Here is a 72,089-nt window from a genome sequence, read left to right as displayed (position 1 = left end):
CATTGTAAAGCTCATAGAATCTGCGACTAAGGAGAGACCTAAAAGCCTTGAGATGGATCCATTGCAAAGTGAGCTTCGAGCAAAAATTGATGGGAAGCGATATTTACTTGTTTTAGACGATGTGTGGAATGAGAATCGTGGTACATGGTCCAACTTAGAAAAGTTGTTAGTGGGTGGCCTAAGAGGAAGCAAAGTTTTGATTACTACACGTAGCGAAAAGGTTGCAGAGATTACAGGTACAGTTTCACCATATTCTTTGAGAGGTTTATCTGAAAACAGTTCTTGGAATTTATTTAAGAAAATGGCATTCAAAGACGGGGAAGAGCCAAATAATCCAAAGCTAGTAGAAATTGGAAGGGAGATTATTCAAAAGTGTGCACAAGTTCCTCTTGCTATAAGGAGCATTGGGAGTCTATTATATTTCAAAAATTTAGAAGATGATTGGTTGTACTTTAAAAACCATGAACTTTACAAAATAACTCAACAAGAAAATGATATTTTTCCAATACTTAAGTTGAGTTATGATCATCTCCCATCACACTTGAAGCGATGTTTTGCCTTTTGTTCGTTGTTTCCAAAAGATTATGAAATTGAAATGGAGGTGTTGATTCAGTTATGGATAGCTCAAGGCTTTCTTCATTCATCATATGGAAATAGACATCTTGAAGATATTGGTCGCGAATATTTTATGGATTTGCTTTGGAGGTCGTTTTTCCAAGACGTACAAAGAGATATAGTTGGTGAAATAGGAAAGTGCAAAATGCATGACCTTATTCATGATCTTGCACAGTTAGTAGCAAGTGAGGAGTGCACAATTTTATATCCAGATAGAGAAAAAGTAGTTGGAAGAACTCGTCATGTGGCATTTCATTCTTCAGATTCATTACCGGATATTCCTGCTCTTTTGCCCAAGCCTAACAAAATAAGAACACTTCTTCTACGCATTCCAATACTTCCAAGATTTGATGATTTGCTTAACTTGAACAATTCGGTACTTGAGTTGAATAAACCAATCTCTAATACACTTATTTCAAGTTTTAAATGCTTACGTGCTTTGAATTTGAGTCGGTCGAGTATTCATAAAGTGCCGAATTCCATTGGCAAGTTACAACATTTAAGATTTCTAGATCTGTCTAGGAATGAAGATATCAAACTACTCCCTGCTTCTATAACTAAATTGCAGAATTTGCAAACACTAAGACTTGAGTTTTGTCGTGGGCTTAAAGAATTGCCAGAAGAGACTAGAAACTTAATCTGCCTTAGGCATCTTGGGCTAGAAGGGTGTGATAGCTTGACTCATATGCCTTATGGACTGGGAAAATTGATTGCTCTCCAAAAATTGTCGCTATACATTTTAGGGAAGAAAAAAAGTTTTCTTTCCAAGCCAAAGGGTGGGCTAGGAGAGCTGGATGGTTTAGATGAGTTGAGAGGAGACTTATGGATCAGGGGTTTAGAGCACTCGAGATATTCTCCATTAAAAGCAAAGGCTGGAAACTTGGAGAGGAAGCGACATCTTCAGTGGTTGATGTTAGAGTGGGACCCAGAACCTAGTGATGAAAGTGATAAGGCAATCGCAAATGATGAACAATTGTTGCAAAGCCTTCGGCCACACCTAAATTTGAAATTTTTATCTATAGTTGGGTATGCAGGTGTGAGGTTATCAAGTTGGGTGTCCTCACTCTCAAATTTGACTTGTATTAAAATATCGGATTGTAAATGGCTTCAACATATCCCACCATTGGACCGATTCCCTTTTCTCAAGCGTCTTTTTCTTAATTACTTAAGTGAGCTGGAGTACATAAGCAATGATGGTAGTGACATGTCCTCTTCTCCCCTCGAAATTCTCAGACTTGGTGATTTGCCAAAGTTGAGGGGATGGCGAAAGACGAGGGAAACAGATCATCTTCCATTATTCCCTTCATTTCCTTCCCTTTCTTTTTTATGTATAAAGAATTGCCCTATGATGTCTCTAACAACACCCTCCTCTCCCTCTCCCCTTTCTGATCTCTCCAAATTGAAGTATCTTTATCTTCTGGAATTAGAGCAACTTGAATATTTGCCACTAGAGTGGCTGCAGAACCTCACTTCTCTTGAGACCCTAGGGATTTTCGATTGTCGTAAAATGAGAATATCAATTTCTCCACTCTTTCAATATCTCACCTCACTTGAAAATCTGACTATTGTTCGCTGCAAAGAACTTACCAGCAATGAGAATGAAGATGGCGCACATGGCCTTGGACCTACAAGATTTGGTCATCTATCTATCATTGGCGTTCCAAATTTGGTTTCTCTCCCAAGAGAGCTTAGAAATGTTACCACTCTGCAAGGGCTTCAAATTATGGTTTGCCCTAGTTTGGTGTCTTTACCGGAGTGGATAAGCGATCTCACTTCACTTCAGGAGCTTGAAGTCGTAAATTGTCCGAAGTTAATATCACTGCCTGAAGGTATGTGCCGCCTCACCTCTTTACGTCATTTGACAATTGCGGAGTGTCCTTGCTTGGAGGAAAGATGTGAACAAGGGACGGGAGAGGATTGGCCAAAGATTGCTCACGTCCCAAACTTTCGTAAAGGCGGCGATGGCAATCTCGAAGAATGGATAGCAAGCCGAATTCGCCAATATCTTGAGGTTTTTAAGTCACCAATTAGACAATAATTTTTCTTCTTCTTGTTGTTCCTCTTTATTTTACTCTGTCAGGCTTTTGATATATATCTTATTTGATTTCATATGCAGGAAGCATTTAGTTTCACGTATGGACGCTTCTTGAGACAATCAGATTTGAGCAAAGCTCGAACATTTACAGTATTTTTTCCTATCTTTCACTTCAATGGCATTTCCAGTATTGTTTTCTTCTTTCAGTTTTTCAACATTTCTTTCATTTCCATTTGAAATTTAAATTCTACAAACGGTAGCATCACGTATTAGGTAAAAGACTTATAATCAATAGATGAGGGAAGTCAATCCCATCCCAAATTTTCACAAAAATTTAATACAAATTTGCATTATTGTGTTAGGATTTTCTCAGTGTCAAATGTAGATTCTATTGAACGAATGGATAAACTTTACATTTTTATTATTTTCATTGAAAATTTTTGGGTTATAGTTGAATTTATTATTTTGTTTTTTGATCGAAAGCAGCAATTCATGAATTGGGTTGTGGGAATCATGTGGATATTTCTACAATCTGTTTGGATAAGACAAATTCATTTCTTCAAAGAGACTTGGTATAATTGAGTTTCTCTCTTTTATCTAATGGTGGAATTGTATTAGTGATACGTATACCAATGTTAAAATGTCAAATGCTATTCCTTCTTCCTTATTTCACTTGCAGAAACAATTGAAGCAATTGAAGCATTTCTGATTTATGATTTTATAGAATTTCTGATTTATTGGATTTCATATGCAGATACAATTGAAGCACTGGCATACATGGATTTAAGATTTGGAGCCAACTCGAAACTTTTTCACTCTGCAACTAAGCATTAAGTTGAGAAGTCCGGAATTTCAGATGGAAAAATTAAGAAAAATCTATATGATCCCTGGAGTATCATCTTAAGGCTTGGTCTTTTAATTATCTTCTCAAAGATCATAAGGTGCTGAAATTTGAAGCAGTAGATAATAGCCTTGGAGTGGATCAGGAGGCGTTTGTGAAAAGGGTGCTCCATGTCAATTGCCGAAAAAGAGAGAATTCCTCTTATACGTGCTGGCCTGTAACTTTTATTTGTCTTTGCCCCTGGTCCCATGTTCCATTTCCTCTTGCCTTGGAACTGTGTCCTTTTCACTTAACTCACTCCTTCCTTGATCGAAAAAATATCATTTGACAACATAGGCCAATAAGGGAGCTTTAAAATGAAGCTCTTCTTTTTTTTCCCTTTTGAAGGAAACCCTGGGAAAGAGGTGGGGAGCTGGGAGTTTGGCTCAAGAGTTGTTTAGGTATTTTCCCAGATTTCTATATGATTTTTAAAATGTGTTTGATGGCTTTGTTTGGATTAGAAGCACGATCTTGATATTTAAATCTGGACATGCACAACTAGTGTTTGAATATTAGGAGTTATTATCCATTTTGTTAATGTGGAATATTTGGGTATCTTATGATTATGGGGTAGATTTAAGATTTATTCTTATACTCTGAATGCATGATACCTTATGTCCCTTGATGAGATAATATGTATTGGAAATCCATTTATATTTTTATGCGTTCCTCTGATATTTGATGAACAAGAAAAATGGGAATAACTTTGTGATTTTGAATGGAGTATGTGATAGTTACATAATTTTGATAAAAACTGACATAAATTGCAGGTCTGTCAGCTTGAGCAGCAACTCTTTGATCATATTTTCCCATCTTCTTCAGAGGATGTTTCAAGTTTGGCTCCATTGATTAGTCCTTTGTTTATTGATCAAATATTCTCCTCTTTTTCCATGTGGTGCCATGGTTGAGGCTTATTCAATAGAAAGTATAATTTGTAATACAGTGGGGATCAATCAGAGTTTTCATGGCTATGATCTAGTTAGCTTAACCAACTTCGATTTCATGTGCTTTTTTGTAACTTTACAAAGTTGAACTGAAGTTTGTGACTTTGTTCTGCAGCTTGATGTGATATTGCAACTCAGATACAAGTGAAGGAAGATGGATCTAAGAGGAGGTTTGCTACTTATGATTAAGTTGTCCTTTAGCTTATAATTTGTTCTTCATTTTTATATTTCTCTTGTGGACCAAAGAGGAGGTCATACTTTGAATGAAGTTTGATGATTGTTTGCACAGAATGGGTGCATTGATCTATCGTCTTATTATGCATTTTTCTCTCCAATTTACAGCTTACTTTATATAGAGACAGCTGATAGACTTGGATTACTAGTAGAAATCATCAATATTATTGTTGATTTCAACATTGATGTGGAATCAGCAGAGAGTGACGCAGAAGTATGCTCTCTCTCTCTCTCTTGCTCTCGCTCTCCCTACGTGTTTAAAAATCCTTTGTTTAAATGCCAGTGATCGGTATTGGATAAAAGACTTATGATAGACTAGGGAAGTCAAACCCATCCCAAATTTTCATAGAAACTCAATAAAATTTTTGCATAACTCTTAGTATTCTCATAATCAAATGCATATTTAGAGAGATTCTTTTTATTATTATTGTTACTGGAGTCATTGTTGATGGATTGATTTTACCTTTTTACTGTTTTCATTGGAAAATTGAGTTATTGTTGAGTTTATTATTTGGTTTTTTGATGGTCAGCAGAGACTTGCATAAAAAATCATCAATTGATGAAGTGGATGTGAGAATCATTGGGGGATTTCTACAATATTCTGGGATATGTTAGCCTCACTTGTACTCAAAACAATGAAACTATACAGAGCACTTTCATGATGAGGAAGATCGGGTGAGTAAATGGTGCAAGCATGCTGAGCCTGTGAAATGGGACATTCAATTAACCATATTATTTTGAATTTATAAATACTATTCTGCCTACAATTTGTTGAGCAACTTTTATTAGCATTTAGAACTTAAAAGACATGATCAAAAATCCTAGTTGTCATTAAATTCCACCTAACAAGTATTTTGCATTTTCAGGTTTCTTCCACTTACTTGAAAGCATTTTAATCCCAAAAGGCAGTGAGAATGCTTGCTTGTCTTCAAGTGAAATCAGTTGTTTTGCTGACTGGAATTGAAGATCATGTTAGCCATCCACTCTGTTTATGTGTCTCTTGTTAGTGCAGTGCTCATATTGATCTCAATTGTTGTAAAATGCAAATATCCACGTCTCCCCTCTTTCAACATCTCACCTCACTTGAAAATCTGTCTATTCTTCGCTGTAAGGAACTTATCAGCAATGAGAATCAAGATGGCGCAGGATGCCTTGGACCTACAAGATTTGGTCATCTATCTATAATAGATGTTCCAAATTGGTTTCTCTCCCAAGAGAGCTTAGAGATGTTACCACTCTCCAAGGGCTTCAAATTATGGACTATCCAAGTTTGGCATCTTTGCCAGAGTGGATAGGCGATCTCACTTCACTTTAGGAGCTTGGAATCATAAATTGTTCGAATTTAATATCACTGCCCGAAGGTATGCACTGCCTCACCTCTTTACGTCGTTTGATAATTGCGAAGTGTCCTCGCTTGGAGGAACGATGTGAACAAAGAATGGGAGAGGATTGGCAAAAGATTGCTAACGTTCCAAACTTTCAAAATGGCGGAGATGGTAATCGTATAGAGTGGAATGCAAGCCAAACTTGCCAAATTTATCAGGTTTTTAATTCTTCAATTAGACAGTAATTTTCTTCTTCGTTTTACTCTATGAGGCTTTTGATATATATCATATTTGATTTCATATGCAGGAACAATTGATGGTTTTACGTATAGACGCTTCTTCGAACCTTGCCGACAATTAGATTTGTACAAAGCTCTAACTTTTACATTTTGTTTCCTAACTTTCACTTCAATGGCATTTCCAGTATTGTTTTCTTGTCCTTTTTTAAATATTTCTTGTGTTTCCATTTGCAATTTAATTTCTACGAACGGTAGCATCATGTATTAGGTAAAAGACTTATAATAATAGATCAGGGAAGTCAACCCCATCCCAAATTTTGACAAAAATTTAATACAAATTTTGCATTACTGTGTTAGGATTTTATCAGTGTCAAATGTAGATTTTGTTGAATGAATGGATGAAATTTACATTTCAGATGAAAAAAAAAAAAAAAAAAGCAAAATCTACTGGAACTTGATTTTTCACTCCAAACTGCGTTGAGGATCGATGTGACACCTCTTCTGCTTTGTTGATCTCTTAAAAGGCATCTCGATATTGTGGTTGGAAAACCAAACCTGGAAACTACAATACTCCTGGAATAGCATGTTCAGGATTGGGCTTGTAGTGATCAATCAAATTGTTCCATCCTCTTCATCTTGGTTTCCATGCTTCCACTTCCACTTGCCTTTATATCGTGCTGTTTTCACTCAACTCACTCCTTACTCAAAAAGTCTCATTTCACAACTGAGTCCAAGAAAGGAGGAGTCTAAAGCGCAGGCTTTTTTTTTTTTTTTTTTTTTCTCACTCTTAAAGGAAACCCTGGGAAAGAGGTAGAGCTGGAAGTGGTGCCCCCTCAATAATCATTTGGGCATTTATCCAGATTTCTATATTTGTTTTTTAAAATGTGTTTGGTAGCATTGTTTGGATTAGAAGCACAATGTTGATTTTATTTTATCTGACTATGCAGGAAGCAACAGGAGCTTTGAATATATTAAAACAGAGCTTTGAATACTAACATAGAGATACTTTCAGATCTGCATATCACCCACTAATTTCATTTTTCTGTAAGTTGTCTTGTTTTCCTCATTATATCATCTTCTCCATATATGTGAATTCTGAACTTTTCAATTCAGCAAAAAGAAACCTATAAAATTGCATGCAATTACTTTTTATCTTTATAAATAATTGGTATATATCTTGAACATTATGATTTATGACAGTACGTCAACTTCTTTTTTTCTAAAATTTTCCATGATATTAATTAACACTTGACCAAAGAGTCAAAAGACATCGGTTGTACAGTTGAACTTTCAGCATTACTTTGTACCCCTTCAATTGTTCTGTTAACACATGGCCTTAGTTGCTGCATTTCCTGATTGATGTAACACTTCCCTTCCACGGGTAGACTTAAATTTTTTCTTAATAGGTGAGACTTGACACATGGCCTTGCATCATCAATAGGCTTAATAGTGGAGATAAGCAAAAGCAAATTGAACCGCTTGATGGTCTATCCTTAAAAATTTGCACATCATTGCTTATTCAACATTTAAAAGGATGCGAAGATATAATATTAGCTTTCCCTTTTCTTGTGCAGGCTGAGAAGAATGAGCTTCGCAATGAGAAGCAGAGGCTCAAGGCGGGCAAAGAGAAGTTGGAGGAGCAAGTGAAAGCAATGAGTGCTCAACCAGGCTCCCTGCCTCATCCCTCTGCAATGTTGGGTACATTTTCTGCTCAAGCTGATGCCTTTCATTGGTTGTCCCAACATGGCAATTCATGGCACCTGCTGTAGTTGACACATCACAGGATCATGTATTACGCCCTCCAGTTGCTTAAAATTGAACACACCCAGGGTTTTGGTTCATGTTACTTGTAAGGCAAGGGTGTTTCTTTTGTTATGTTTTTTATGTGATTGTTTTCAACTATTTCTATGTTGGTATCTTAGGGTCAGAGATGTAAATAGGTGCAACATCTATGTATAGACAGTATAGTGACTAGAACTTCTTGTGGATTTCTGCTCATCTTGTGTACAATTAAATAAGCAAATGCTTTGAAATTGAAGTTGTTGAACGGAAGTGGGTAAATGTCTTTAACAGAATTAGTGGCAACCTTCGCTGTGGTTGAGCTTTTTGAGCGTCAGGTTATTTTTCCCTTACTTCCAGTAATTTGTTTTTTTGAAGATCCTAAATGCCCACCCTCAACTACTCATCAGAAGCATGAGGGCATCGACATTACCTGCATCTGTAAGTGGCAAATGATTCTCAAACTTTCAAAATTTCAGTTTTACGGTTTCAGATTGTTTCAAAAATTAGGTCAGTCCTGAAGAAGACAATACACAATTCCAAACGATGCTGTTTAAACAAGTCTTTAATTATATATACAAAACACTCCCACTACAAAAAAAATGGGATTTTCTGATGTGGCTACAGTAAATATTTTGTTGCCACGTCAGCAATGTTCTGATGTGGGAATTTTACCACGTCAGAAAATAATTTTATGACGTGGGAATAGTACCACGTCAGAATTTTCTGACGTGTTAAAACAAACACGTTAGAAAATTCTGACGTGGTATTATTGTGGATAGTTTCACCAAAGGGCTAGGCCAAGGGTATGTGCAGATAGTCTAGTGTCCTAGGAAGAAGCCTTTATTCAGAGACTGTTTACACAGTGAGTGAGTACCTAGGATGAGTGTCCTAGGCACGAGTCGTCTTTAACTCGGTCAGTTCTGCAAGCAATTTGTTCACTTTCTCAGTGTTCTTCTGAGAAGTGGTTTTTAAACCAGGAGATTTCTTTAAATCAGGGAGAGAAATCAAAGGTTTTTCAATCTTTGGGGGAACAGAGGAAGACTTTAAATCAGAGGAAGAAGAGGGAAGTTTTTCTTCAATCCGATCTAACTGCTGTCCTATGATGTGAATGGATTCGGAAATAAAATTGTTTTGCTCGATGATTCTCCTATCGTTAGTGATAGGGTCCTTATCATGAGTTTTGAAAGGGGAACACTTAATAACCATGTTGTTGACATTAAGAAGAGTAGTCTCAGTAGGAGGATGGGAAGATCTGATTTCAGATTTATCCTCTCTGACAAACTTCTTTTTGACAACGTTCAAATCATTTTCGTCCGGAAAATGTTTTTGGAGGAAATCAAAGAACAAAATGTGAGTCTGGGACTCGATCATAGCTTCGGCCCATTGGACCTTGATACGATCTCGTTCCTTTTGGGAATATTTGGCACGGTAAGAATGCCGCAACTCACGATTTTCTTTTGAAGAAAAATCTTTGTTCAAAGCAGGCCAATCAATGACAGAGAAGAAATCTCTGATATGAGCAGTGATAACATTACACTGATGAGGAAAATCAGAAGGAATAGGAGCAACAAAATCAGAAGCAGAGGGAGAAAGAGATCCACGATCGTCATCCGTCAGTGGATGATTTTTCGTAGAATAAAAAGCAGATGAAACTTGGGAATCAGTGGAAATTCCTTTGAGTTTCAAACCAGGATTAACTGTGGGATGAAGATGAGGAGAATCGTTAAGGGATTCATCGACATCTTTATCTCTACGACGGAGCCCTTCCGAGGTTGTTGAACCAGCAAAAGAATTCCTTCGTTCGTTAATCAACAGGGGACGTTCAATTCTGTTTGAATATCCCAAATCAGCAAAATTGATTTTAACAGATCCATCCATGTATTGTTGGATGTAATCAAGATTAGAGGCATCGTTAACTACTCGAGAAGGTTTTGCAACACCTTCCAAAAGCCACTCGTTGGGGAGTTCAATCTCAGCCCACCGAATCATTTTTGGAGTTTTAATATTTGCATTCTGAGTAGAACTTTGAATCAACAGAGTCGATTCGCCAGTATTCTTAATCACAGCACGTGGATCAAGATTTGTTTTCATCAACTTGTAATAAATACGGTAGATGATAGCAACAGGATGGCTACCTTCTTCCATATTATAACCAGATGTGAGAATATTCAGCGTCAGTGCTTTCAGAATATGAACATCGGTTAAACTCAAAGTCATGTTTGGGAAAACATCAAAGTGGACAGGGCCACCAAATAATGAAGACTGAATTAAACCAATAATGCTTGTTTTAAAATCAAAAAAACGAGCATCACGCAAACAAAGCAAAACAGATGCATTAATACCGAGTCGAGTCAAAGATTTGACTGCAACTTGGACAGAACCAACATGCAAAAATCTGAATTTCTTTGCAAGAGCATTGTTAACAAAACGCTTGCTGAACAAGGTAATAGTCTGATTATTACCCGTGACCGGAAAGGTCTGTTCAACAGTTTTGACAGAATATTGAATCTTAAAAGAAGATTGAAACCAAGTAGTGTAACCATCTTAAATCTGAAATCAGATCTTCCCATCCTCCTACTGAGACTACTCTTCTTAATGTCAACAACATGGTTATTAAGTGTTCCCCTTTCAAAACTCATGATAAGGACCCTATCACTAACGATAGGAGAATCATCGAGCAAAACAATTTTATTTCCGAATCCATTCACATCATAGGACAGCAGTTAGATCGGATTGAAGAAAAACTTCCCTCTTCTTCCTCTGATTTAAAGTCTTCCTCTGTTCCCCCAAAGATTGAAAAACCTTTGATTTCTCTCCCTGATTTAAAGAAATCTCCTGGTTTAAAAACCACTTCTCAGAAGAACACTGAGAAAGTGAACAAATTGCTTGCAGAACTGACCGAGTTAAAGACGACTCGTGCCAGTACTTCTGGTCAGAATTTTGCCATGGAAAAAGCTTTTTCATCTGATTCTGAATCCTCTGCTGATTCCACAGATTCTGACATCAAAGTTCTTGAACAAAACTTTGGCAAGATTGAAATGGAGCCTAAACTCCAAAGGATCTTTGACGGATCTAGAACTTTCAATCAGACAAAGAATTTTTATCCAAAACCTACCCCTCCTGATTTACAATTTGAGGAAAGGTTTTTGCAAACTCAATTTTCTGTTTCTGCTGATAAGCTGTATGAATGGAACATTGATGGCTTGTCTGAACAAGAACTGCTCAACAAGATGAATCATATGGCCATGGTTGCTAATGCCTACATCTCAAACCACAGTAAAAGCCAGACTGATATTGTGGATTTACTTGCTACTGGTTTTTCTGGTACCCTTCGAAATTGGTGGGATAATTATCTCACTGAGGACAGAAGAAACCAAATCAGGAAAGCAGTAAAGTGTGATGAAGAAGGTATACTCATTTTCAATGAGGACGTTGGCATGGGTGAACCTGATGGTGTTAACACCTTAATTTATACAATTATCAAGAATTTTGTTGGAACTCCTTCCAACATTACTTCTCGTATTTCTGATTATTTGAACAATCTTCGATGCCCTACTATGTCTGATTATAGATGGTATCAAGATGTTTTTCTTTCCCGTGTTATGATGAGGTCTGATAGCCAAAAACCTTATTGGAAAGAAAAGTTTATTGATGGATTACCCTCATTATTTGCTCACAAGGTTAAAGATGAATTGATCAGTACTGACACTGGTCTTATTGATTTTGAAAGATTAACCTATGGAGATTTATTCTCCACAGTGAAAAAACTTGGTATTAAGATGTGCATCGATCAAAAAATGATCCGACAGCAGCTTAAGAACGCCAAGAAAGCTAAGTATGAAATGGGAAATTTCTGCGAACAATTCGGTTTACCTCCTATTGCTCCTTCAAAGAAGCATAAGAAGAAAACCAGAAAAGATTTTGCGAAATCTTCCCCTCCATATTACAACAGAGCTAAGACAAGAAAATTTAACAAACCTAAATTTTCTAAACCTCCCAAACGGAGTAAAAGCTCTAAATTTGAAAAATATTTTTCAAAAGATAAGTGTTTTAATTGTGGAGAAGCAGGACACTATGCTGACAAGTGCCCTAAACCTCCCAAAAAGATTAAACAAGAGATTAATGCTTTAAACATCAAGGACGATGAAAAGCAAAAGATTTTCAGAATTTTCCAAAACAATGGTTTTTCTGATTATTCTTCTAATGATGATCTTCCATCCTCTTCGGATTCTGATTCTTCTGTTTATGAAAATTGTTATAAATTTGAGAACTGTGCCGGTTCTTGCTGCAACACAAAAACTTGTTCAATGATGTCCAAATCGGAAGAACAAGAAGATTTGCTTTTAACTTTGATTTCAAAAATTGATAATCCTGAGTTAAAAGAAGAGTATCTTAAAAAACTTAAGAAACTCATGTTAAAAGATTTTGAAAAACCAGCTACCTCCAAGATCTCTCTTGAAGACACTTTGAAACGTTTTTCAAACCCGAAAAACAAAGTGCTTACTGTCTCAGAATTGCAGCATGAGATCAGTAACATCAAGAAAGATATTGTGAAATTGCAGACTGACCTGTAAGCTGTGAGAACTGAAAACAAAGATTTACAACAACAGCTTCTGCTGTTAAATCTTAACAAATGTTTTCCAGAAAGTGCTTCCAGTAACGAAGACACTAAAATTTCTGAGCATGGTGATGAGGCTGAATCCACCCATAAACCTCTCTCTGATGAGGTTAAGGTTATCAGTATGATTTCTAAAGTTGTTCCTCCCAAATGGTATTCAAAAATTCATATCCGTATTTCTGATGAATATGTTTTTGATGCTATTGCTTTAATTGATTCTGGTTCTGACTTGAATTGCATTCAAGAAGATTTTATTCCCAAAAAATATTTTGAACCTTCCACTCAAAGATTAAATTCTGCTAGTGGAAACAAGTTGCATATCAAGTATGAGCTCAGTAACATTCATGTTTGTCAAAATGATGTTCGCTTTCATACTTCTGCTGTTCTTGTCAAAAACATGAAAGAAAAAGTTATTCTTGGTATGCCTTTTCTTTCTTTGCTTTATCCATTTTCTGTTGATGAAATTGGTGTTTCTACTGTCAAATTTGGTACTAAAATTCAGTTCGAGTTCGTTTCCAAATTTGAGATTGATATTAATAGGTTGATTAATAGGTTTTCAGGATTAGAGTCTGATGAGTACCTTACTCCCATTAGGACTTTATCTTGTTTAAACACTCCCCCTGACGGTCGTGTTTTACCTACTGTTCATACCTGCACCTAGCACATGGCGCATATTATTATAACTGTTTTACTTTGCATCAAAATAATTTTAAAATTATTTTGTGATATTTTAAAGATTTTTGCATCTTTATTCCTTATTTCTTTCCTTTTGAAATTTTGCAGTGCCACCATGGCAGGCAAAAAAGATAAAGAGAAAGTTACTTCCAAGGCTCTGACCATCAAGTCAGAGTCTTCCATTGTTCCCACTGCTTCCCCATTGCCGTTTTCATCTGTTGCCCTAACCAACAGATTCACCCCTTTTTGTCCTGGTTCCCAGGTTTCCTATTCCAGCACTCTTGCTGCCCCCTATGATCCCTTTGCGGATCCTTCCCAGAAACCCCCTGTCAAGTACGACCGGACGTCGTCAAAATACATGACCCTCCCCTACTCCCAAAATTTATTTTTTGTTGAGTTAAATCGGGTTTCCCCTTCCCTTACCCCCGGAGATATTGCCGTCTCCTATTTTCCCCCAAACTTTCATTGGATTCCTGAACATCCTTCGAAAAATTCGGCTTATTATTCTGCTATCCTGAAACAAACAGGTTCTGTTTTCTTCAAGGTCATCTCTGATAAGATTAACCCTCAGAAAACAATTTACCACAGTGTTTATTTCAAGAGAATTATTTCGGAAAAAGAATGGGGTAATCACCCTTCGGATTCCAGGTCCCTTAACGGGTTTAACATCCCCTGTAATTATTATGATTACGTGGATGCCTTTTTCAAATTCTTGCTTCATCAAACCTCGAAATTTGAACATTCTTGGTTTGTCAGTTTTGATAAAGAATTTTCTGGTATTCTCCCTCTCTGGTTCTCCAGGTGGTGGAACCAATTTGGTTGTCTCCCTGATATTCTCCCCCTCCAACTTGTTGATGCCTTTCAAATTTTCAAAGGTCATTACAAGGTTGATTCCTATGGAGCAAAGTTTTCAACTATGCTTCATTTTGTTAAAAAATTCAAGATTCCTTGGATTCTGAGATGGCAATATCACCTCTCAGAAGACAAAATCCAAAATGTGAGGTATATCAAATGGTGGGATAAATGCTCACTAAATGATTCCATTGTCCTTGAGGTTAAAAACATGGCTCGCGCTCCCAAGGTTCTTCCTGCCCCAAAGGCGTCTGCCCTGTCTAATTTGTTGATTCCACCCAGTGCTTTCTCTTCTCCAAAACGAGAAAAAGAAAGTTCCCCTGCTTCCTCCCATTCGGCTTCTTCAAGCTCTTCAAAGAAGAATTCTTCCAAGAAGAAAGAAATGATTGAAGCCTTGCTTGCTGCCCTGGATACCTTAGAAGATGACGAAGACGAGACGTCCAAACCATCTGCTGAAAAACCCATCCAGGTTCCGCCATATTTTGAAGACTCACAAGACTACTACCCCTACCCAGGGGCTGAAGACATGTGATTTTTGGGCCCCTAACGGTCCCTCAAAGTTCAGTTTTATCTAGCCCCAACAAACGGCTAGTTTTCTCAGGTTTTCCCAAGACTGGCTCCATGACGGCCAGTATAGTTCAGTTCGACAGAGCTAGCCCCTGACGGCTGGTTTCAGATTATTTACATGATCTTAGACGGATCACTGTTCATCTATACTTGGAGTTACTGTGCAAATCACTGTTCACTTTTACTGTTCATGTCCGGACGACACGCGCAGGATCACTGTTCAGATGCACTGTTCACTCACTGTTCAAGATTTGTCTGCCGACACTACAGTGCCGACAATCTACTGTTCCCAATTGATGCTTTCACTGTTCAGACTGGCGCCAGACGTGCCTTTACTGTTTACTTTTTACTGTTTGCTTTTGACCGCATGGACGCGGCTCATGATTGTAATTTACTGTTTTTTCTTTTCTCAAGCCTATATAACGGGCTCCCCTCCCCCATTGTAAGGCAGAGGTTTTTGAGAGGTTCCTTGAGACACTCTATCCTCCAGCCATTCCCCTTCTGATTCTTCTTCTTCTATCCTTACTTCAGTAAGTCCTAACGCTTACTCTAGCAAAGGTTTTTATCTGTATAATCTATAACGATTATCTGTTATCTATTTTCCAACTGTTTTAAATATCAGTTGTTTATTTTGATTATCTGTATAATCTATAACGATTATCTGTTATCTATTTTCCAACTGTTTTAAATATTAGTTGTTTATTTTGATTATCAATTGTCATACCGCCATCTTGGAGTTCTCTCTTTCTCCCCCCCTGAGTGCATAGTCTTTGCCTCCTCCTTTTTATTTACCCCCTGTTAACCTTTCTCTGTGTCGAGATCCTAGGTTGTTAGACGGTAGTCTGCCACCCCGTCACTTTTGTTGGAACGGTAGTCCACCACCCCGTCACCTCTGTTGTAAGGAACGGTAGTTCGCCACCCCGTCACTACAGTGTTGAGGTATCTGTAAGTCCCGCTTAAGCCTGGAGTTGGCGTCAGGGCGTGAAGAAGAGCTGTGGGTTAGGCCAAGGGTATGTGCGAATAGTTCTGGTTTCAGCTTAGGGCTAGGCCAAGGGTATGTGTGGATAGTTTCACCAAAGGGCTAGGCCAAGGGTATGTGCAGATAGTCTAGTGTCCTAGGAAGAAGCCTTTATTCAGAGACTGTTTACACAGTGAGTGAGTACCTAGGATGAGATCCTTTAAGACTTCACCCAGTGAGTGATTATGAGTTTAGTTTGTGTGTCATAATGTGGAGATCTACATCTTCTGTTAGCTCTAATTCCAGTTTGCCACCGGACGTGGTTAACTATGAAAATATTTTGGTTGATGGTGATAATGATTTCAGTAAGTGGAACATTCCCAAGCTGGACGCTAGGGATGTCTACAACACTACTTGGTTTCAATCTTCTTTTAAGATTCAATATTCTGTCAAAACTGTTGAACAAACCTTTCCGGTCACGGGTAATAATCAGACTATTACCTTGTTCAGCAAGCGTTTTGTTAACAATGCTCTTGCAAAGAAATTCAGATTTTTGCATGTTGGTTCTGTCCAAGTTGCAGTCAAATCTTTGACTCGACTCGGTATTAATGCATCTGTTTTGCTTTGTTTGCGTGATGCTCGTTTTCTTGATTTTAAAACAAGCATTATTGGTTTAATTCAGTCTTCATTATTTGGTGGCCCTGTCCACTTTGATGTTTTTCCAAACATGACTTTGAGTTTAACCGATGTTCATATTCTGAAAGCACTGACGCTGAATATTCTCACATCTGGTTATAATATGGAAGAAGGTAGCCATCCTGTTGCTATCATCTACCGTATTTATTACAAGTTGATGAAAACAAATCTTGATCCAAGTGCTGTGATTAAGAATACTGGCGAATCGACTCTGTTGATTCAAAGTTCTACTCAGAATGCAAATATTAAAACTCCAAAAATGATTCGGTGGGCTGAGATTGAACTCCCCAACGAGTGGCTTTTGGAAGGTGTTGCAAAACCTTCTCGAGTAGTTAACGATGCCTCTAATCTTGATTACATCCAACAATACATGGATGGATCTGTTAAAATCAATTTTGCTGATTTGGGATATTCAAACAGAATTGAACGTCCCCTGTTGATTAACGAACGAAGGAATTCTTTTGCTGGTTCAACAACCTCGGAAGGGCTCCGTCGTAGAGATAAAGATGTCGATGAATCCCTTAACGATTCTCCTCATCTTCATCCCACAGTTAATCCTGGTTTGAAACTCAAAGGAATTTCCACTGATTCCCAAGTTTCATCTGCTTTTTATTCTACGAAAAATCATCCACTGACGGATGACGATCGTGGATCTCTTTCTCCCTCTGCTTCTGATTTTGTTGCTCCTATTTCTTCTGATTTTCCTCATCAGTGTAATGTTATCACTGCTCATATCAGAGATTTCTTCTCTGTCATTGATTGGCCTGCTTTGAACAAAGATTTTTCTTCAAAAGAAAATCGTGAGTTGCGGCATTCTTACCGTGCCAAATATTCCCAAAAGGAACGAGATCGTATCAAGGTCCAATGGGCCGAAGCTATGATCGAGTCCCAGACTCACATTTTGTTCTTTGATTTCCTCCAAAAACATTTTCCGGACGAAAATGATTTGAACGTTGTCAAAAAGAAGTTTGTCAGAGAGGATAAATCTGAAATCAGATCTTCCCATCCTCCTACTGAGACTACTCTTCTTAATGTCAACAACATGGTTATTAAGTGTTCCCCTTTTAAAACTCATGATAAGGACCCTATCACGAACGATAGGAGAATCATCGAGCAATCTGAAAATCCTCTGATTTCTCTCTCAGATTTGTCAAAACTCTCTCATCAAAAGACTTCTCAAGAAAACCTTGAGAAAATTGACAAATTCCTTTCTGAGTTTTCTAATGGTTGTGCTAGTTCTTCTGAACAAGAGCTTGCCACCAAAAAGGTTTCTTTTCCCGATTTTGAAAAACCCCCTCAGGAACCAACTGATTCTAACATCAGAATTCTTGAGCAAAACTTTGGTAAGATTGAAATGGAATTTAACCTCCGAAAGATCTTTAACGGATCTGTCAATCCTACGAAAGATTTTGAGCATGATCTTCTTAATAAAATCAACTATAATTGTATTAGTACTTGTTCTGTTCTGACCAATCAAGAAGAACAAAGCAATACTAAAACATCTCCTGAGAAAACTTTGGAAAAATTTTCAAAACAAAAATCCAAAGCAGTTACAATCTCAGACTTGAAATACGAGATTCGTAACATCAGGTATGAAATGGCTGATTTAAAAAAGAATAAGCAACTCCCCATCTCTGTTTCTGACAAAACCCATTTTGTCAATTTAATCAACAAAGTTGTTCCTCCCAAATGGCATTCTAACGTGCATATTATTGTTTCTCCCGATTTTTCCCTTGATGTTGTTGCTCTGATTGATTCTGGTGCTGATTTAAATTGCATCCAAGAAGGTTTAATCCCCAGCAAATATTTTGAAAAATCCACAGAACGGCTCCATTCAGCCAGCGGAGAAAAGTTAAACATCAAATATGAATTAAACAATGTTCATGTTTGTCAAAACAATGTTTGTTTTCATATCCCTGCGGTTTTGGTAAAAAACATGACTGATAAAGTCATTCTTGGTTTACCTTTTATTGCCATGCTTTACCCTATAACAATTGATGACACAGGTGTCTCAACTGTTAAAATGGGATTTGAAGTTAAATTTCCTTTTGCTACTAAGTCTGAAATTGATAACGGTTGTTTAAATTTAGTTTCTGCTAAGCATAAACAACTCAATTTCCTCAAACAAGAAATAAGGTATGAGAAGATTGCTGAACAGCTCTCGGACGAGCTCTTGCAAGCAAAAATCTCTGCTTTCAATACTTTGATTGTTGACTCTGTTTGTTCTGACCTTCCTAATGCTTTTTGGCATCGGAAGAAGCATATTGTTTCTTTACCTTATGTTAAAGATTTTTCTGAAAACAAAATTCCTACTAAAGCCAGGCCCATTCAAATGAATGCCGAAACTTTAGAATTTTGTCAAAAAGAAATTGCTGATTTGCTTGATAAGGGTATTATTCGAAAGAGTAAGTCCCCTTGGTCCTGTGCTGCTTTTTATGTCATGAAAAATGCTGAGTTAGAACGAGGTGCCCCACGGTTAGTCATTAACTACAAGCCCCTCAATGATGTTTTAGAGTGGATTAGGTATCCTATCCCCAATAGGAAGGATCTAGTCAGTCGTCTAAACGACGCTGTTGTCTTCTCTAAGTTTGATTTGAAATCAGGTTTTTGGCAAGTTCAGATTAAGGATAGTGATAGGTACAAGACGGCCTTTACTACCCCTTTTGGTCATTATGAGTGGAATGTCATGCCTTTTGGTTTGAAAAATGCCCCGAGTGAGTTCCAGAATATCATGAACGATATTTTCAACCCATTCAGCCATTTCACCATTGTCTATATTGATGATGTCCTTGTTTTCTCAAAGTCCATCGATGAACACTGGAAACATTTGAAATCGTTTCTAGAAACTATTCGATATAACGGGCTTGTTGTTTCTGCCAAAAAGATCAAACTCTTCCAAGACAAAATCAGATTTCTTGGGTTTGATATTTCTAAAGGCCAGATTCGTCCTATTGACAGGGCGATTCAATTTGCTGATAAATTCCCTGATGTCATCACTGAGAAATCACAACTTCAAAGGTTTCTTGGTTCCCTGAATTATATTGCTGACTTCTACAAGGATTTGCGAAAACATTGTAAACCTTTATTTGAAAGGTTGCAAGGCAATCCCCCCCCTTGGACTGATATTCATACTTCTCTTGTCAAAGAAATCAAACTCCATGTCAAGACTCTCCCTTGTCTTGGTATTCCTTCTGATAATTCTTTCAAGATTGTGGATACTGACACCTCTAAAATTGGCTTTGGAGGTATCCTGAAACAAGTTATTTCATCAGAATCTAACCCAGAATCTTCTGAACAAATTGTTCGTTTCCATTCTGGATCTTGGAATTCTGCGCAGATTAATTACAGTACTATTAAGAAAGAAATACTTTCTGTTGTTTTGTGCATTACTAAATTTCAGTCTGATTTACTCAATCAAAAATTCCTTTTACGGATTGATTGTAAATCTGCCAAATATATTTTGAAAAAAGATGTTGAAAATATTGCTTCAAAACAGATTTTTGCCAGATGGCAAGCTATTTTGAGTGTTTTTGATTTTGATATTGAATACATCAAAGGCTCCAACAATTCAATACCTGATTTTCTTACCCGTGAATTCTTGCAGTGCCACAATGGCCAGCAACAAGGGAAAGGAAAAGGTTAACCCTGTTTTGAAGCCTTGTCCCTCCATCCCACTTGACTTGATTCCCCTTGATTTTCTTGGAGAACCTGTAACCCATACTTCAACAGTTTTTGGGAAATCCCCACTTATTGTTCAGTCAGATTCTTCTGCATTTCATGGTTATATTCCCCCTGCTTCAGATTCCCAGATGGAATCCAGCTCCCAACCTGGTTCTCAGACGGAACCAATTTCTAACCCAATTGTTTTGTCTTTCCCCTGGGTTACCCTACCATTTTCCCAATATTTGTTTTCTTCCCAAGATCTCTCCAGGACTCCTGGACAGTTAGCCTTCAATTATTTCCCTGCTCATTTCCATTGGATTCCTGAGCATCCTTTGAAGGATTTATCATTTTTCACTGATATTCTAATTAAAACCAAATCCATCAAATTTAGGAATATTCCCAAGAAAGATAACCCTTTAACGGCTATCGGGATTGTTGCCTATATTGTTAAATTCATCTCTGTGGAAGAGTGGGGTTCTCACCCATCTCAGCTTCTTCCATCTTCTAATTCTCCAGTTTGCTTCTCATATTATGACTATGTCAATGCCTGGTTTCGCTTTATGCTTTACCAGAATTCCGAGTCCAAACACTTTTGGTTCATAACTTTCATTGAAGATTTCAATTGCCAGCTTCCCTCTTGGTTTAAACATTGGTGGGATTATTTTGGCCTAACAATTGAAGTTCTTCCCGGTCCTCTTGTTTATGCTTTCCACCTTTTCTCTTCCCATGTTGGCTGTAAAGGCTTTATTGCCCATTACAACCCTATTTTTTCCCCATGCTTTATTTTGCCAGAGAATTCAGAATCCCTTGGTTTCTCAAATGGAGATATACCAGAAATCAAGAGAAAATTGAAAGGCGATGGTTTATGTGCAAAACTTGGACAATGTCTCCAAAAATTGGTCCCATTGTTAAAAAAGTTGAGCTTATGACTCGCAGATATGATGCCGTTATGCCATACTCTGCACCTACTCCTCCTGTCCCCAAATATTGTTCTAAAAAGAAGCAATGGATTCAAACCTATCTTGATTCTATTGGTCCTCTTTACAATGAAGAATAAATCGGGGTTGAATACATGTGAAGAATTGGGCCCCTAACGGTCCTCAAAGATCAATTTTATCTAGCCCTACGAACGGCTAGTTTTCTCAGGTTTTCCCAAAGACTGGCTCCATGACGGCCAGTAGAGTTCAGTTCGACAGAGCTAGCCCCGGACGGCTGGTTTCAAGTTTATTTTGGTTCTCCTTGATCTTAGACGGATCACTGTTCATTTATACTTGGAGTTACTGTGCAAAATCTCTGTTCATGTCCGGACGACACGCGCAGGATTACTGTTCAGATGCACTGTTCACTCACTGTTCAAGATTTGTCTGCCGACACTACAGTGTCGACAATCTACTGTTCCCAATTGATGCTTTCACTGTTCAGACTGGCGCCAGACGTGCCTTTACTGTTTACTTTTTACTGTTTGCTTTTGACCGCATGGACGCGGCTCATGATTGTAATTTACTGTTTGTACTTTTCTCCAGCCTATATAACGGGCTCCCCTCCCCCATTGTAAGGCAGAGGTTTTTGAGAGGTTCCTTGAGACACTCTATCCTCCAGCCATTCCCCTTCTGATTCTTTTTATTCTATCCTTACTTCAGTAAGTCCTAACGCTTACTCTAGCAAAGGTTTTTATCTGTATAATCTATAACGATTATCTGTTATCTATTTTCCAACTGTTTTAAATATCAGTTGTTTATTTTGATTATCAATTGTCATACCGCCATCTTGGACGGTTCTATTGCTTTGATTTTCAACTGCTTATGTTCTGCATCTATTATCACCTCCCCTCATCCCCTGCATCTCTATGCATACTGCGCTTCCACCCCTCCCCCTCCTTATATATATATATAATTTTATATTTATTTCTGACGTGCTAGGTGTTGCACGTCAGAAATTTCTGACGTGCCAGGTGTCGCACGTCATAAATTTCTGACGTGCCAGGTGTCGCACGTCATAAATTTCTGACGTGCGACACCTGGTACGTCTGGAAATTATATATATATGGCACGTCAGAAAATTACCTCGATTAGCCCCCAATAGGTGGGATTTTGAACTTCTTTCCCTCTTTTTATTTCCCCCCTCAACTTTTTCCCACTTATTATTTTTTACCTCTTCATTTTTTTTTCCCAGCACATTCTCTCTCCTGTCTCAATCTCCCTGCTTCTCTGTAGTATGCACGGCACCTCTAAAGGATGAAGAAAAACAGAAGGTGAAGGGCAAAAATTGAGAAGCATGCAGCAGATCGAAGAAAGGAGAAGAAGAAGAAAAAGAAAAGGAGAAGAGAAGAAAAAAAAGAAAAGGAGAAGAGAAGAAGAAGAAGAAGAAGAGGAGAAGATCGATAAGAAGATTTGTTGGGTTTTTCAGATTGATTTTTTTGATTTCTTGATGGTTGGTTTTAATTTTTTGAAGATGTTTTCGGTTTGAGTTTTTGAAAATATTTTCAAAAACTCAAACCATGGTGCAGATCTGCACCATGGAGATCGAAAAGAAGAGGGAGAGAGTGAGAAAATTAAATGGAGAAATGGGAGCTAGAGCTGGAGAAAAGAAGAGAAACAGAGAATTGAGAAAAGAAGAAAGGGAGTGGCCAGCCATGGTGCAGAGAAATGTGTTTCTCTGCACGGCAGCTCCCTCACGCGTGAGGGATCTGCGGTGCAGAGGAATTCCCAAAAAAATGGAAAATTAAAATTTAATTGAAAATTAATTTTAATTAATAAATTTTTTAATTAAAAAAAATTCCAAAAAAAATTTAAAAAAAAAAAGAAAAATTAATATTTTATTTAATTTTTCAATTTTCTGACGTGGTAGAAATACCACGTTAGAAAATTTTCTGACGTGGCATCTTTACCACGTCAGAAAATTTTCTGACGTGTGACAAAGTAATTCTGACGTTTTACCCACTCACACGTCAGGAAATTTTTTTTCCTGACATCTATGTTTCTGACAATCGACACGCGTCAGAAACGACCCATTAGAAAAATTTCCTGACGCCGTGACGCGTCAGACACTAGAAAACGTCAGAAATCTCCTGTCATAAAAAAATTGTTTTTTTGTACTGTCCGTTTCAATTAAACCCCATGAGTTGCGTTTTATTTTTTAATGACAAAATGCTACATAATCCATACCTAAGAGTTGAGTTGCGTCAAAGCATTTCTAGCAAGAATAGCTAAAATGACTAGTGAAAAAGTACAAATTTTCATTTTAACCATTGATTTTTTTATACTTTAACAAATTCTCTACTCTACTTTTTATTTTAATTAAATATTAGAGAAATAGTAGAGATACTAAGCCTTTTATGAACAGAGAGGTACTAAACTGATGTATAGTTTATTTATTGGTACTCGTTACATTTCTATTGAAGATTGAGTTGAAGAAGTTTGAGTGGATTTGGTTGAAGGAATAATAGAGGATGATGCAGGACCATCCAAAGGCGAGTCAGATGGTGATGGAGGGATCACTGTATTTGTAGGAGTGGATTCCTACGCTTGTGTTGGTGAGTTGGATTTCACAAGTGAAAACAACATTGAACATTGGTAATTGGAAAGCCTACAGGTGCTTTTCTTTCAAGTGAATGCTCACTTGAAATGTTTTATTGTTTGGTATTTGGAGTTGGTTTTAGTATAATGAAGGTATGGCAAATGACAGACTTATGATAAAATAGGAAGTCAATCCAATCCTTAATTTTCATTAAAAAAAAAAAAAAAAAATCAATACGAATTTTGCATTACTTTGTTTGAATTTTCTAGTGTCAAATGTAGATCTTGTTAAACGTTTTGGACGAACTATTTTCATTATTATTGCTATTGGGGCCTAAGTGGTAGCAGGTTCGTTCAAGGATGGAACTTACACTTTTAGTATTTAATTTCATTGGTAATTTTGAGTTATTGTTCAATTTATTATTTGATTTTCTTGATGGACGCATGCTTAGGATCGAAGCAGCAATTCATGAAATATAATGGGTTGTGGGAATCATGTGGGGATTTCTGCAATCTGTTTGGATAAGACAGCCATAATTCTTCAAAGAGACCGAGTATGGCCAATAGTAAATGCCAATGCTATTCCTTCTTCCTCATTCACTTCGGAGGGTTTTGATATTTGGAAGAGCTTCTGATTTCATGTGCAGAACCAATTGAAGTACTATTTAAGATTTGGAGCTAATTCTAAACTTCTTCACTTGCAACAATGCAATAAGTTGAGAAGCTGGGAATTAGATATCGTTACTTTCATCAATACAATTGCTCAAACACACCTCCAAAATTCAATTACCCTTTTTTAGGATGAGCTTGTTTTAGTGTAAATCACCATAATTTTTATTAATGTCTTGATCGAACTGAATCCGGATAGAACTCAATTTAACTCTACCAGATTTTAGTATGATAGAAATTATTTGCTTCTTCTTTGGCTGTTCTCTGAACTTGGACGTGAATAAACAAAAAGTATTTGAATACCTTTGGATGTTACCAAGGCCTCTGCTGCTACCCATGACCAAACAGAGTTACTCAAATCAAAAGGTGAAAAGGTTACCTGTTTTTGCTTAGAAACTGTGTCAAGAAAGCCCAAAAATTCAGGATCATGGTTAACCTCTTACTTTCTCTATAAAGCTTATTTAACTTATTTGATGTGAATAAATTATATAAATTAATTTTCAAAAAAAAGATATACCTTTATTTCTACAAGTAATCATGGTAAAACTAACTTTATTCTTTTCATAATTCCTCCTTCTCCTCTTTTCATTTACAACTCCTACGTACTCTTTATAATCTGTTGATGTCTCATCTCATTCTTTGCTCTACTGCCACTCTATTACATAATTAAATGATTATTAGTTTAAGTTTTTAATATCACACAAAAAATTAAATGCATCATCATATTATTTGTTAGAAATGATATATAAGAAAAAGTTGAATACGTAAAATTGTTTAATTAGTAAGGGTTTTGTCAAAATCTTATAAAAAATACTTATTTCATATAAAGATTAAACAAAACTAAATCTTGATTTAGAATAAGTTTGGTAGTTTATAATATTATGAAAATTTGTTTGGTTGATGAAATACTATCTTATTTCAACTAGGTGACCATGTCTCGTGAATCCGGTGGATATTTGAAAACTATTGGTTAAGGGTTTTTTGAGCTAAAAAGGCCTGAAACTGCCTCATCTCAAGATATGGTGAAATGTATGATGGTTTACACTAATTAGATATAGAAATTCTTATTGTGAAAGTTAAACACATATGCTCTAGCGTGTACAACTAGGACACTTTGAGAATTTCTTTAGAGAAAATAAAGCGCACCCTAGACAACCATAGATTGATAGAAACCAAATGAATATTGTAAGTGGGTGGGTGAAGGCCGGCGAGGGAAATAAAAAGAAAGTAAATTGGGTGGATGAAGGAAGCATCTCCCCGACACTTGACGTTACACCAACTTTAATTTGTATTCTTATGCATCACGACGCCTACATCTTGTCTGTATTCTTAGAAATTGATGAGGACACCATATTTAATTTACATTGGCACAATAATTCAAACTTTATAATACATTAATCATCTTGTATTCAAAATAGGTAGCTCTCTCCACTCCATACCATTATTAATAAATTTAGGGCTGTTAAGTGAGCGAAACCCTCGCGAGCAAGCTCGGACTCAGCTCATATAAGCTTGGTTCGTGCTCAATTTGATTATTAAATGAGACGTTTCGTGAACACAAATACTGGCTCGAATATTAAACAAAGCAAGCTCTGCTTGACTCGGTTAGGTTCGTGAGCAGGTCGTATAAGGCTCAAATTGGCAGTTGTTCACATAACCAATTTCCTTCCCCTCACTTAATTTATTAATTAACTACCAAAAATCAAAAATGTTCATAAGATCATTTTGAACCATATTACATTACTCAATAGCATGAACCCACACATCAAATAAATTTAGAAATTCATAAAGTTTAATCTTTATAAATTGGAACTTGTTAAATATTTGTTCCCATAGATGTAGTTTAAAACAAAATGAACTATAAAGGGAAAAAAATTATCAAAATGAAAGTCTAGATTAAATTATCATAAATTTAATCCTTTAGCGACTACTTTTGGTTGAAATATAATAGTATCCTTTAGCGACTACGTTCTGAAGGTGGAAAAAGTTGGGAAAGGGAGTGGTTTGAGTAGAAGAAATTATTTGATTTTCTGATTCCTGCTAATTTTTTTTTGTTGAAATATAATAGAGGTGTAAAAAATTAAATGAAAGTCGTTTGTGTAATATTGGATGATGAGGATTGAGGGCCAAAACTCATTCGTCGACCGACAAAATCCACATACTCATTTTTACACTCAACCCACAATATTTAATTAATACTACTAACCCATATATTATTATTTTAACTTAATTACCTATTATTAGTTTGATCTAAATAAATTCTTTGGGTATCTAATCTATCTAATTAAATTACTTCATTTCTTAAATCACCCAATTATCTTATCATCAAATTAATATCTCTAAAATAATGGTTTTAAAATCTATGGCGCTACATCCTACCCACCTTATTGGAATTTCATTATTGAAATTAAAGCCAATAAATTATCATCTAACTTCTAATTGAGCGACTCAGATTTTAATGTAGCGTCCAACTATTAATTCTCGAGTATAGATTTTGCTCTAATTCTCCAAAGTTAATTCGATATATATATTAAAAACCTCAATATTCAATCTCTTAATTCTAAAGTTGATCCCAAGATGAGAAATCAAAAATGTAGGAAAATCCTCTATTTTATAAGCACAAGACCTATTAATTTGTGCTTCGCATCCCAATTAAATGTTTGAGCTGGATGCACTCTACACTAGAGTTTCACCGTGAAAAGACTAATAAACGTGTTCTGAAGGTGGAAAAAGTTGGACAAGGGGGTGGTTTGAGTTGAAGAAGTTATTTAATTTTCTTATTCCTACTAATTTTCAGTTGAAATATAATAGAGGTGTAAGAAATTAAATGAAAAATCTTGTGTGTAATATTAGATGATGAGGGCCAAAACTAATGACACATGTTGACCCTTGAACGCAGTCACCATGTGATCGCATCTGGTCAATTCAATGGATATTTGAAAGGATTAAATGTCTTTTCCGTATTTGTAGTTTAGGCTAAAATCAATCCGCTATTTAGATTTCAGAAAGTGTCATAAGTAGTACTTCTAATAAACCGAAATATCCGTTCCAAATATCATCTAATTTTTTAACAGAGCTTCACATTACCGCCAGTAATAGACGCTTCTTCAGACCGTGAGGAAAATAAACCTTGCACAAAGCTCCCACATGTCGAGTATGTTTCCTACCTTTCACTTCATATAGTATCTACACTCCTCTAATAAATTGTTTTTTTTTTTTAATAAAAAAAAAAAAAATCCCTATGTTTCCATATTAAATTTATATTCCACAATTGGTAACATTAGGTAATAGACTTATGATAGACCAGGAGGCAGGAAGTCAATCCAATCCTTAATTTTCATAAAAAAAAAAATTCAATACGAATTTTGCATTACTCTGTTAGGATTTTCTAGTGTCAAATGCAGATCATGTTAAACGATTTGGACGAACTATTTTTATTATTATTGCTATTGGGGCCTAATTGCTAGCTGGTTCGTTCAAGAAAGGAACTTACACTTTTAGTATTTAATTTCATTGGTAATTTTGAGTTATTGTTGAGTTTATTGTTTGATTTTTTTGATGGACGCGTGCTTAGGAAGCAGCAATTCATGAAATGGGTTATGGGAATCATGTGGGGATTCTGAACCAAATTTGGCAACTATGGACCTATGGTACTCTTGGAGTAGCATCTTAAGCATTGAGCTTGTAATGATCTTCTCAAAGATCATAAGGATCTGAAAGTTGAAGTGGTAGGATGCTTGACAGGAGGAGGATCTTGACGTTCTTGTGAAGAGGGTGCTCATGATCATCATGTTATTTTCTGTTATTTTCCATGCCTCCAGTCACTCTAAATTAAGTGAATTTTTTTTTTCCCCTCTTAAAGGAAACCGTGGGGTCCGGTGGGGAAGATGTAGAATATAAGCTGAAAGTGGAGCCCCCTCAAGAGTCGTTTGGGTATTGGAATTTCTATATGTTTTTTAAAATGTGTTTGATATGTTTGTTTGGATTAGAAGCACGAGCTTGATATTTAAATCTGGAGATGCACACATTAATAGTGAAACTGGCCACAATACAAGCAAAAGTCAAGACATGAATCATTTTAATTAAGCCATACAAACATGTAAAATAACAGATGTGAACACCCTGAAATTTTCGAAATTGCTCAAACACCCCTCAAAATTCAACAACCCCTTTTTAGGATGAGCTTGTTTTAGTGTAAATCACCTTGATTTTTATTAATACATTGATGGAGTTGGATGAGGTTATAGCTCAGTTTAACTCTACCGGATCTTAGTTTGATAGAAATTAATTGCTTCTTCTTTGGCTGTTCTCTTAACTTGGACGTGAAGAAACAAAAAAATATTTGAATATATACCTTTGGATGTTACCAAGGCCCCTGCTGCTATCCATGACCAAACAGAGTTACTCAAATCAAAAGGTGAAAAGGGTACCTGTTTTTGCTTAGAAACTGTGTCAAGCAAGCCCAAAAATCCAGGATCATGGTCAACCTCTAACTTTCTTTATAAAGAGTATTTAACTTATTTGATGTGAATAAATTATATAAATTAATTTAAAAAAATATATATATACCTTTATTTCTACAAGTAAACATAGTAATGTTGGCGTGAGTCCCACAATTAGCTGTCAGCGTGAGTCTTGCAATCAGCCAGTTGTGGAAATCTTAGATTTAGGAATCCCTTCATTCAAGGGATAAACATGATTGTAGGCGTGAATATTGTACAGACATAGAATAGCTTCCTAAAATAATTCCTTGTATCTCTATATCTTGTACTCAGTTTTATGAAATTGATATGAAAGAAAGTTACGTTTGACATGGTATCAGAGCATGATCTTGGGTTCCCTGTTTTTTGATCAGGCAGGGGTCAAGATTTTGCTCGGCCTTCATGGCTGACTCCACTGAAAAAATCCTTGATAGTCTAACATCAAAAATGACGGAGGTTTTGTCAAAGGTCCAGACCTCCTCCTCTCCCATCACTGATTCCCCGATGGTACCAATCAGCATCAAGTTGGATGGTTCCAACTATGGATTATGGTCCCAGGTTGTTGAGATGTACATCTCAGGAAAAGACAAACTGGGATACATCAATGGAGACTACCCCCAACCACCAGAAACTGACCCTTCCTTTCGTAAGTGGCGCACTGAGAATGCCATGGTGAAAGGCTGGTTGATCAACTCCATGGACCATTCCTTGGTCGTGAACTTTATTCGCTACCCAACGGCTAAGCAGGTATGGGATTCTGCTGCCACAACATACTTCGATGGAATTGACACCTCGCAGGTATATGAACTCAGACGTCGTGTATCTCGAATGAAACAAGCAGGCGGATCTATAGAAAAATACTATAACGATCTACAGGGTTTGTGGCGAGAGATCGATTTTCGTCGACCGAATCCAATGAAATGTGAAATTGACATACAAAGCTACAACTCCATTTTACAGGAGGAGCGAGTATACACTTTTCTTGACGGACTAGATGATCGATTGGATCATGTTCGGAGCGATGTTCTTCGCCTGAAACCTTTCCCTTCAATTGAGCAGGCATATGCTCACATTCGAAGGGAAGATCTCCGACAATCTGTGATGATATCGGGAGCAGAAGCAGTGGCTAGTGGTGCTGTTATGGCCATCAAAGGCGTGAAATCTGGCCAGTCACACAAGTTCGGGTCCTCCTCACGCTCCAAAGGTCATTTTGATGGGAATAAGTGCACTCACTGTGGGAGTACAAAACACACTCGGGAAACCTGTTTCAAATTACATGGTTACCCAGACTGGTGGCACGAATTACAAGCCCGAAAGAAACGAGATGCTCCTGGAACTGAAGACATCCCAGGTCGAGCAGCGGTAGCCACGGCTGGATCCCAATTCTCTCTTATTCCCGTGGTTGAACATTCTACCTCAACCCCAGATCAAGGTAATTGTGGTCAAGTTTTTTGCAGCCCTACTAGTCGGAATGATGATGCCTGGATTATCGACTCCGGAGCGACGGATCACATGACATTTGATCCAAATGACTTCTCCAACACAACTCAGCCACGAAGGACTTGCATTGCCAATGCCAATGGGGCCACTTACCCAGTCACAGGGGCTGGAACCGTGCCCCTGTCTCCTTCTCTTTCTCTAGCTCACACACTTCTTGTTCCCTCCCTCTCCAACAAGTTGTTGTCTGTGAGTCAAGTTACTGAAGAACTTAATTGTGTTGTGCTGATATACTCTACTTTTTGTCTTCTTCAGGATGTTCTCAGCAAGGAGATTATTGGGCGTGGTACTAAGAGGGAGGGACTGTACTACCTTGATGACTTCAGCCCAGGCAAAGCAAATCACATGCACCATCACACAAGTAGTCATGAACGGCAGATTTGGCTATGGCATAGGCGCTTGGGGCACCCATCATTTGGCTATCTCCGGCATCTACTCCCATCTTTATTTTCCCATTTGCAGACTGTGGACTTTAAATGTGATACATGTATCAAGGCTAAAAGCCAACGAGTTTCTTATCCAGTTAGCTTGAATAAAACTACTACTCCATTTGCATTGATACACTCCGATGTGTGGGGACCATCCCCGATACCCACTACCTCTGGTCACCGTTGGTTTGTAATTTTTGTCGACGATTGTACTCGAATGACATGGCTCTATCAGCTCAAAACCAAAGACGAAGTTTTCACCATATTTCAAGCATTTCATGCCATGGTTCAGACTCAATTCTCTTCCAAGATAAAAATTCTTCGCTCCGACAATGGTGGCGAATTCATCAACCACAGATTTCAGGCCTATTTCCAACAACATGGCCTCCTCCATGAGACCTCATGCTCTCACACACCACAACAAAATGGTGTCGCCGAGAGGAAAAATCGGCATATTTTGGAAACATCCCGTGCCCTACTCCTTGGAGCAATGGTGCCGAGCTGCCATTGGGGGGATGCTGTAGCTACTGCCGTGTACTTAATCAACCGTATGCCATCTAAACTTTTACACTTTAAAACCCCCTTACAAATCCTCTCTACTCATATATCCCTTCCTTCAATATTGATGCTTCCTCCTAGAATTTTCGGGTGTGTTGCTTTTGTCCACCTCCACAAGAATCAACGTACCAAATTGGACCCATGTGCTGTTCGGTGCTTATTTTTGGGCTATGGTTTACATAAAAAAGGCTTCCGGTGCTATGACCCCACTACCAATCGAACCTATATCACCATGGACGTTACATTCCTTGAGTTCGAGAATTTCTATCCTTCACTGGTACCCAATTCTTCCCTTCAGGGGGAGACTCAAGTAGAAGAGACGAATTGGTTGATGGCCCCCGTAGGTAAGCATGGAACGGGAAATAGAGAGGATGAATCGCATGAGGTACCACCAGAGATTGAAGATGTCGAATTGAGGAATGAAGAAGCCGAAGAAGCTGAAAATGAAGAAGCAGAAAATACAGAGTACCCTCAGTCCCCTCACTCCTCAGTACCCGAAGACCCTCCTCCTCCTGAGAATGTCTCTGAGGTAAGTACTCCTGCTACACCTTTACATGCTAATATTTTGGATTCCCCTACTGGTTATGTGTTGCCTTGTAGACACAATCGTGGGAAACCACCGAACAGATACAGCCCAGATGAAGAAGGAAGGAAGTCCAAGTACCCAATTGCAAATTATGTATCTACTCAAGGTCTGTCCAAGCCACTCAAGACTTTCACTCAAATACTATCCTCCTGCCATATTCCCAGTAGTGTTGAAGAGGCGTTATCTGATCCAGAGTGGGCGCAAGCAATGCAAGAAGAACTAGAAGCCTTAAAAAAAAATAATACTTGGAAGTTGGTCCCATTACCGGAAGGAAAAAAAATAGTGGGATGCAAATGGGTGTTCTCTATAAAATACAAGGCTGATGGATCAATTGACCGATACAAGGCAAGACTCGTGGCGAAGGGTTTTACCCAAACGTATGGCATAGACTACTCAGAAACCTTCTCACCAGTAGCTAAACTGAATACCGTTAGAGTCTTACTCTCTCTTGCAGCAAATTTGGACTGGCCACTACATCAACTCGATGTGAAGAATGCTTTCCTTCACGGCAACCTTGACGAGGAGATATACATGGATATTCCACCAGGATATACAGGATCAGCTGGGAACAAAATTGTTTGTAAATTGGAGAGGGCATTGTATGGACTAAAACAGTCACCGCGAGCATGGTTTGGCCGACTCAGTTCAGCTATGAGGAAGTATGGCTATCACCAAAGTAACTCTGACCATACTCTCTTCCTGAAACACCGACAAAGCAAGGTGACAGCATTAATAGTCTATGTGGACGATATGATAATTACGGGGGATGACGCTGATGAGATCTCAAGGCTGCAAGAACAATTGTCTACTGAATTTGAAATGAAGAACTTGGGAGGGCTTAAGTATTTTCTGGGAATAGAGGTGGCAAGGTCAAGAAAAGGCATATTCCTCTCTCAACGAAAATATGTACTAGACTTATTGACGGAAGTGGGATTGCTAGAGTGTAAACCTGTGGATACACCGATTGTGCAGAACCATAGGCTTGGAGAATATTCGGACCAGGTGCCAGCCGATAAGGTGAGGTATCAAAGACTAGTGGGGAAGCTCATTTACTTATCTCACACTCGTCCAGACATTGCTTACGCCGTAAGTGTGGTAAGCCAATTTATGCATAATCCGAGTGAAGACCATATGGGTGCCGTAATTCGAATTCTCCGCTATCTAAAGTCATCACCAGGAAAAGGACTAATGTTCTCCAAGAATGCTCATCTGAATATTGAAGGGTACACGGATGCGGACTGGGCTGGGAATATCTTGGATAGAAAGTCGACTTCAGGCTACTTTACATTTGTGGGAGGAAACTTAGTTACATGGAGGAGTAAAAAGCAGAAGGTGGTAGCATTATCCAGCGCTGAAGCTGAGTTCCGAGGCATGGCGAAAGGATTATGTGAGCTTCTTTGGCTTAGAGGTTTGCTAACAGAGGTCGGTTTTCCTCCTGGTTCTGCAATGAATTTATTCTGTGATAACAAAGCTGCCATCGACATATCTCACAATCCAATTCAACACGACCGCACCAAGCACGTGGAGATAGACCGACATTTCATCAAACAGAACCTGGAAGAGAAGATCATTCAGTTCCCTTTCGTTAAATCTGAAGATCAGTTAGCTGACATTCTTACCAAGGCAGTTTCTAGCAGAAACTTCAATGACTCACTTAACAAGTTAGGTGTTAGAGATATCTACACACCAACTTGAGGGGGAGTGTTGGCGTGAGTCCCACAATTAGCTGTCAGCGTGAGTCTTGCAATCAGCCAGTTGTGGAAATCTTAGATTTAGGAATCCCTTCATTCAAGGGATAAACATGATTGTAGGCGTGAATATTGTACAGACATAGAATAGCTTCCTAAAATAATTCCTTGTATCTCTATATCTTGTACTCAGTTTTATGAAATTGATATGAAAGAAAGTTACGTTTGACAAGTAAAACTAATTTTATTCTTTTCATAATTCCTCCTTCTCCTCTTTTCCTTCACAACTCCTACTCGTTATAATCTATTGATCTCTCATCTCACTCTTTGCTCTACTACCACTCTATTACATTTTCTTTTTATACCTACTCTTAAAGTATTAATTAAATGATTATTAGTTTAAGTTTTTTATATCACACAAAAAATTAAATTCATCATCATATTATTTTGTTAGAGATGATATATAAGCAAAAGTTGAATACGTAAAATTGTTTTGTCAAAATCTTATAAAAAATACTTATTTCATATACAAATTAAAAAAAAAAAAAAAAAAAAAACTAAATCTTGATTTAGAATAAGTTTGGTAGTTTATAATATTATGAAAATTTTTACTGTCTTATTTCAACGAGGTGACCAAGTCCCATGAATCCAGTGGATATTTCAAAATTATTGGTTAGAGTTTTTTTGTTAGCCAAAAAGGCTTGACACGGCCTAATCAAGATATGGGTGAGATTCATTGTGGTTTACACTAATTAGACATAAAAATTCTTATTGTGAAAGTCAAACACATATGCTCCAGCGTGTACTAGCTAGGAATGGTACAAAAATGGTTAGATGATGATAAGATTTAAGATGTAAAATATGAGAGAAACGTGCATGGCCAAGTTAGATGTGATGGACTCTTTTCAAATATAATTTCAAGTTAACGATGCAGGATGCAGCCAGTGAATATCACCCCTATGAATATCAATCACTAATCACTATAACCAACCATATATAGATTGATAGAAACCAAATGAATATTGTAAGTGGGTGGGTGAAGACCAGCAAGGGAAATAAAAAAGAAAGTAAATTGGGTGAAGAAATGAAGCAACTCCCCGACACTTGACGTTACACCAACTTTTGCTGTGGACAACGCCTACATCTTGTCTATATTCTTAGAAATTGATCAGGACACTATATATATTTAATTTGCATTCGCACAATAATTCAAACTTTATAATATAGTAATACATTAATAATCTTGTATTCAAACTCGATGGCTCTCTCCGTATATAATAATATTTTTTGTTATGATTTTTTCTTTCTGGATTTTTTATGGGCATGTTGGTTCTTTTTATGGCAATTGACCATGTCCATCCCTTCACAGCAAGCACATCTTCCTTAATTCTACGCTCCAAGTTCAACACCTCTAAACAGCCGCTTTTAGCATTCACTCAATTTACCAACAATAAATGGCCGAACCAGCTCTGTTCCACATTTATGCGAGTATCATTAGGAGTTTGGGATCTCTTGCTCTTCAAGAGATTGGACTTCTATGGAGTTTCAAAGATGAGCTTCAAAAGCTCAGAGACACCGTTTCCACTATCCAAGCTGTGCTTTTGGATGCAGAGGAGAAGCAGGCCCAGAACCTTGCGATCAAAGATTGGCTTCAAAAGCTGAAGGATGCCATGTACGACGCCGACGACTTGTTGGATGACTTCTCCACTCAACTTCTACGAAGACAAGTGATGACACGGGACAAGAAGATGGCAAAAGAGGTAAATTCATATATAAATGTGCATAATTTATATGATGATGTTCTCTGTGACTAAAGCATTCCCGGACCAAGATAAAAATATTTATCACAACACAAGCCAGAGAAAATATATATCATTTTACGTAGTTTAAAATTTCTCAACAACAATTCAAAAGAATAAATCCACAACAACAATTTGTTCTTTATAATGTTAAACCCAACTATCCAACGGTACAGAAATTCTAAAAGATCACAATATGACCGGATTCAAATGGATTGTTTACAGGTATGCATCTTCTTTTCCAAATCGAACCAGCTTGTATATGGCCTTAAAATAGGTCATAGGATCAAGGCAGTTAGGGCGAGACTGGATGAAATTGCAGATGATAAGATCAAATTTGGCTTCATTGAACGCCTTATAGTGACACATGAGTTTGAGCATAGGAAAAGAGAAGACACACACTCTTTTGTTCTTGAGGAACAAGTCATTGGGCGAGATGATGAAAAGAAGGCAATTAAAGAGTTGTTATTGGATTCCAATGTAGAAGAGAATGTTTCTGTCATTCCCATAGTTGGGATTGGTGGACTAGGTAAGACCACACTTGCTCAATATGTGTTCAATGACGAGGAAGTCAAAAGACATTTTGAGCTAAGACTCTGGGTGTGCGTCTCTGATCCATTTGATGTGAAAACTATTGTTACAAAGCTCATAGAATCTGCAACTAAAAAGAGACCTGAAAGCCTCGAGATGGATTTGTTACAAAGTCAGCTTCGAGCAGAAATTGATGGGAAGCTATATTTACTTGTTTTAGATGATGTATGGAGCGAGAATCGCGGTACATGGTTGAACTTGGAAACACTTTTATCGGGTGGCCTGAAGGGAAGCAAAGTTTTGATTACTACACGTAGCAAAAGAGTTGTAGAGATTACAGGCGCAATGTCGCCATTTCTCTTGGGAGGTCTATCTGAAAGCAATTCTTGGAATTTATTTAAGAAAATGGCATTTAAAGACGGGGAAGAGCCAAAGAATCCAAAGCTAGTAGAAATAGGGAGGGATATCGTACAAAAGTTTGCACAAGTTCCTCTTGCTATAAGGAGCATTGGGAGTCTATTATACTTCAAAAATTCTGAAGCTGATTGGTTCTACTTTAAAAACCATGAACTTTACAAAATAACTCAACAAGAACATGATATTTTTCCAATACTTAAGTTGAGTTATGATCATCTCCCGTCACACTTGAAGCAATGTTTTGCTTTTTGTTCGTTGTTTCCAAAAGATTATGAAATTGAAGTGGAGGTGTTGATTCATCTATGAGCGGCTCAAGGCTTTCTTCATTCATCATATGGAAACAGACATCTTGAAGATATTGGATGCGAGTATTTTATGTATTTGCTTTGGAGGTCATTTTTCCAAGACGTACAAAGAGATGGACTTGGTGTAAAAAAGTGCAAAATGCATGACCTTATTTATGATCTTGCACAATTAATAGCAGGTGAGGAGTACACAATTTTATATCCAGATGGAGAAAACATAGTTGGAAGAACTCGTCAAGTTGCATTTCATTCTTCAAATTCATTACCGGATATTCCCGCTCTTTTGCTCAAGGCTAACAAAATGAGAACAGTTCTTCTACGAATTCCAATACTTCCAAGACTTGATGATGAGCTCAACGTGAACAATGACATACTTGAGTCGAATAAGCCAGTCTCTGATACACTTATTTCAAGTTTTAAATACTTGCGTCAGTTGCGTGCTTTGAATTTGAGTCGATCGAATATTCAAAAAGTGCCAAATTTCATTGGCAAGTTAGAGCATTTAAGATTTCTAGATTTGTCTAGGAATGAAGATATCAAACTACTCCCTGCTTCGATAACTAAATTGCAGAATTTGCAAACACTAAGACTTGATTATTGTCGTGGGCTTAAAGAACTGCCAGGAGACACTAGAAACTTAATCAGCCTTAGGCATCTTCGGCTAGATGGGTGTAAAAGCTTGACTCATATGCCTCATGGATTGGGAAAGTTGACCGCTCTCCAAACACTGTCGCTATACATTTTAGGGAAGAAAAAGAGTTCTCTCTCCAAGCCAATGGGTGGACTAGGGGATCTGGATGGTTTAAATCAGTTGAGAGGAGTGTTACGGATCAAGGGTTTAAAGCACTCGAGATCTTTTCCATCAGAAGCAAAGGCTGCCAACTTGGAGAGGAAGCAACATCTTCAATGGGTGATATTAGAGTGGGACCTAGAATCTGGTGATGAAAGTGATAAGGCAATTGCAAATGATGAACAATTGTTGCAAAACCTTCGACCACACCTAAATTTGAAAATATAAAATATAGTTGGGTATGCAGGTGTGATGTTATGTAGTTGGGTGTCCTCACTCTCAAATTTGACTACTATTCGAATATGGGATTGTAAATGGCTTCAACACCAATGGACCGATTCCCTTTTCTGAAGCATCTTTCTCTTCAAAACTTGAGTAAGCTGGAGTACATAAGCAATGATGGTAGTGACGTGTCCTCTTCTCCCCTCAAATTTCTCACACTATTTAATTTGCCAAAGTTGAGGGGATGGTGAAAGACGAGGGAAACAAATCATCTTCCATTATTCCCTTCATTTCCTTCCCTTTCTCATTTATTTATCAGGAATTGCCCTATGGTGTCCCTAACAACACCCACCTCTTCCTCTCCCCTTTCCGATCTGTCCAAATTGAAGTATCTTTATCTTGTGGAATTAGAGGAACTTGAATATCTGCCACAAGAGTGGCTGCAAAACCTCACTTCTCTTGAGACCCTGGGGATTTGGAATTGTCGTAAAATGCGAATATCCATGTCTGCACTCTTTCAGCATCTCACCTCCCTTGAAAATCGGTCTATTCTTGGTTGCAAAGAACTTATCAGCAATGAGAATGAAGATGGCACACATGGCCTTGGACCTACAAGATTTGGTCATCTATCTATAGTAGACATTCCAAATTTGGTTTCTCTCCCAAGAGAGCTTAGCGATGTTACCACTCTACAAGGGCTTCAAATTATGGTTTGCCCTAGTTTGGTGTCTTTACCAGAGTGGATAGGCAATTTCACTTCACTTCAGGAGCTTGGAGTCGTAAATTGTCCAAATTTAATGTCACTACCTGAAGGTATGCACCGCCTCACCTCTTTACGTCGTTTGACAATTGCGGAGTGTCCTTGCTTGGAGGAGAGATGTGAACAAGAAATGGGAGAGGATTGGCCAAAGATTGCTCATGCCCCAAACTTTCGTAAAGGCGGCGATGGTAATCTCAAAGAATGGATAGCAAGCCGAGCTCGCCATTATCTTGAGGTTTTTAAGTCACCAATTAGACAATCATTTTTCTTCTTCTTCTTGTTCCTCTTTATTTTACTATGTCAGGCTTTTGATATATATCTTATTTGATTTCATATGCAGGAAGCATTTAAGGTTTCACGTATGGACGCTTCTTCAGACCTTGCCGACAATTAGATTTGTGCAAAGCTCTAACATTTACAGTATTTTTTCCTATCTTTCACTTCAATGGCATTTCCAGTATTGTTTTCTTCTTTTAGTTTTTCAACATTTCTTTCGTTTCCATTTGAAATTTCAATTCTACAAACGGTAGCATCATGTATTAGGTAGAAGACTTATAATTAATAGATGAGGGAAGTCAATCCCATCCCAAAATTTCACAAAAATTTAATACAAATTTGCATTACTATGTTAGGATTTTCTCAGTGTCAAATGTAGATTCTGTTGAACGAACGGATAAAATTTACATTTTTATTATTTTCATTGAAAATTTTTGGGTTATTGTTGAATTTATTATTTTGTTTTTTGATTGAAAGCAGCAATTCATGAAATGGGTTGTGGGAATCATGTGGATATTTCTAAAATCTGCTTGGATAAGACAAATTCATTTCTTCAAAGAGACTTGGTATAATTGTGTTTCTCTCTTTTTTCTTGATGGTGGAATTGTATTAGTGATACATATACTGATGTTAAAATGTCAAATGTTATTCCTTCTTCCTTATTTCACTTGCAGAAACAATTGAAGCAATTGAAGCATTTCTGATTTATGATTTTAGAGAATTTCTAATTTATCGGATTTCATATACAGAAACAATTGAAGCACTGACATACATGGATTTAAGATTTGGAGCCAACTCGAAACTTTTTCACTTTGCAGCTAAGCATTAAGTTGAGAAGTCGGGAATTTGAGATGGAAAAATTAAGAAAAATCTATATGATTCTTGGAATATCATCTTAAGGCTTGGTCTTTTAATTATCTTCTCAAAGATCATAAGATGTTGAAAGCTGAAGCAGTAGATATTAGACTTGGAGTGAATCAGGAGGGGTTTGTGAAAACGGTGCTCCATGTCAATTGCCGAAAAAAGAGACAATTCCTCTTATACGTGCTGGCCTGTAACTTTTATTTGTCTTTGCTCCTGGTCCCATGTTCCATTTCCTTTTGCCTTGGAATTGTGTCCTTTTCACTTAACTCACTCCTTCCTTGATCGAAAAAGTATCATTTCACAACAGAGGCCGAAGGGAGCTTTAAAATGAAGCTCTTCTTTTTTAACCTTTTGAAGGAAACCCTGGGAAAGAGGTGGGGAGCTGGGAGTTGCGCTCAAGAGTTGTTTGGGTATTTTCCAGGATTTCTATATGATTTTTAAAATGTGTTTGATGGCTTTGTTTGGATTAGAAGCACGATCTTGATATTTAAATCTAGACATGCACAACTAGTGTTTGAATATTAAGAGTTAATTTTCCATTTTGTTAATGTAGAATATTTGGGTATCTTATGATTATGGGGTAGATTTAAGATTTATTCTTATACTCTGAATGCATGATACCTTATGTCCCTTGATGAGATAATATGTATTGAAAATCCATTTATATTTTTATGCCTTCTTCTGTTATTTGATGAACAAGAAAAATGGGAACAGCTTTGTGGTTTTGAATGGAGTATGTGATAGTTACATAATTTTGATAAAAACTGACATAAATTGCAGGTCTGTCAGCTTGAGCAGCAACTGTATGATCATGTTTTCCCATCCTCTTCAGAGGATGTTTCAAGTTTGGCTCCATTGATTAGTCTTCTGTTTATTAATCAAATATTCTCCTCTTTTTCCATGTGGTGCCATGGTTGAGGCTTATTCAATAGAAAGTATAATTTGTAATACAGTGGGGATCAATCAAAGTTTTCATGGCTATGATCTAGTTAGCTTAACCAACTTCAATTTCATGTGCTTTTTTGTAACTTTTCAAAGTTGAACTGAAGTTTGTGACTTTGTTCTGCAGCTTGATGTGATATTGCAACCCAGATACAAGTGAAGGAAGATGGATCTAAGAGGAGGTTTGCTACTTGTGATTCAGTTGTCTTTTAGCATTATAATTTGTTCTTCATTTTTATGTTTCTCTTGTGGACCAAAGAGTTTGAATAAAGTTTAATAATTGTTTGCAAGGAATAGGTGCATTGATCTATCATCTTATTATGCATTTTTCTCTCCAATTTACAGCTTACTTTATATAGAGACAGCTGATAGACCTGGATTACTGGTAGAAATCATCAAAATTATTGCTAATCCCATCATTGATGTGGAATCAATAGAGTGTGACGCAAAAGTATGCTCTCTCTCTCTCTCTCTCTCTCTCTCTCCGTGTTTAAAAATCCTATATTTAAATGCTAGTGATTGAATAAAAGAATTATGATAGACCAGGAAGTCAATCCCATCCCAAATTTTCATAGAAACTCAAAAAAAAAATTTGCATAACTTTGAGTATTCTCATAATCAAATGCATATTCAAAGAGATTCTTTTTATTATTATTGTTACTAAAGTCATTGTTGGTGGATTGATTTTACCTTTTTACTGTTCTCGTTGGAAAATTTTAGTTATTGTTGAGTTTATTATTTGGTTTTTTGATGGTCAGCAGAGACGTGCATAAAAAATCATCAATTCATGAAGTGGATGTGAGAATCATTGAGGGATTTCTACAATATTCTCGGATATGTCAGCCTCACTTGTACACAAAACAATGGAAACTATACAGAGCACTGTCATGATGAGGAAGATCGGGTGAGTAAATGGTGCAAGCATGCTGAGCCTGTGAAAAGGGACATTAAATTCAATTAACCATATTAATTTGAATTTTTAAATACTAATCTGCCTACAATTTGTTGAGCAACTTTTGTCCGCATTTAGAACTTAAAAGACATGCTCAAAAATCCCAGCTGTCCTTAAAAGCCACCAAACAAGTATTTTGCATTTGCAGGTTTCTTCCACTTGCTTGAAAGCGTTTTAATTCCAAAAGACAATGAGAATGCTTGCTTGTCTTCAAGTGAAATCGGTTGCTGTGCTCCAAGGGTATTGACTGGAATTGAAGATCATGTTAGCCAACCACTTTGTTTATGTGTCTCTTGTTAGCGCAATGCTTCAGTTAGTACTGCCTTTGCATATATTTTTTGCAATTTATATTCATGGTTCTGTTATATCTAAATAGGCTTTTATAAAATCCAGTGTTGAAAATTGTGTATGTAGTGCTTGAAAATTCAGCCTATTGCGCCAGGTTGCTCAGTTTCTTTCTGTGGTGGACTATGGATAGCAAAGTAATATTGCAGTATTTGCAAATTTTAAAATGATAAAAGGTAATATTGCAGAGTGCTATATATGGCTGCCATTCTTCTTATCTTTTCTTACTAATCTCTATAATCTAAACTTAGTGATTATTTCTACCGTGGTTTTATTAGGAAAAGTGAATTCCTACCTTCTCCTTTAATCAATTTTCTCCCTAAATCTTGTAACTGATGCAATTCAGAAGGTTGCTGCTGCTTATGACTGCAAAAATGTTGAATGCGTTTTTCTCCATCAGCTGAAGCAGTTTGAGAGGAACTACCACTTGAAGATGAAAGCATCTAGGTTTATTTTCAGTGAAATAAATCAGATATTTCTTCCCATGCCATTCACAGCTAGGTGTGTTGCGCCTTCAACGCTTTTTTTAGAACATCGTCTTTTGGTGAATGTGTTAATCATGAACTCTGGCAGCCATATCCTGTTCTTCATGAGAAGCCTGCCGGTAGGAAACTTGTATCTGGGTTAAATGCAGAACCCTGGCCAGATTCACACAAACGCACACAGTTGATGTTAGTTTTGCTAATTTTGCAACAATGGGTTCTTGGTTTTGCATGAGATTATGTTGCTCACATCAAATTCACAGTTTTGCTAATGCTAGATGGTTCGAATGGAGTCGCATCTCATCCTCTGCAGGAGCTGCAGCCCACAAAGACAACAGATGATCCCGAAATCAAGGCATTGTTAGCCTTGGGCACAAAGAACTAGAAGAAAGGTAAGCTGGAAGATGATAATTGGTAAACTAGAACTATATTAACCTCAGTTATGTAATGGAATTGTTATTTGTTGGGATTATTTGTGTGTTGCAGGTAAAAATGGTGACAAAGGTGAGGAGTCAACAGAGGCCTAGCCTATGGATGCAACAACAAATGGTGCTACTTCCTATTCCAAGATTGGGATTATTTGTGTGTTCTAGGCTGGGTCGTGCTTCTTAGTGGCCTGTCTGATGGAAGAGGATTGTTAAGGATATAAATCTTGTATTTAAAATTATTCAAATCATATGTAAAAGTCAATAAGTAAAGACTTGTACTCAATTCAAATATTAAGGAAAGAGGTAGCGTCTAAGGCTTTAAGGTTTGGATGTAGGTCATCGGTCAACTACCTTAATCTCTATCTCTTTCATTTCTTTTCTCAATCTCTTTGTATCAGAGTTTTTTGGCTAACACCAAGATTGATTCCAAATGGTGAAGTCCAAATTTTGGTCATAGTAGCCGTTAGGACCGTTACAATTCAACCTACAGTAGCCATTCTTCAGCCACTGGATATTCAAGATGAACAATCGGTAACAGAGCGTTCATGTTGCGGGGCATGTTAAAGATATAAATCATTTGTGATAAATGTTAATTTGTACTTTCTAAATCAAGGAATTTGGATAATATTTATTAACCATAATTTAAGGGATATGTTTGTATTTAAAATTATTCAAATCACATTGTACTCAAATCAAATATTAAGGAAAAAGGTATCCTATAAAGCTTTAGCTGTAGAGATAGTCCATAGGACAAATCACCTTAACCTCTATTTCTGTCTCTTTCATCTCTTTCCTCAATCTCTTTAGATTAGTATTAGTTTCTATAAGGATAATAGATCATGATGTCAAGTATATTGCCTTCATGAGCAGCACTGTTTCTATGGAACCAAGGATGCTCACAAGCCACAGCTCATATTTTAGAACCTTCAATACTTGAAGGACACGCCCAAAAAGAAAAAGTAAAAAGGTAGGTTAAAGTAACAATTATGGGATCACCGATCACACTTCATCAACTGTATGTGATCCCATGCTTGATACTTTAACATTCCTTTTTTTTCTTATATAATTAAGTCAAAAAGTCTTTAAAAGATTATCGACAACAAATTTTATTTTCTTCTCTTAATTAACAAATTAGCTACCAAAAATGACAAATGTTCATAAGATCATTTTAAACCATAATTTTATTTAATAGCATAAACCTACATATCCAATAAATTTAAAAATTCATAAATTTTAGTTCTTATAAATTGAAATGTGTTAAATATTTGTTTCCATATATGTAGTTTAAAATGAAATATAAAGGAAAAAAAAAAAAACTCAAAATAAAAACCTAGATTAATCAATTATAGAAAATGATTGATTAATCATTATATTCCAACAAGGATACCACTTCTCAAAAACATTGTTTTTTTTAGGAGAAAGTTCAACTCCTGAAAGTTTATTATATTCCAACAATGATACCACTGACAAAAATAAAAAGTGCTCTAAAATAAATAAGCATGTTGATATATGATTACAATTATGTTTACTAATTTTGTAAACAAAAGAATGTTGGTAGTTTAATTTTTCTTTTAAAAAAGAAAGAGGTAAAAAACAATGGCAGGAATATTGGAACACCCAAAAACAAAAATGAACAACAAAAATCAATTAAACTTACAAAAGAAAATTTGTAACTTGTATTAAATAAATTAATAAAATTTGAATGAAACATAATACATAAATTAGAATAAAAATTAAGGACAAAAAAAAATGTAAACAAATGCAAAATACTAATATAATAAAAAATAACTCTTTTTTCTATATTTTTCTCCATTCCAATGAAATCCACAAATATTAAAAAAGGTTTTGTCAAATAGATTTTTTTTTTTTTTCAACCATCCTTCACTTATATAAAAGTAAATGAAACTCATTTTAAGACAGAAAAACAAAGACAAAAAAAAATCTACGATCGGAAAATTGAGTGTGAAATATATTGGAAAAATTGAGTTTCTACGAAAAGAAACCCTCTCACTATTATTTCCTAAATTCAATGTAAACTTTACAAAAGAAAAGTAATCATTTGAATAAAAAATAATATATAAATTAGAAAAAAAAAATAAGGGTAAAAAAAAAAATGGAAGAACATGAGCACTAGAAATAAAGATAAAAAAAACGAGAAAAAAAAATGAAAATATTAATATAATTGAAAAAAACTATTCTAGCAAAAAAAAAAAAAAAAAAAAAACTGTCATATAATTTTTCATTGAGAAACAACGATTGGAAAATTGAAAAGAACTGTTATAGGAAAAAAAATATAAAGAAAGAAAATTACAGTAGTATAATTTTTCATTGAAAAACAACGAATAAAAACTCTCATAGAATCTCTCTCTCTCTCTCTCTCTTCTTTTTCTAGAATTGATTGATATAAATAGAAAGTAAAAGAAGAAAAAAATAGAAAAAAAAATATAAGAAACAAAAACAAAAATGGAAGAACATAAGCATGAAAATAAAGATAAAAAATATATATAAAATGACAATACTAATATAATGAAAAATATATATAATTTTTTTCAACCATCCTTCTCAAAAAAAAAAAAAATAAAAAAAAATCTACGATTAAAAAATTGAGAGTGAAATATATTGCAAAAATTGAGTTTCTACGAAAAGAAACTATCTCACTATTAATATTTCCTGAATTCAATGTAAAATTTCCAAAAGAAAAATAATCATTTGAATAAAAAATAATATATAAATTATAAAAAAAAATAAGGGTCAAAAACAAAAAATGGAAGAACATAAGCATCGGAAATAGAGATAAAAAAAACGAAAATATGAAAATATTAATATAATTGTAACTATTCTAGCAAAACAAAACAAAAAAACAAAGAAAAAAAAAATTGTAGTATAATTTTATTTTCTTCATTAAGATATCAATTAAATGCATTCCAAATAATATAAAGAGAAAGCAAGAGAAGATAAAAGGAAAAATAGAGAGAGAGAGAGAGAGAGAGAGAGAGAGAGAATTTATGAACATTTTGTTTTCTTCATTAAGACAATTAAATATATTGCAAATAAAACCTATACGTTTTAATTGTCTCACATTGAGATATAAACATAAAGTAATAGAAGATGAAAAGAGAGAATTTGAAAAGCTTTTGTTTCCTTCATTTAGACAATTCAATACATTACAAATAAAACCCTTATGTTTTAATTGTCTCACTAAAGGCTAATATCTAAAATACCACGTGTCGCAATTCTAGGCAAGAAAATTTGTGAACCTTTTATTTTCTTCATTAAGACAATTATGTCTCATATTGAGATATTAACATAAAGCAAGAGAAAATGAAAATAAAATCAAATAAAGAGAGAATTTGAAAACCTTTTATTTTCTTCATTTAGACAATTCAATGCATTACAAATAAAACCCCTATGTTTTAATTGTCTCACTAAAAGGCTAACATCTAAAACGCCACGTGTCGCAATTTTAGGTACTTTCTAATAGGACCAGTTGAGGACACGTGTTGCAATTCTACGCACTCTCTAAGCCAAAACTTGGCTTTCATATATATATATATATATATATATAGATGATAACAACAACAACTATAACATGACCTTCATCTTTTCCTTAATAACATAGCCAAAAAATTGTTTCAACTTTTCGGAATGGACCATACTAAATATTTGGGGGTGCTATAAGTTTGCATATTTTTTTCTGAATCAAACCAGCTTGTATATCACTTTAAAATGGGTCACATGATAAAGCAAGTTAGAAACAGACTGGATGAAGTCGCAGCTGATAGGATCAAATTTGGCTTTACTAAGCGCCTCATAGGGACACAATTTTTGCGTAGGAAAAGAGAAGATACACACTCTTTTGTACGTGAGGAAGAAGTCATTGGAAGAGAGGGTGAAAAGAAGGCTATTAAAGAGCTGTTATTCCATTCCAATGTAAAAGATAATGTTTCCATCATTCCCATAGTTGGAATTGGTGGACAAGGCAAGACCACACTTGCTCAGTATGTGTACAATGACGAGGAGGTCCGAAGGCATTTTGATTTAAGAATGTGGGTGTGTGTCTCTGATCCTTTTGACGTGAAAACTATAATTCAAAAGATCATAGAATGTGCAACTAAAAGGAGACCCGAAAGCCTTGAGATGGATTTGTTGCAAAGTCAGCTTCGAGCGGAACTTGATCGGATTAGATATTTACTTGTTTTAGACGATGTATGGAATGAGAATCCTAATAGATGGTTCAATTTGAAAAATCTATTGGTGGGTGGCTTGAGGGGAGGCAAAGTTTTGATTACTACACGTAGCAAAAAAGTTGTAGAGATTACAGGCACGGTGTCACCATATCTTTAAGAAGGTCTTTTCCAAATCAAACCAACTTGTATATGGCCTTAAAATGGGTCATAGGATCAAGGCAGTCAGGGTAAGACTGGATGAAATTGCAGATGATAAGATCAAATTTGGCTTCACTAAGCACCTTATAGTGAAACATGAGTTTGAGCATAGGAAAAGAGAAGACACACACTCTTTTGTACATGAGGAACAAGTCATCGGGAGAGAGAGTGAAAAGATGGCTGTTAAAAACTTGTTATTTGATTCCGATGGAGGAGAGAATGTTTCCATCATTCCCATAGTTGGGATTGGTGGAGTAGGCAAGACCACACTTGCTCAATATGTGTTCAATGACGAGGACGTCAAAAGATATTTTAAGCTAAGACTTTGGGTATGCGTCTCTGATCCTTTTGACATGAAGACCATTGTTGCAAAGCTCATAGAATCTGCAACTAAGAAGAGACCTGAAAGCCTCGAGATGGATTTGTTACAAAGATAGCTCCAAACAGAAATTGATAGGAAGCTATATTTACTTGTTTTAGATGATGTATGGAACGAGAATCGCATTACATGGTTGAACCTGGAAACATTGTTATTGGGTGGATTGAAGGGAAGCAAAGTTTTGATTACTACACGTAGCAAAAGAGTTGCAAAGATTACAATCGTAAAGTCGCTGTATCTTTTGGGAGGTCTATCTGAAAGCAATTCTTAGAATTTATTTAAGAAAATTGCATTTAAAGACGGGAAAGAGCCAAAGAATCAAAAGCTAGTAGAAATTGGAAAGGATATCGTACAATAGATTGCACAAGTTCCTCTTGCTATAAAAAGCATTGGGAGTCTATTATACTTCGAAAATTCGGAGAATGAATGGTTGTACTTTAAAAACAATGAACTTTACAAAATTAATAAAAAAGACAATGATATTTTCCCAATACTTAGGTTGAGTTATCATCATCTCCCGCCACAGTTGAAGCAATGTTTGCCTTTTGCTCATTATTTTCAAAAGATTCTGAAATTAAAGTGGAGGTGTTGATTCAACTATGGATAGCTCAAGGCTTTATTCATTCATCAGATATAAACAAATGTCTTGAAGATGTTGGTCACGAGTATTTTATGCATTTGCTTTGTAGGTCATTTTTCCAAGACATAAAGAAAGATATATATGGGGATATTGTCGGATGCAAAATGCATGACCTTATTCATGATCTTGCAGAGTCAATAGTAAGAGCGGAGTGCATAATTTCAACTCCATATGCAAAAAAATGTAGTTGAAAAAACTCGGCATGTGGTATTTGATCCTCCATGTGAATTAAGGGATATTATTCCAACTCCCTTGCTCAAGGCAGACATAATGAGAACCCTTCTTCTGCGACTTCCTATATATTATGGATATAGTCAATCAGTACTTGATGGGAATAAGGGAGTTTATGAAACACTTATTTCAAGTTTTAAATGCTTGCGTGCCTTGAATTTGAGTAACTTGAATATTCATGAAGTATCAAACTTCATTGGAAAGTTAAAGCATCTAAGATTTCTTGATCTTTCCTCAAATGAAGATATAAAACTACTCCCCACTTCTATGACTAAATTGTAGAATTTGCAAACATTAACACTTGACTATTGTCGTGGGCTTAAAGAATTGCCCAAAGATACTAGAAACTTGTGACAAGTGCTAAAATATTCATATTTTCAGCCCTTAACTTGTATGTTTTAATCCTTTAGTTTTGGTTAATTAGGCCATTTTACTTCATTTTTGTATTTTCTTTGTTTTATAGGCTTTTGGAAGAAAAGAAAGCGTTTCTGGAAAAATTCCAAGCTTAAAGGACAAATTGGGAAGACCTAGAAGATATGGTTAAGCTTAACCAATCATGGTTAAAGTTTAATCAAATAAAGGAAAGGATTAACTCGGAATTGTTCAATTTGAAGTCAAATCGGATTGGATGCAAAATTGGATTCTTAATACGTCTCAGTATTTTGACCATAACTTTCAGTTCAGATATCCGATTGAGGTGATTCAAGCGGCATTGGAAATCTAACTCAAAATTATACAATTCATTGTGACATATCATTTTCCCAATTCGGAGCTCCGCAAGGCCAAAATCATGCCACAAGATAGGACCGCAATTCTGGGCGAATCCTATTCCGATTTGGACTTAGGTTTTCTTTATTCTAATTGGACTTGGACTTAAATCTTAGAAATTCCTAGGATTACTAGGGCTTCTAGGACTCTCACAAGCCCGATAAATAGACCTCTAAGCCTCACAATTGAATAGACAATTAGACGGAGACGCGTCGGGGGCGCTGTACTTTGTCAAAAATTCGTGTTTTCTGGGTTTTTGCAGCTTTGAACTCCAATTCTTTTGTAAGTATTCGATTTTTAATGAAGTTAATTAGTTTCTATATGATTCCTTTTGTCATGAGAGGCTAATTCTTCAACTAAGGTTGAAGATGAAGCCTGACCATTGATTTGTTTTATGTTTTCATGTTTTGTTCGTACAATTCCGACCTTAATGTCGTATGTTCGTTTCAAATTCAATTATGTAACAAAATTGTGTTTGATTGTGCCGAAGTTTGATATTCATTGTGTTTCATCCAACAGATAAACTACATCTTTTAATTTACTTTGGATATCCATTGTCTTTTGTGCAAAGCATGGATACATTGGATCTTTTGAACTAAATTAGATATGCATTGTCATTTGTCAAATGGATGGATTCATTGAATCTTTCAATAGGAACAATAGAACATGCATAGGTTTTAATTGTTTGTCAGATGTATGAACTAGCACATGAGAATGTATGCTTTAATTTGGTGAGGTGGATTCTAAAAACCTTAGTGCCATTTTTATCTTTTAACAAACTTCGGAACTAGGTTAAAATAGGATTAGTTTAGATAAGAATTAGTTTTCACGACACAATTCCCTGTGGATCGACCTCGCACTTTCACACGCTGTACTGCACACAACTCGTGCACTTGCGAGTACAATTCAATTTGTACATCAAATTTTGGCGCCGTTGCCGGGGAATTTGTTTGTTTGTGAAAATTGATTTTTGTTTATGAAAATTGATTTTTGTTTAAATTGATTTTATTTTTCTACTAGTTATTTTCTTTTTACAATTTGTTTCTTTTTTTCTTTTCTTTTTTTTTTCTTTTTTTTTTTAATTTTTTTCTTTTTTACTTGTTTCTGTTTATAGTTACTAATAAAAAAAAAATAAAAAAAAATAAAAAAAAATAAAGAGAAAAAGTTGTTTGTTTTTGTTGTTTCTGTTGCAGTTCTGCCGAAGGAACTAGTCCCTGCCAAAGCGCTCGATCGCACATCACCTACGCTTGAGCGCATTCGAGCCTAACGCAGCAAGCATCCCGCGTGCTTGCGCTCGACGCTTTCACAGGTCCGAGCGAGCGCACACCCTGCGCCCATCTACGCTTGATTACACATCACCTGCGCTCGAGCGCACCTTTGCAGACTGCACCAAAACGGGCCAGCACCTTGAATTTTGCCAAACTTATGTTTGGTTCGTTTTGTGAGTTTTTGTTTTGAGTTTTTATTTTTAATTTTTGGTATTTTTGTTTATTTTATTTTCAAAAAAAAAAAAAAAAAAACCCAACCCAACAAAAAACAAAAAAAAATTTAGTTAATGTTTCATGTGGAAATGTTTTTTGTTTAAAGAGTGAGGATAAGCATGAATTTTCCTTTAGGTAATTTTAATGCTACCCCTAGTTGTAGGATACCCACTCCTACCAACTATCCTCACCATTTTCACTCATATGGACCATGTTCATACAGCTCTAACCCTTATCATAGTTCAGGTAATTGCCCATCCTGGGGACAATTTTCCAATTTTTCACAAGAGCAGATGAACACCAACTTCTCTAGTCTGGGGTCTAAATCAAATTTCAATTGCTACACCCCAGACTGGAGCAACCATTCTAATTTCACGTGGCAAGCTAATGCTACTGGAAATTATGCTCCCAAATTTGATGAACTGCACCATCCTGAATATCCGGAGTTCGACAACCAATCCTCTACCCCTTCACCCTGCAATTATCCTCTACAAGATTTATCATTGGAAAACACCCTCAAAGCGTTCATACAGTCTAATGGCCAAACCTTGCAAGAGCTTAAAAATGCCACCATGGTCAACTCCCGAGCCATAAATGAAGTGGAGAATGCAGTCATGGCCAACACTCAAGCAATTGAAAACTTGGAAGGACAGCTTGGTCATTTAGTTGCTGAACTCACCAAAAGAGAGGAAGAAGAGCTTCAAAGTCAGTTGATAGCTGAAAGGCACTACATGATTGATGAGTATGATTCCAGCAATCCTTATCATGAGCATGTTCAAACCACCACCATACTTGGGAGTGAGGAAAAAGATGAGGAGATTGTTGATGAGCCAAATCTGGAGGACCCATTGGAAAAGTGCTTTGCTCAATTTGGATGTAACATAGACATTGACAAGTTACTTGAGCAAGCTGATGCCTTATTGGACTCCACTCCTAAGATGCGAACTGAAAATGGGAAAACCACTGAGATAGCATCATCTAAATCATCTTCATCAATGGCTAAACCTTTCATTATGGATAACAATGAAGAGGAAGAGAAAGAGGAGCACTTGGAGCAAGTTGAGCAACAGGAGCAAATTAAGCCTCCAAGTCTGTCCAATGACAAGGAAGCGAGTACTGAAGCTCATTCCTGCATCACAACCCCTCTTGAGACACTCCATGAACCCCAAGCTCCACTTATTCAATGTCAAAGAGCCATTTTATGCCAAGACTCTCAAGGATCTTTGCAAACAAGCGAGCAAACCTAGGAACCATCGTCCCAAAAAGATCCTTCGGAGCAAGCAAGTTGGCTACATAAGATGGCGAAACATCCTTTCAGAGGGATATCAAATTCTTAAGAAGAAAGGATGGAAGGGATTGGTCGGACACCCAAATGATCGGGGAAAGTGTGGTCTTCTTTCTTCCTGTTTATTTTATACACTTTATTTTGGATTTCTTTTCCTTTTTGTCATTTCATTTCTTGTCATTTCATTTTTTGTCTCTAACAGCAATTAATCTTTTGATGTTTGTTTCTATGAGGAAATATTGCTGTTAGATTTTGACAAGTGTCTGCCATTCAAGTTTGGGGGAGCATTCTCCTACGTTACACCCGACTTGCGCCGCTCACCTGGTATTGTATCTCTGGACCCATTGGAGACAATGTGTCATTTTAGTTTGGGGGTGGGGTAGACATTTCTCTGTCTTTTTCCTTGATTATTCGTGTTGTTTTGTTAAAAATAAATAAATAAATAATCTGCTATGTTATTGATTAAGCAAGGGTAACACCTATTCTGTGGTTTGAATGTCATTGGTCTGTTTAGCATTTTGAACACAGTATGTTAGTAGGAATTTGAGTCTTTTGACTCATTGTTGAATTAGAGAGATTTCACATGTTCGAGTTTATCACCACGAGCACACTAGCACAGAATCAGTAAGGTATAAGAATTGACTTGATTGGGGTGTATTTTGAGATAGGTTGGATGAAGTATGATGAAACCTTGGGTTGAAAATAAAAAATTTTTTTAAAAAAAAAATCAAATCAGTTTGAGCTTCTCATTGAGTAACCGGACCTCATGCCTCACAAAGCATTGAGTGTTCGCATAAAAAGATGACAAACCTAACCTGGTTGGTTGTATGGCTAGTTTGGCTTCATAGTCTAGTTGACTTGAGTAATTAAGCCCTTAGGGATGTTTCTACATCTAATGCCCTAAAAAACATTTGGTTTGAGAGTCTCTGGCCCAACACTTGTTACTTGGGTTAATTAGAAAGCTTAAGGAAGCTAAGCATTGCATAACTTACACCAAAAAAAAAAAACAAAAAACAAAAAAATTAAGCCTTGGTTGTTTCATCTGAGCAAATTTCTATCACTTCTAAAGTACACCCAAGTTTGAGAATAAATTGAAGCCTCCGGATTTTATGTTAGTCTCACATTGCACTTATTGGAACATGTGTTGTCTCAAATTTCCATCTTTGAGTTGAATGATTTGTGCTTGTCTTGATGATGTGATTGTAGTGTTCACTATGATAAACCTGCTCATGATGTTAAAAACCATATGTTTGTGTGGAAGTCCTTGTTTATCAAATAACATAGTGCATAAATGTTTGTGGGTATCATTCCTGTTAAACCCTCACGAGACTTCACTCGTCCTTTAGGGATGCCTAGGGGTTTAATAGGCTTGTTGCATACGCTAAATGCAATCGTACATCCCACAAAAGATGGATTTATCTTTTGTATTCTGTTTTTCCATTCTTGTTTTTAGTTTTGTATTGCTAAGGGACTAGCAATATGTAAGTTTGGGGGTGTGATAAGTGCTAAAATATTCATATTTTCAGCCCTTAACTTGCATGTTTTAATCATTTGGTTTTGGTTAATTAGGCCATTTTACTTCATTTTTGTATTTTCTATGTTTTATAGGCTTTTGGAAGAAAAGAAAGCGTTTATGGAAAAATTCCAAGCTTAAAGGGCAAATTGGGAAGACCTAGAAGATATGATTAAGCTTAACCAATCATGGTTAAAGTTTAATCAAATAAAGGAAAGGATTAATTCGGAATTTCTCAATTTGAAGTCAAATCGGATTGGATGCAAAATTGGATTCTGAATACGTCTCGGTATTTTGCCCATAACTTTCAGCTCAGATATCCGATTCTGGTGATTCAAGCAGTATTGGAAAGCCAACTCCAAATTATACAATTCATTGTGAAATAGTATTTTCCCAATTCGGAGCGCCGCAAGGCCCAAATCATGCCGCAAGATAGGACCGCAATTCTAGGCGAATCCTATTCCGATTTGTACTTAGGTTTTCTTTATCCTAATTGAACTTGGACTTAAATCTCCGAAATTCCTAGGATTACTAGGGCTTCTAGGACTCTCCTAAGCCCTATAAATAGACCTCTAACCCTCACAATTGAATAGACAATTAGACAAAGACACGCCAGGGGCGCCGTCCTTTGTCAAAAATTCGTGTTTTCTGGGTTTTTGGAGCTTTGAACTCCAATTCTTTTGTAAGTATTTGATTTTTAATGAAGTTAATTAGTTTCTATATGATTCCTTTTCTCATGAGAGGCTAATTCTTCAACTAAGGTTGAATATAAAGCTTCACCATTGATTAGTTTTATGTTTTCATGTTTTGTTCGTACAATTCCAACCTTAATGTAACGAATGTTCGTTTCAAATTCAATTATGTGACAAAATTGGGTTTGATTGTGCCGAAGTTGGATATTCATTGTGTTTCATCCGACAGATACACTGCATCTTTTAATTTACTTTGGATATCCATTGTCTTTTGTGCAAAGCATGGATACATTGGATCTTTTGAACTAAATTAGATATGCATTGTCATTTGTCAAATGGATGGATTCATTGAATCTTTCAATAGGAACAATAGAGCATGCATAGGTTTTAATTGTTTGTCAGATGTATGAACTAGCACATGAGAATGTATGCTTTAATTTGGTGAGGTGGATTCTGAAAACCTTAGTGCCCTTTTTATCTTTTAACTATTGCATTTTGTTTCAGTCTTTGTTTTCAATTTCAAATGTACGACAAACTTCAGAACTAGGTTGAAACAGGATTAGTTTAGATAAGAATTAGTTTTCAAGACACAATTCCCTATGGATCAACCTCGCACTTGCACACGCTGTACTGCACACGACTCGTGCGCTTGCGAGTACAATTAAATTTGTACATCATAGACACATTTTTCAGACCTTGCCGACAATCAGATTTGAGCCAACCTCTCAAATTTTCAGTATTTTTTCCTATCTTTCTTTCGCTTCAATGGTATTCCAACGTGCCTAATATCTTGTTTTTTTTTAAATGTTTCTTGCATTTCCATTTGAAATTTATATTCTACAAATGGTAGCATCACATATTGGGTAAAACACTTATGATAGACCAGGAAAGTCTTTCCCATCCCAACTTTTCATAAAAACTCGATAAAAGTTTTACGAAACTCTGGGTTTTCTCATAATCAAATGCAGATCTAGACAAAAAAAAAATTTATTATTGTTACTGGAGTCTAATTGCAACTCACTCTGTTCATGGATTGATTTTACCTTTTTACTGTTTTCAAAATTTTTAGTTATTGTTGAGTTAATTATGTGGTTTTTTGATGGTCAACAAAGACATGCATTAAAAAAGCAGCAGTTCATGAAATGTGTATGAGATTCATTGGGGGGATTTATGCAATTTGCTTAGATATGTCAAGCTCACTTGTAGACAAAACAATGGACAATATACAGGGGACTTCCGTGATGAGGAAGATCGGGTGAGTAAATGTTGTAAGAATGAGAATGAGCTGAGGGTGTTAAAAGGAGATGTTCAATTAAACATATTTCTCATTTTTAAATAGTATTATTCCTACAATTTGTTGAACACCTTTTTCAGCATTTAGAACTTGAAAGACATGATCAAGAATCATAGCCGTGCATTTTGCATTCACAGGTTCTTTCACTTGCTTGAAAGCATTTTTAACCCAAAAGACAGTGAGAACTTCTGTATCGAAGCTTATATGTGATGCCCTTGAAATTGGTTGAATGCTTATTACCATGGTTGGTAGTGCAGATCATTTAGTGATGAAGACGCAAGGTGTTTCTTCTAAATATGTATATGCCAGGTTCAATATCAGTTATTACTAATCAGAATCAGGACAGCATTTACAGAAAGTTCAACCTGTTTTCTTCAAAGACGTGTCCGGATAGCATTTATAGAAAGTTCATTCTACTTGACCTATACGGACAACCAGAAGCAATGTCCAGACAGAATTTACAGAAAGTTCATTATACTTGGCATGTCCGAACATTAAGGGTTTACGCATATGTAACCCTAACCGTGTCTGGACACGTACTTATCCCTGTCCAGACACGTCTGCTTAATTGTTGTGCAAATTTCTTTTTAAACGATCCTTATGCACATTCTTATGTATGTATTCAGAGAGCGAATACTATGAATTAAGAGAGAGATAAAGATATCAATTCGGAGCGTTTGGATCTCTTAGAGTAAAGGTGAGAAATCTCATTCTTGTTTCTATGATTAAGCACTTGAAGTTAATCGGAGTTCTAGTAAAGGAGACCATATAGAAGAATTGTGCCACATGTTCTGGAAATGGCTACTGCGGTAAAAGTCAAGTGGGTCGCTTGTCTTATGCAAGGGAGTGTCAATTGCAAAGGTTTAGTAAGTGTGAACTTCTTGTAATCCTTATTCTTTTATAGTGGAGTGATTTCCTGGGTTTGGATGCCTCGGAGAGATTTTATGTTTAGAGAGTTCTTTAAATAGTTTCCTCTTCGTAACCAAATATCTGTGTTCTTTATTAATATTCATTGTATATCTGTATTTGGTTGATTATTATCTGTTACGTCAGATCTATTTCCGCATACTATTTTATGAAACACCTATACAATCACAATAAGTGTTAATTGGAGTCAATTAGGTTTTCACAATGTTTTAGTATTTTTTTAGCCCATGTTTGCCTATATGTAAGCATTTTTTTGTGTAGGCCCCTTTAGCTTTTAGGCCATCTTGTTTTTTAGCAGTTGCTTATGAATATTTGCAGAGGATCTAACAGAAAAGTAGATTTGTTGGAGGTTTTTTTTTTTTTTTTTTTTTTTTTTTTTTTATCTTCCTAATAAAAGAAAAGAAAGTCCAACTGGGGTTCATTTATCAATTATCATATGCCTTTTCGGTGGTCGTCCGTTCTATTTTTAACTTGTTTCCCAAATGCATCAGGTAAAATAAAAACTTGGTCACATAAATCACTCAACAACATTCCCCACGAAGTAGAAAACCATATCTTATTCAAGACCTTATGAATGGTTCAGTTTATGGTGTTAAACTTTCATTAATCTGATTCCAACTATTTAGATTGTTAGCTCTTATAGTTTATTGGCTGGATTCGTTTGATCAAAATACTTATGCTTAACATGTTAGTTTTATATGTGCAGTGCGCAATATAGTAAAAGTAAGTGAAACCGAAGAATCATAGAGTGCTTCGTCTGAAGCCTCGGCTGCGCCACGTTCGGACGAGAAGATTGAAATTGATTTCCAGATAGCCCTGTCTGCAACTTCATCTACAAATCGTCTGGACGAGATAGCTGAACAAGAAAACCCGAGATCCTCATCTGCAATCCCGTCTGTAAGCCGTTCGGACACGCCGCCAAAAGAACTAGGATTTAACTCATTTAACCTAGTTTCGTCCGGACGAGCTTACTTACAGTCCGAATGCCATGTGTATTTTAAAACTAATTTCAAAAGAGTTTGTATCGCACTAGAATAGGGGTCTTTAGTCTATTTACATGGATCTCTACTGATATGTACATCTACGAATTTTGCATCTAGAGTTCGGCAATTTTGTGCTAAGAGATCCTTTGGTTATAAAGCGTTAATTCACTATCTTAGAGTAAGGATCATTTGATCATCATCATTGATAAAGCAATTGAAGTCAACCGGAGTTCCGGTGAATGGTTTAGATGAGTTGAGAGGAGGCTTATGGATCAAGGGTTTAGAGCACTCGAGATCTTCTCCATTAGAAGCAACGATTGCAAACTTGGAGAGGAAGCAACAACTTCGATATCTGATATTAGAGTGGGACCCAGAATCTTGTGATGAAAGTGATAAGGCAATTGCAAACGATGAACAACTGTTGCAAAACCTTTGGCCACACCTAAATTTGGAATTATTATCTATTACTAGATACGCAGGTGTGAGATTATCTAGTTGGGTGTTCTTGCTCTCAAATTTGACTTCTATTCAAATATTGGATTGTAAATGGCTTTAACATATCCCACCATTGGACTGATTCCCTTTTTTGAAGAGTCTTTCGCTTAAAAACTTAAGTGAGGTGGAGTACATAAGCAATGATGGTAGTGACGTGTCCTCTTCTCAACTCAAAATTCTCACAGTCGTTAATTTGCCAAAGTTGAGGGGATGACGAAAGACAAGGGAAACAGATCATCTTCCATTATTCCCTTCATTTCCTTCCCTTTCTCATTTATGTATCGAGAATTGCCCTATAATGTTCCTAGCAGCAGGGAGCAAAACAACACCCTCCTCTTCCTCTCCCCTTTCCGATCTCTCCAAATTGAAGTATCTTTATCTTATGGAATTAGAGCAACTTGAATATCTGCCACTAGAGCGGCTGCAAAAACCTCACTTCTCTTGAGACCCTGAAGATTTGGAATTGTTGTAAAATGCAAATATCCATGTCTCTGCTCTTTCAGCATCTTACCGCACTTCAAGATCTATGTATTGTTGGCTGTAAGGCACTTATCAGCAATGAGAATGAAGATGGCGCACATGGCCTTGGACCTACAAGATTTGGTCATCTATCTATTGTAGGCGTTCCAAATTTGGTTTCTCTCCCAAGAGAGCTAAGAGATGTTACCACTCTGCAAGGGCTTCAAATTGTGGATTGCCCTAGTTTGGTGTCTTTTCCAGAGTGGATAGGCGATCTCACTTCACTTCAGGAGCTTGGAGTCGTAAATTGTCCCAATTTAATATCACTGCCTGAAGGTATGTGCCGCCTCGCCTCTTTACGTCGTTTGACAATTGCGTAGTGTCCTTGGTTGGAGGAAAGATGTGAACAAGGAAGGGGAGAGGATTGGCGCCAAAGATTGCTCACGTCCTAAACTTTCGAATTGGTGGAGATGGTCATCGTAAAGAATGGACAACAAACCAAAGTCACCAAATCAATCAGGTTTTTAAGTCACCAGTGAGACTGTAATTTTCTTCTTCGTTTTAATCTGTCAGGCTTTTGATATATATCATATTTGATTACATATGCAGGACAAATTTATGGCTTTTCATAGAGACGCTTCTTCAGACCGTACCAACAATTAGATTTGTGCAAAGCTCTAACATTTGCAGTATTGTTTCCTAACTTTCACTTCAATGGCATTTCCAGTATTATCTTCTTTTTCTTTTTCAAATATTTCTTACGTTTCCAATTAAAATTTAAATTCTACAAACGGTAGCATCACGTACTAGGTAAAAGACTTATAATATATCAGGAAATTAATCCCATCCCAAATTTTGAGATTTAATACAAATTTTGCATTACTGTGTTAGGGTTTTCTGGGTGTTAAATGTAGATTCGGTAGAACGATTTGGTCACTCTTTTCATTATTATTGCTATTGAAGCCTAAATGCAAGTAGCTCCGTTCATGGATGAAATGTACATTTTTATTATTTTCATTGGAAATTTTTGGGTTATTGTTGAATTTATTATTTGGTTTTTTGATCGAAAGCAGCAATTCATGAAATGAGTTGTGGGAATCAAGTGGAGATTTCCACGTTCTGTTTGGATATGGCAATCTCGCTTCTATAAAGAGATTGAGCTTGACTGGTAATACCCACTTATTTCGAAGAAAGTAGAGATAGACAAGAGACTTGACACACGTTTCTCTCTTTTTTCTGATTGCGGAATTGTATTAGTGACGACAGTTCTCAGAATTTGCTGCATCTTTGACTTCTTTAGGTATAGAATAGAAATTCGTATACCGATGTTAAAATGTCAATTCTATTCCTTCTTCCTTATTCACTGTTTTGATATGTTAAAATGTCAACACATACGCAGAAACAATTGAAGCACTGACATACAAGGATTTAATGTTTGGAGCCAACTCGAAAGTTATTCACTCTGCAATAAGTTGACAAGCTGGGAATTAGATCTTACAATTGCTTTGTTGATCTCTTCGAAGGCATGTCGATGTTGTGGTTGGAAAACCAAACCAGGAAACCACAATACTCCTGGAATGGCATCTTAAGGATTGGGCTTGTAATTATCTTCTCAAAGACCACAAGGTGCTGAAAGTGGATCATACATATCACTTGCTGAAAACGACTGCGTTTGATCCTTTTCATCTTGCTTTTTAAGTTCTGGCTTGTGACTTCTATTTCTCTTTGCCCCTGGTTTCCATACTTCTGTTAGGGATGGCCACACCCTTGACTCAATGGTTGTGCAAACTCCACAGAATAATAATGGAATGATAAATGCAAGAGATCAACACACAGCATTTACGTGGTTCGGCAGTGGGCCTACATCCACGGAAGTAACTCCAATCAATCCACTATAAACAACTTGTTACAGTGATGTTTACTTAAGTTATGCAAAACTTGAGTTAATACAAGAGTAAAACAATACAGAGAGAAACAACTTCTGTTGAAACTAATGTACACTCTCAGTGGTGTATTAAAACACTCTTTTCTTAACTCTCTCTCTGGAGTATAACTGAGGCTCTCTTGACTTCTCTTCTTGTGTGTGTTGTGCTTGATCTTCCTCAAGCATCAATCATCTTAGGCATAAGACCCCTTGGCTATTTATAGCCAAAGTTAGAATCATCTAGATGATGAATTTAGCCCCAAAGTTAGAACCTTCTAGATGAATGAACTTGGCCCCCAAGGTAGAACCATCTAGATGATGAAGACAAATTGAGAACCTTCTAGATGAATAGAGAATCATCTAGATACATCTTGAAGAGAACCTTCTAGATGGATGGAGAACCATCTAGAATAAATCTTTGAAGAGAACCTTCTAGATGGATGGAGAACCATCTAGAATAATCTTTGTAAAGAACTTTCTAGATGGATGGAGAACCATCTAGATAAATCTTTGTATGACTTGCTCCATTTTGTTTGATCAAAATCTTATCTTAAGTAGGGAAAAACCTTGTCGGCAGCCAACAAATCTCCCCCTCCCTACTTAGAGGAGCAAGCCACAACTAACTTCACTCACAGGAAGGTTAAACCGGATAACTGAGAACATAGCTCATGCTTCCCAGTCAGAACCACCTTAGTCAACATATCAGAGGGATTCTTTTCTGTATGGATCTTTTCAAGCTTCATTTGCTTCTTGTCTATCGCCTCACGTAGCCAATGATACCTCACATCAATATGCTTCATCCTTGAGCATAAATTGGAAGTACCCTTCAGATATCTTAAGATCCATTTCATAGCTTCCCAATAGTCTTTGCCCAGATTTGGGAGAAATCTATTGATAGTACCTACAGCATGTGCAATGTCTGGTCGTGTGCACACCATGGCATACATAAGACTCCCAACAACTAAGGAGTAAGGAATGACCTCCATTGCTTTCTTCTGTGCAAAGCTTTTATCTACTAACCGTGCTTTGTGCTTTGCTAGCTTTCCACTGCTATCCCTCTTCAGCTTGAACACCCACTTGTTTTTCAATGCTTTTCTGTCTTTAGGAAGCTCTACCAACTCATAGGTATCATTTTTCTGCAAAGAATTCATCTCTTCTTGCATGGCGTTTACCAGGCAGATTTTATCCTTATGAGATTGTACTTCTTGGAAACTCTCTGGCTCCCCCTCTTCAGTAAGCAGAATATATTCTGAAGTAGGATATTTGGATGACGGTCTATGCTCTCTCGTAGATCTTCTAACTTGAGATCTTGAATCTTCCTGATCATGAGGATGCTCCCTCTGCTCAGTATCTTCATCATTATCAAGCAACTCCGGCTCATCACTGGGAGTCAATTTTGGTGTAGCATCATGCAGAACTTCCTCATCTAGAGTATGCTGAGAAGGACTGGAAGATAAATCAACTATATCTTCAATCGCAGCTTTAGACTTCTCAGGTTTATCTGCATCACCATAGAATTGATCTTCATAGAAAACCACATCTAGACTTCTGACAATCTTCCTCTTGATTGGATCCCATAGCCTGAATCCAAATTCTTCATTTCCATAACCCAGAAAAATACAGGGAAGTGCCTTGTCATCAAGCTTCAACCTGTTCTCCTTTGGAACATGTGCAAAAACCTTGCACCCAAATACCTTCAGATGAGAATATGAGACATCTCTTCCACTCCATACTCTTTCCGGTATGTCGAAACCCAAAGGAACTGAAGGTGAACGGTTGATTAAATAGCAGGCCGTCAGAGTGGCCTCTCCCCAAAATGACTTGTCTAATCCAGCCATTTTGAGCATGCATCTAACTCTTTCTACAATGGTGCGGTTCATCCTCTCCACAATACCATTGTGTTGTGGGGTGCCTGGCACAGTCCTTTCATGCCTTATTCCATGCTCTGAGCAAAAGCTTCTGAATTTCTTCATAGTATATTCTCCTCCGTTGTCAGTACGGAGACACTTCAATTGCTTTTCAGTCTTTCTTTCAACCATGGCATGGAATTGTTGAAAGATATCAAAGACTTGATCTTTTGTCTTTAATAGATAGACCCACACTTTCCTTGATGCATCATCAATGAATGTGGCAAAATATCTATTGCCACCCAAGGTTGGAACTTCGATAGGTCCACAAACATCTGAGTAGACCCTCTCCAGAATAGTAGATTTCTTTTGTGAAGACGTTGCAAAAGAAACTCTATGCTGCTTCCCGAATAAACAATGTTCACATGGATTAAGAGCTTTACCTTTGTCAATAGGAATGAGCGACTTCTTTGCCAAAATCTGCAGCCCTTTCTCACTCATGTGACCCAGCCTTTTGTGCCATAAATTTGGAGATGAACTATCTTCCACAGCGAACAGCTCATCACGACACACCTTCATATGTGTCTTGTATAATGAACAAGACTTGCCTTTAGCCACCACCAAAGATCCCTTGGTGAGCTTCCAAACTCCTTTGCCAAAGTAACTTTCATACCCTTCTTTATCAAGGATATTCCCAGATATGAGATTGAGACGCAGGTCGGGAATATGTCGAACATCCTTCAAAATCAATGTACACCCGACATTGGTTTGAACACGGATGTTACCAACCCCAACTATCTTCGAGTTGCTAGTGTTACCCATTCTTACCATACCAAAGTCTCCTGCTTTGTATGATGTGAAGATCTCCTTGTTAGGAGTAGCATGGTAAGAGGCAGCGGTGTCTACAACCCACTCCTCATCATTACCCGCAACATGCAAACAATCCCCAGCGCCATAAGATAGAACTACCACATCTTGCCCCGAGCAAGTGGCAGTTGTATTCTTTTCATCATCTTTCCTTTGGCTGAAGTCAGCTTGGTTTTGTTCTCGCTTCCAAGCATAGCAATTTCTCTTCATATGACCCTCCTTGCCGCAATGATAACATTTTCTTCTTTCAATGGACCTCCCTCTTGACTTTGACCTTCCTTTGGATTTATCATGACTCTTGAAACCTCTGTTTTTGCTTCTGCCACTGTTCTCTGTGACAAGAGCTTGTGCACTGTCTGTCCCAACAGCCTGTCTTCTGGTTTCTTCATTGAACATGCTGCTTGTGACTTGCTCCATGGTCATCGTGCCATCGGGAGTTGAGTTACTCAAGGACACCACCAAGGTTTCCCAGCTATCTGGTAGAGAGCTCAAGAGCATCAAAGCTTGTAGCTCCTCATCAAGAGTCATCTTCATAGTGTTCAGTTGATTTACGATACTCTGAAAATCATTCAGATGGTCGGAAACTAAAGCACCCTCCTTAAACTTCAAGTTAACAAGTTGTCGAACCAAGAAGGCTTTCTTTACGGCTGTCTTTCGCTCATATCTTGCTGTCAGCTTCTTCCATAATTCACAAGCATTGGTTTCATCGGAAATATGATGGTATACTTTGTCATCCACCCATTGCCGAATGAGACCAACTACTTGTAAATTTAATTTCTTCCACTCTGCATCTGAAGTCTCCTTTGGCTTGGCTGTGTCACCTTCAATTGGAGCATACATATCTTTATAGTAAAGTATGTCCAACATCTTGCCTTTCCAAAGCAGCCAATTACTACCATTTAGGCTTATCATTCTGCTGCTTGTACCGTCCATTAAAATTGCACAACAATCTTCAAATGAAAGACGTCGGTGAATAGTACCGTATCACCGTCAGCCTGGCTCTGATACCACTTGTTAGGGATGGCCACACCCTTGACTCAATGGTTGTGCAAACTCCACAGAATAATAATGGAATGATAAATGCAAGAGATCAACACACAGCATTTACGTGGTTCGGCAGTGGGCCTACATCCATGGAAGTAACTCCAATCAATCCACTATAAACAACTTGTTACAGTAGTGTTTACTCAAGTTATGCAAAACTTGAGTTAATACAGGAGTAAAACAATACAGAGAGAAACAACCTCTGTTGAAACTAATATACACTCTCAGTGGTGTATTAAAACACTCTTTTCTTAACTCTCTCTCTGGAGTATAACTGAGGCTCTCTTGACTTCTCTTCTTGTGTGTGTTGTTCTTGATCTTCCTCAAGCATCAATCATCTTAGGCATAAGACCCCTTGGCTATTTATAGCCAAAGTTAGAATCATCTAGATGATGAACTTAGCCCCCAAGTTAGAACCTTCTAGATGAATGAACTTGGCCCCCAAGGTAGAACCATCTAGATGATGAAGACAAATTGAGAACCTTCTAGATGAATAGAGAATCATCTAGATACATCTTGAAGAGAACCTTCTAGATGGATGGAGAACCATCTAGAATAAATCTTTGAAGAGAACCTTCTAGATGGATGGAGAACCATCTATAATAATCTTTGTAAAGAACTTTCTAGATGGATGGAGAACCATCTAGATAAATCTTTGTATGACTTGCTCCATTTTGTTTGATCAAAATCTTATCTTAAGTAGGGAAAAACCTTGTTGGCAGCCAACAACTTCCACTTCCTCTTGACTTGGAATTGTGCTGTTTTCACTCAACTCACTTCTTACTCAAAAAGTCTCATTTCACAACAGAGGCCAAGAAGGGAGATCTAAAGGGAAGCTTTTTTTCCTCTTAAGGGAAACCCTGGGAAAGAGGTAGAGCTGGAAGTGGTGCCCCCTCAAGAATCATTTGGGTATTTATTCAGATTTCTATTTTTTTTTAAAAAAAATGTGTTTGATAGCTTTGTTTGGATTAGAAGCACGATGTTGATATTTAAATCTGGACATGCACAATTAGTGATTGAATATTTGGATTTATTATCCATTTGGTTAGTGAGAAAAGCTAGGAGGGGGAAAAGAAAATATTTTATAATTAAAAAGTCTTGAAATTTCTAGCATTTGGAGCCAACAACTACAGTGAATGCTTACTTGAAATGATGAGTTAAATTTTTGCAAGTGAAAACAACATTGAACATTAGTAATTGGAAACCTTATTGTGCTTTTCTTTCTCACTCATCAGAAAAATGCCAAGCAGCAACAGTTGAGATTCATTCATCAAAGCTTGAATGCATGTGATTGGTTACATCGTAGAGATAGAAATTAATATCATAAGAACACTCCAAATATGGGAGAAAACTAATATCATAAGAAAGCGCATACCCTTTTAACCTCAGTCTCTAAATTAGTCAAATACCATCAAACCATTATTCGTTGTTGTCTTTTGTACCAAGTATGTTGATTTTATTTTATCTGATTATCCAGGAAGCAACAGGAGCTTTGAATATATTAAAACAGAGCTTTGAATACTAACATAGAGCTACTTTCAGATATGCATCTCACCTACTAATTTCATTTTCTGTAAGTTGTTGCCTTGTTGACCTCATTATATCATCTTCTCCATATATGTGAATTCTGAGCTTTTCAATTTAGCAAAAGGAAACCTATAAAATTACATGCAATTACTTTTTATCTTTATAAATAATTGGTATATACCTTGAACATTATGACAGTATGTCAACTTCTTTTTTTCTAAAATTTTCCATGATATTAACACTTGACCAAAGAGTCAAAAGACAATGCTTGTACAGTTGTACTTTCAGCATTACTCTGTACCCCTTCAATTGTTCTGTGAACACATGGCTTTAGTTGTTGCATTTCCTGGTTGATGCAACACTTTCCCTCACGTGTAAACTTAAATTTCCCCTTAAAATTGAACACACCCAGGGTTTGGTTCATGCTACTTGTGTAAGGCTATGGTGTTTCTTTTATTATGTTTTTTATGTAATTGTTTTCAACTACTTCTGTGTTGGTATCTTAGAGTCAGAGAGGTAAATAGGTGCAACATCTATGTATAGACAGTATAGTGACTACAACTTGTTTTGGATTTCTGCTCATCTTGTGTACAATAAAATCAGCAAATGCTTTGAAATTTAAGTTGCTGAACGGAAGTGGGTACATGTCTTTAACAAATGCTTTTGATCATCATCTCTGAATTAGTGGCAACCTTTGCTGTAGTTGAGCTTTTTGAGCGTCAGGTTATTAGTCAAATATAGGAGGTAGAGCTAGAGATGAAGGCAAATATATATATATATATATTTTTTCTCTATTATGGTTAAATTATGATGGCTACTATGATGCCGAAAAATGCCAATGCTAGTACTTCTTCCTCATTCACTTCTGAGGGTTTTAATATTTGGAAGAACTTCTGATTTCATGTGCAGAACCAATTGAAGCACTATTTAAGATTTGGAGACAAGTCAAAACTTCTTCACTCTGCAACAATGCATTAAGTTGAGAAGCTGGGAATTAGATATTGTTACTTTCGTCAGTACGATTGTTCATTCCACATTTGATTTCTTAGTCAAAACTACTCCAAGAATACGATGTCTTTGCTGCTTTGTTGATCTTTCCAAAGGTATATGGATATTGTGGTTGGAACACCAAATTTGGCAACTATGTTGCTCTTGGAATAGCATCTTAAGCATTGGGCTTGTAATGTCTTCTCAAAGATCGTAAGGATTTGAAAGTTGAAGTGGTAGGATGCTTGACAGAGGGAGGATCTTGAGGTTCTTGGGAAGAGGATCTTGAGGCTTCTCATTCTGTATTCTTCATCTTTCTTTCAAGTTTTGTTCTATGGTTTCCATTCCTCTCTGCCATATGCCCCCATGGTTCTACTTCCTCTTGGAACTTGGCTCGAGATTGTTCCTTTTCTACTCAACTTGCTCCCTGGTTGAAAATGTCTCAATTTGGCAACAGAGGCCCAGAGAGCTCTAAAGGGAAGCGATTTTTTCCCACTAAAGGAAACCATGGGGAAGAGCCAGAGCTTGAAGGGGTGCCCCCTCAAGAGTCGTTTGGGTAATCATCCTGATTTCTGTATTTTAAGCCCAGAAAAGTTTGGAGAAGAAAATAAAAGATTTTATAATGCAAAATGTCTTAAACACGTGCAGCATGTTGATTTAAAATAATCGACATGCTTATTACAGTATTATTATTTAAAATAATACTACTCTATATTGTTACCTTTTGTCTCACGTATGTTGATTTAATGATATCTGATTATGCATGTGAAGCGAAAGGAGCTTTGAATGCTAAAACAGAAAATGATTTTTAGATATGTGAATTCTAAACTTTTCACTTAACAAATAGAAACCTATAGTTGCATGTAATGATTTTTATTATCCTTATAAATAATTGGTCTATATCCTGGATGTTTAACTAGGGTCCTAGTTATTGCATTACGTTTTTAATTTTAAGATCCCAGAACTCTCACCCCGTTGTGAGAGGCAGGGTATTACATGTTACTTAAAAACGTATGTCCACTTGTCTGGTTCACACTCAGAAATGCTAAAGGATCTAGGTGGGACATACTTCGAGCTTATATGCTTGCAAGAATTATGGAGTTAAAACAGGTTGCAGACTGATGGATACTCAAGGTTGGGTTGAGACGGGAATGGGATTTGTGTAGGAGAGACCACAATAACTACTTTCGGGTAAGAGAGGCCACAAAACTCCAAAGAGGATGGGATGATAGCACAAAATTCACAAATAAGTTTTCTGCATTTCATTAATCACAACTAGTTTTTATATAGGTACAATAAGATGACTCATGAATTGACAAGACTCCTAATTTTAAATGACATAATCCTAATTTGAAATGATGGAATCCTAATGACTCTAATTCAACTCTTAAACCTTAAACCTATCTAATACTAATCTTATCTCTATCATAGACTGAACGTAATCATAGATTACTAATCTTGAAAGTGAGTTATGTCATATTAAGTGTATTATCATAATTTGGGAATCAAATCACAAAGAATTGATACGCAATTGCAATGATTTGATTGTAATCACAAGACCCGACTAAGCCATTGCCAAGACTTCGCCGGCATATCGCCGAGACCTGGTTAGGACTCGGCTAAGACCCCGACATTGTCAAAGAAAAAATAATTGGTAGAACAAAAAGCAATTAAAGTAGAATCAAATTTGCAAGAAATTGTGAAAGAAAAATTTAATTATACACACTCCTTTTCACTCATTCCCCATCTTTTAAGAATTATCAATAAAAAGAAGCAAATTTAAAAAAATTGGTTGTTGTTTCTACCCCACAATTATTTCACCTACTCATGAATTATGTTCACCAATTTCAAAAAATAATGAATTAGAGAAAATTGAGGAGAGTAAGCAAATAGAGGAATTAAGTAATTACAGGGAAACTAGTAAGCCATTGAAAAAAAAAAAAAAAAAAAACAAAAAAAAAGAGGGTAAAGTTTACGTACCTTCTCAAACTACCACTCAATTGACAATATCTCCTCAAATTTTGATAATGTCTCTCCAAACTACTAAAACATTGTCAATGGCACCCCAAAGGTAGCAAAAAGATAAAAATGTGCTTATAAATTTCTCAATAAGACAAAAATATCCTTATAAATTTGAAAAAAAAAAATAAAAAATGAATTTTTAATTTTTTTTTAAAATGAAAATTTTTAATTTTTAAAAAATAAAACAAATTTTTTAAAACAAATTTTTTTAAACGAAAATTTTTATTTTTTTTTAAAACAGAAATTTTTTATTTAAAAAAAAAAATTAATTTTTTTTCTAAAGTTTTAGTATTTTTTGTTTTTATTTTATTAAAGATTGTTTCATCATTGTCATTGAGGAAAATATTAACAATATTTTGAAAATTTTGAAAAATATTGTCTTGATGAGACGTGATTTTCTTTTTATTTCCATTCAACTCTTCTGGCCCACTCCCGCATTTTTTTTCAACATTTCCATTCAACTAATAGTGATGTCCCACCTACTTGCGGGGGTTCCATTTTCCAACTAAATATCTCTACATTATCTTTAACACGGCACTCCTTGAACCATTGACACCAATTTCAGTGGCGTGGCTTAAACGTCAAGCAAAGTAGAAATGGGATTTACTTGGAAGACCCAACTGGAATTTCTGGAAATGCATGTCTGATTGAATTCAATCTTCAAATAAGACTGAATTCAGTGGCGTGGAAATGCATGTCAACCATTGACACCAATTTCAGTGGCGTGGCTTAAACGTCAAGCAAAGTAGAAATGGGATTTACTTGGAAGACCCAACCGGAATTTCTGGAAATGCATGTCTGATTGAATTCAATCTTCAAATAATACGAAATTCCACTTCACAAAGATCGAACCAATTTTAAAAAGTGTTGACTCTTTTTTGTTAGCAGATTTATAAGATACCCAGTTCACCGTCCATATTAAACACCTTTGGGTCCGACACGGCCACACGGCTTTAACCGTGTTGATGTCACGTACAGTTTCTTATTTTACAAGAAAGTGAGAAATTATAATAATAAAATGCACTCAATTGAAAGAAAAATAATTTCTTTCTTGCCAAGAGAAAAAAGGAAGAATTACATTTGACACGCATAGCATAGGTGTCGGTGAATAAATTTTGCAAAAAATTTAATTTGGATAATGAAAAAACATAAAGATACCTAAGTTCACCGTCCTTATAAATAGAAACCCATCGATAATCGTTGAAATACTTATACGTCAATACCAATACGGCCTGCATGATTTGATGAGCAATGACCTACCCAATGCCTACTACTATTAGTGGGGATCTTTTAAATATTAGGTGGCGTAAACAAATTAAAATATATATATATTGCGAAAAATGGCCCAACGCAAAACCCAACAAACAAACCCCACCTTCATTTATCAACCTCATATAGCATAGATTGGAATTTCTTAACTATTGTGCTTAAATTTCAAGACATTCGGACAAAATTTTGGAGAATTCTCGTTTCATGTAAGAATTGATGAGTTTAGAGTAGGGGTGACAATTCATATTTGCACGTCAGGTTTAAATCGTGACGAAGTATGTATATAAGACTATGTAAGTTAATTTTAACCCGATCCATTTAATTAAACGGATTAGATTAATTCCTCAATCCTAACATTAACTTCTTAATTTTGTATTATATTTGTGTTGAATTCATGAGTCATGTCAATTAGAATGTCACTTGGACATTTGATCCTTTAAAACACTTAATCATGACGTCCCTTAGACGAGAGATCCCTATTATTCTTAACATAGGAAGGTAATTAATTAGATAATAACTTGAAGATTAGTGGCTGCTTTTGGTATGCAGTAAAACTTTTTATAATATTGGTGGTCAATAACCGAAAGTGCCTAATATGTAATATCTAATTCCTTGTTTAGGAGGTGAAGAAGAAATTAAGAGACGAAGCAACACGTTTTAAGAGACAAACGAACATGGCAACCCCACTCAACTCTAGCTTTACTATTATCCTTCTCTATGCTTTGCCAAATCCAACCAAAACATTGTCAACGTACCCCTCATTGACGAAACTACCCTTAGTAAAATTTTAAAAAAAATACTAAAATTTCTGGAAAAACCTAAAATAAAATTAAAAAAAATCTTTTTATTAGAAAAAAAATTAAAAAATTTCGATTTTTTTTTTTTATAAAAATTGAAAATTTTTCGTTTGTTTTTTTGTTTTTTTTTTTTTAAAAAAAAAGTTTTCTTTTATAATTTTTAAATAAAAATTTCCGTTTTAAAAAAAATTAAAATATTTTCGTTTAAAAAAAATAAAATTTTCGTTTTTTAAAACATATTTAAAAAAAAATCTAAAAAAATAAAAATTGATTTTTTTTTAAAATAAAAATTTCGGTTTTACAAAAAATCGTTTAAATATTAAAAAAATTAAAATTTTCGTTTTATTTATTTATTTTTGAATTTTAGGGGTATTTTTGTCATATTGATAAATATATAGGGGTATTTTGATCTTTTTGCTAGTTTTGGGGGGATATTGACAATATTTTGGTAGTTTGGGGGGTACATTGTCGCAATTGAAAGTTTGGGAGGACATTGTCAATTGGATGGTAGTTTGAGGGGGTATATGGACTTTACCCAAAAAAAAAAAAAAACTCAATGAATAACGAATAATGATGCACCAATGACTCCCACGATTTCCAAATCTTTTCCTGTACGTTCAACTGATATTGATATGGAATGATGGACCAATCTCTAACACGGTTTCAACGATAATGATGTAATATGGGTTGATGAAGATCCTTCCCATAAAGAATATCTTCAATTTGTACCTTCCATTACCCAAAATCTTTGCCGTTAAATTTTTCGATTCCTATCTTTCGTTCTTCTACTGCCATCACTCCCACTCGAACCAAAAACTCTGATACCAGTTGTTAGGAAATTAAGCCTATTTCCCAAGACCCGTGAGATGCGAAAAATAAGAAGTATGCGGAATAACAAAGATAAGCAATCAAATCACACAGGACACCAACATTTAAGTGGTTCGGCTTAACAAGCCTACATCCACTGGAGGAGACTACCTGGGGGAAATCACTATCAAAAGATGAAGTACAAAAATAGTAGATAGAAAATCACTTAGATCCCAAAGCCCCAATACACACAAATCTCACTATTACACAAGAAAGATTATTGTCAAAATAGAATACAAAACACTGATGTACAAACTCTTCTTTTGCTAGAGCAGATGACGACTGATCTCTATTTTCTTCTCTCACTCTGCAGCACTTTTTTCTTCTAATCACTTGTTTTTGGCTCCTCCAAAAACCACCAAGAAGAAAACACAGTGACAGTCCTTGTACCTCCTTCTCTTAAATTCTCTCGGTCTTTTTATCCTCCTTTTGGTGCTCACATATATTCACGTTTGGCACACACAAATTCACCTTGTGCTTTGTTCCTTATATAAAAGCTTAACTCTCATTTTACATGTTGGTATAGGATTCCTACTATAAGTCAAACAAGGAGTCCAAGTACACATAGGAGAAGGACTCCAAAACCCACATGTAAAGGAGCAAATCGGTTGAACCAAGAACCTCTCATACTTGAAGAAGGAGACAAACCACTGGGTCTCAACATTACTTTTAATTCAAGTCATAGTTAACATGGGATTGGGATTCCAGTTATTTGTAATTTAATAAAAGTGGTTTAAATTTTCACTGTTTAGACTCATTATTTTAACCAAAATAAAATGGTGAGTGAA

The 72,089-nt window shown here is 36.3% G+C and overlaps 1 protein-coding gene, 3 long non-coding RNA genes and 1 pseudogene across 7 annotated transcripts in view; all 5 read left to right on the top strand.

Moving 5' to 3' along the window:
* LOC132181611 (putative disease resistance protein RGA1) overlaps positions 1-6,394 on the top strand; it is a 9,041-nt gene extending 2,647 nt beyond the window's left edge. Inside the window, exons 2-4 of the mRNA XM_088512006.1 lie at positions 1-2,444; positions 6,070-6,251; positions 6,341-6,394. The exon at positions 1-2,444 is cut by the window's left edge and continues 410 nt beyond it. Coding sequence (XP_088368132.1) covers positions 1-2,444; positions 6,070-6,251; positions 6,341-6,394 — 2,680 coding nt within the window. The remainder of the gene's footprint in view (positions 2,445-6,069; positions 6,252-6,340) is intronic.
* LOC132182633 (uncharacterized) lies at positions 4,311-5,716 on the top strand. Of its 2 annotated transcripts, XR_015909520.1 has the most exons (4): positions 4,311-4,508; positions 4,590-4,644; positions 5,239-5,383; positions 5,575-5,716. It is a non-coding gene; the product is annotated as an uncharacterized LOC132182633 (long non-coding RNA). The 2 variants fall into 2 exon arrangements; XR_015909519.1 differs by lacking the exons at positions 5,239-5,383; positions 5,575-5,716 and adding an exon at positions 4,817-4,845.
* Positions 6,395-34,959: 28,565 nt separating the features above from the next.
* On the top strand, positions 34,960-38,723 carry LOC132181620 (putative disease resistance protein RGA1; annotated as a pseudogene).
* Positions 38,724-40,319: 1,596 nt separating this feature from the next.
* LOC148582967 (uncharacterized) lies at positions 40,320-40,856 on the top strand. Its single transcript, XR_015909524.1, has 3 exons — positions 40,320-40,457; positions 40,539-40,593; positions 40,757-40,856. It is a non-coding gene; the product is annotated as an uncharacterized LOC148582967 (long non-coding RNA).
* A 316-nt stretch (positions 40,857-41,172) lies between these two features.
* On the top strand, positions 41,173-42,912 carry LOC132183003 (uncharacterized). Of its 3 annotated transcripts, none has more exons than XR_015909523.1 (5): positions 41,173-41,315; positions 41,512-41,627; positions 41,778-42,209; positions 42,454-42,582; positions 42,677-42,912. It is a non-coding gene; the product is annotated as an uncharacterized LOC132183003 (long non-coding RNA). The 3 variants fall into 3 exon arrangements; XR_015909522.1 differs by having other exon boundaries at positions 41,512-41,884; positions 42,055-42,209; XR_015909521.1 differs by having other exon boundaries at positions 41,512-42,209.
* Positions 42,913-72,089: the final 29,177 nt, after the last annotated feature.

The sequence above is a fragment of the Corylus avellana genome (assembly GCF_965113065.1).
Source record: "Corylus avellana chromosome 5 unlocalized genomic scaffold, dhCorAvel1.hap1.2 SUPER_5_unloc_1, whole genome shotgun sequence".
Classification (NCBI taxonomy): Eukaryota; Viridiplantae; Streptophyta; class Magnoliopsida; order Fagales; family Betulaceae; genus Corylus; species Corylus avellana.
The sequence above is the reverse complement of the archived record's forward strand: the minus strand, read 5'-3'. Positions and strand labels throughout refer to the sequence as shown.